General features: G+C 40.7%; 1 protein-coding gene and 1 non-coding gene across 5 annotated transcripts; both read right to left on the bottom strand.

Annotated features, from left to right (window-relative positions):
- Positions 1-5,391: 5,391 nt before the first annotated feature.
- On the bottom strand, positions 5,392-5,583 carry LOC145356716 (U2 spliceosomal RNA). Its single transcript, XR_013889193.1, has one exon. It is a non-coding gene; the product is annotated as a U2 spliceosomal RNA (small nuclear RNA).
- Positions 5,584-18,847: 13,264 nt separating this feature from the next.
- On the bottom strand, positions 18,848-48,457 carry tekt3 (tektin 3). 4 transcript variants are annotated; one of them, XM_080209021.1, is made up of 9 exons: positions 48,349-48,457; positions 47,048-47,255; positions 44,822-45,410; positions 41,598-41,681; positions 41,433-41,503; positions 37,436-37,579; positions 33,251-33,473; positions 30,906-31,060; positions 18,848-19,442 (listed from the first exon to the last, which is right to left on the bottom strand). In XM_080209021.1, exons 3-9 carry the CDS (start codon positions 45,377-45,379, stop codon positions 19,226-19,228), a joined length of 1,452 nt encoding a protein of 483 aa, XP_080065147.1. In that variant the 5' UTR covers positions 45,380-45,410; positions 47,048-47,255; positions 48,349-48,457; the 3' UTR covers positions 18,848-19,225. The 4 variants fall into 4 exon arrangements, with proteins under 4 accessions (XP_080065147.1, XP_080065148.1, XP_080065149.1 ...); XM_080209022.1 differs by having other exon boundaries at positions 48,336-48,413; XM_080209023.1 differs by lacking the exon at positions 48,349-48,457 and adding an exon at positions 46,889-46,939 and having other exon boundaries at positions 47,048-47,621.
- Between the last annotated feature and the right edge of the window lie 21,342 nt (positions 48,458-69,799).

Below are 69,799 nucleotides of genomic sequence, written 5' to 3'. Positions count from 1 at the left end.
CTACAAAGGACTTGGAAGAGGAACTTACTTTTGAAAGCAGTCAGGGCTGGAAATATTCTGCAGGTCCAGCAGCATCGGTGAACAGACCAAACGTTTCAGCTCTCTAATCTATCGTCAGATTTTGTGATTCAGCCTTTCCTGAAGATTTGTAATTGTGTTTGCAAAGGCACATGCGCACTGCAGAAGTTACTGAGTGGAGAGTGGAATTATCAGTAAAGTACGGTTGGACGATGAATGAGTGAGTGGAGCAAGAAACCATTAATATGAAAGCAAAATAGTGCGGATGTTAAAAAATCTGAAATAAGAACAGAATACAGTGGGAATCCGCGCTAGGTCTGGCAGCATCTGTACGGTGTTAACGTTTCAGATCTGTGACTTTACATCAGAACCATTATCATGCTGGTCTCAGGCCAGCAGCTGCAGCCTAAGTGTGCCCATCAATATTTGAATTTATCAGAATCCAGAGACATGATTGTTTAACAAAAGCCAGATGAGTCATTGCTGCCCAGTTCTGTTTGTGCAATGGGCTAATGGCTTATGGCATGACATTGTGAAGGGAGTTAGTTTCTTTCTGTTGCACTTCGATACCTTTCAGCAACTTGCAGCTAAAAGCAAATTCAATTATACTTGTGTATATTTCCTGAGTTCTGAATTAAAGCACAGATGTCTTCATAATTCGAATGTGGCAGCAGCATCTGAATTAATCAAACAGCCACTTTAAGTTTCACACTGCAGCTTCCAGACACTCTGAACTCTGTAGCTTGTTGAATATTTGTCCTCCATCTTCCTGGACATTGGTAAAAGTGGCATACAAGGATGGCACAGTGGCAGAGTGGTTAGCACTGCTGCCTTACAGCCCCTAGCACTGCTGCCTCATAGTGCCAAGGGACCTGGGTTCAATTCCGACCTTGGGTCACTGTCTGTGTGAAATTTACACATTCTCCCCATGTCTGCGTGGGTTTCCTCCAGGTGCTCTAGTTTCCTCCCACAGTCCAAAGATGTGCAGATTAGGTGGATTGGCCATAGTAGATTGCTCCTAATGTGTATGTTAGGTGGATTAGCTATGGTGGGTGTGCTGCATTGCGAGGATGGGGCAAGGGAGTGGGCCTCAGTGGGATTGTGTTCAGTGCAAACACAATGGGCTGAATGGCCTCCTTCTGTGATGTAATGATTCCATGATTCTATGAACCTGTCAAGAATGGTATCATCGATTAAGGAATCTGTGGTAAGGCTGTAAAAAGGAGATAGTTCTTATACATGTTGATTTGCATAAATTAGATGAGCTACATGACCCAATGCCATACAATTGGAGTAACTGTGCTAATTGCAGACAAACACCAAAGACCAAGTCATAAGAAGCTGACACATTCTGATGATTGGATATGAGACACATCAGCAGACCACAGGAATACACTTTTGCCCACCTTTTCAGACAAGAAATAATGCATTGAACTAACTATGGAAACCTAAAGAAATGAACACATATTATGTAATGTATATGTGTGTGTTTAAAACAAGGGATAAAAATAAATAGGACAGCATGGACAGGAACTACACAGAATGTATAAATGATGATGATGATTACAAGTGCTGACATACACATCATAACATAATGTTTCTTATCAAAAAAGGCAAATAGTTTTATGTTACCCAGTACTAATATAGAGTGTATTGTTTTCCATTTAATCATGTTATATTTGCCAGATTACCTGTTGCTTCCTCAGGACTCAAGGTTTGAATTGAATGAATATTGAATCATATTTTAAGTCAATACTCACATTTTACCCAAGTTCATATTAACATGGAATCAGATTTTTTTTTGCAACTGATTACTGGGAAAAAAGGAAGGGCAGGTGACAGAAGTGTCAGTGAGGGATCACTTTGGGATCAGTGATCATAATTCCATTAGTTTTAAGATAGCTCTGGAGAATGATCTGTCTGGCCCAAAAGTTAAAATTCTAAATTGGGGCAAGGCCAATTTTGATGGTATCAGGCAGGAACTTCAAAAGTTTATTGGGGGAGTCTGTGGGAAGGCAAAAGAACATCTGGTAAGTGGGAGGCTTTCAGAAGTATGTTAACCAAGGTTCAGGGTAAGCACATCCCTCTTAGAGTGAAGGGCAAGGCTGGTAGAAGAAGGGAATCCTGAATGACTTGGGATATTGAGGCCCCGGTCAAGACGAAGAAGGAGGCACATGATATGCATAGGCAGCTGGAATCAAGTGAATCCCTTGAAGAATATAGGGGGTGTAGGAGTAGCATTTAGAGAGAAATCAGGAGGGCGTAAAGGGGACATGAGATTGTCTTGACAGATAAAGCAAGGGAGAAACCAAAGACCTTCTACAAATACATAAAGGGCAAAAGAGAAGCTAGAGGGGGAGTTGAGCCTTTTAAGGATTAACAAGATCATCTACGTCTGGATCCACAAGAGATGGGTGAGATCCTAAATGAATATTTCTTATCAGTATTTACTGTTGAGAAAAGCATGGATGTTAGGGAACTTGGGGAAATAAATAGTAATGTCTTGAAGGAGATGCTGGAAGTCTTAAAGTGGATCAAAGTAGATATATCCCCGGGACCTGATGCAATGTATCCTAGGACATTGTGGGAAGCTAGGGAGGAAATTGTGGGTCCCTAGCAGAGATATTTGAATCGTCGATACTCACAGGTGAGGTGCCTGAAGATTGGAGAGTTGCAAACATTGTTGCCTTTGTTTAAAAAGGGCTGCAGGGAATAGCCTGGGAACTACAGGCCAGTGAGCCTCACATCTGCGGGTAAATTGTTGAGAGACAGGATCTACAGGCATTTAAAAATGCAAGGACTGAAAAGAAACAGTCAGCATTGCTTTGTGAATGGAAAATCATGTCTCGCAAATTTGATTGAGTTTTTTGAAGGGGTAACCAAGAAGGTAGATGAGGGCAGAGCAGTTGCTGTTGTCTACATGGACTTCAGTTCAGCCTTTGACAAGGCACCTCATGGTAGGCTGATGCATAAGGTTAAATCTCATGGGATTCAGGGTGAGGTCACTAAATGGATACAAAATTGGCTTCTTGACAGAAGACAGAGGGTGGTTGTAGAAGAATGTTTTTCAAACCGAAGGCCTGTGAACAGTGGTGTATCTCAGGATCAGTGGTGGGTCCATTGTTATTTGTCATTTATATTAATGATTTGGATGAGAATGTAGGAGGCATGGTTAATAAGTTTGCAGATGACATCAAGGTTGGTGGCATAGGGACAGTGAAGAAAGTTATCTCAGATTGCAATGGGATCTTGATCAATTGAGCCAGTGGGCTGATGAATGGCAAACAGTGTTTAATTTAGATAAATGCAAGGCAATGCTTTTTGGTAGATTGAACCAGGGCAGGACTTACTCAGTTAATGATAGGGCATTGGCGAGTGTTACAGAGCAAAGATATCTAGGGGTACAGGTTCATAGCTCCTTGAAAGTGGAGTCACAGGTGGACAGAGTGATGAAGAAGGCATTCAACGTGCTTGGTTTCATTAGTCAGAACATTGAATACAGGAGTTGGGGTGTCTTTTTGAAGTTTACAAGACATTGTTAAGACCACACTTGGAATACTGTGTACAGTTCTGTTCACCCTATTATAGAAAGGATATTATTAAACTACAAAGAGTGCAGAAAAGATTTACTAGGATGCTACCAAGACTTGATGGCTTGAGTTATAAGGAGAGTCTGGATAGACTGGGACTTTTTTCTCTGGAGCATAGAAAGCTGAGGGGTGATCTTGTAGAGGTCTATAAACTAATGAGGGGCATAGATCAGCTAGATGGTCGATATCTTTTCCCAAAGGTAGGCGAGTCTAAAACTAGAGGGCATAAATTTAAGGTGAGAATGGAGAGACACAAAAGTGTCCAGAGGAGAAATTCTTTTCACACAGAGAGTGATGAGTATCTGGAACAAGCTGCCAGAGGTAGTAGTAGAGGCAGGTACAATTTTGTCTCTTAAGCATTTAAACAGTTACATGGATACGATGGGTACAGAGGGATATGGGCCAAATGCGGGCAATTGGGTCTAGCTTAGGGGTTTGAAAAAAGGGCAGCATGGACCAGTTGGGATGAAGGGTCTGTTTCCATGCTGTAAACCTTTATGACTCTAAGTGGTAAGATATCTGTTCACTGGCGGGTTGAACTTAGCATTTTACTGTACCTCTCATTGAGTATTTGGTATTTAATTGAACCTAAACTATGATTAAGTTTTCCATTACTAAACTTTGTTGCCACACTGTTTCTATTGTATTAAGCTAAATTCTGTTGTGAAGGAGTGGTTGCCTCATCAATATGTCCCTCCAATTGCAAAGATAAGCATCACCAATGAGAATATATCTTGTACTTTGCCGGATCCATCGCTACGTAATGCACTTTTTTATACCTTTTTAATTGACCGTATAATAACTGACTTAGGTAAGTTAGTCATTGAATGTGAAATGCCGTGGAACACCCTGAGAGATGTAAAAAAGCTCATAAGTTAAATAATTTTGTGCTAGAAAATGCATGAGTCACTGAGGGAGTGTTATAGCGTCAATCTGTTGCTAAATATTCAAATGATACCTGAAACTGATACCTGGGAATGTAATGACCTAGTGGTATTATCACTGGACTATTGTTCCCAAAACTCAGCTAATGTTCTGGGGCAAGACAGATGATGAAATTTGAATTCAATAAAAAATATCCATGAAACCATTGTCGATTGTTAGAAAATCCCATTTGGTTCCTTCAGGGAAGGAAATCTGCCATCCTTAACTGGTCTGGCCTACATGTGACTCCAGAGCCACAGCAATTGGTTGACTCTCAACAGCTCTCCGAATAAGAACAACTAGGGATGGGCAACGAATGCTGGCCAGCCAGCGACGCCCATGTCCCACGAATGAATATAAAAAAGAAGCCATACCAAAGACAAGAAAATGATGGCACAACTCTGTGAATTCTGGTCCTTTCTGGTATTTATCTAATCTCTGGTAACAGAATGCAAGTGTGACTAAGATGATTGAAGCTCCTGCTAATATTAAAATTGAAGTGGCCTTTAGATCTTGATTTTCTTTTGTCTACTTGTAGAAGTAAACTGAATGTATTTATTCACGAATTACATGGTCCTTTATTTTGCCACAGAACAACTGAATTTATAATTGCTGTTGCTGGCACCAAGTTATCTTATTATAGACCATGATTCTTGCTAAATCTTTAAGGACATTACTTGTTGGGTTGGTAGGGCTACTGACAACATTACATCAAAGTGTGTGCAGCAGTAATTTTTTTTAAACTTTATTCCAATCCAATTAAGTCAAATTAAACCCAATTCAGAGTCCCAACAAGTTGGGACATTCCCGATCCAAGCTGACAAGACAGGGCTCTCACCTCCTCTCTTGGGCTTGACCTACATGATCCAAGCTGATTGGAGTAGGTGTAGCTCCTCCTCCAGGGCTTGATCTTATTTGCATCTTAGCCAAAAGGCCGAGATACCACTTTAAAAAATTGCTTCAAATGAAGCTGAAATATAACCTAATGACTTCAACCAAGTGCAGCATATCGATACTACACTTGATCTTAGCCAAAAGGCTGAGAAGCGATAATATCTAAGGCCATTAAACCATTGACCCTAGAGCTCGAAAAAGGTCTGCCTTTGCAACCAGTCTTCAATAAATCAAAACCCATATTTTGGATTGCCTTGCAACTCGTAGAAGAGAGAAAAACAGAAAACTGAAATATCTGTGGATAAAATATGTCTAAGTCTTAAAACAAAAATGTTCTAGCTAATTTATAGTCATATGGACAGATAAATGCAAAAAATTAAGATTGTAATTTGAGGGCGAATGAAAAAGAAAAAGTGGTGGAGGAAAGTTAGACTTAGCTGCGTTTACAATCTTTTGATTTTGCTTAGAATTGTTTATCTACATAAAGTAGGGCCTGAGCTTACCAGCCGTTCATGCCACGCTCCTCCTGCAGCGAGGTCAGAGAATTTGGTGCCCAGCCAAGTCTCCGTTCACTGCAGGGGGATGGGAGAATCCCACCAGTGGTAACATTCCGGACGTAGGCATGACATCACTACAGTGCTGACAGAGTGCTGCATTGTAGCATGTGTCATTCCTCAAGTGAAATGTTAAACCAAGGCCCCATGTAAGGAAAACTCCTGCTTGGGTCAATGTGACTGAACCTGTTTTTTCAATCAAGAAAGAGCAAGGTACATAGGGTATTACCTTAAGCAATATTTTACTGCCAAGAGTTCCCTCATCGCTGTATTGGGACCTTGGTGTCTCCAAAATGGCTGCTCATTTCCTACATTACAACTGGGACTAAAGTTCAAACATACTTCAGTGGCTGTAAAGTGCTTTCAACATCTGGAGGACTTGAAAGTGTTATACAAATTAAAGTTATTTCATTTGTTTTCAGTTATTCATGTTGTGTGAGGTTGTTAACATTCCCTGGCATTTTGGCTATTAGAATCAGAGAATCCCCAGTATAGAAGGAAGCCATTTGACCCATCATGTGGGAGTTGGCGCATTGAGCTATGCTATTAATCCCAATCTCCTGCTCTTTCCCCACTGCCCCGCTCAACTGCCTTTTTCAAGTACTTATCCAGTTGCCTTTTGAAAGTTATTAATGCAATCTCCTTCCACCACTCCCATTTAGTGCATTTCATATCCTAATGACTCACTCTGTAAAGAATTTCTCCTCATCTCACCTCGGCTCTTAATGCCAAACATCTTAAATCTTATCCTCTGGTTACCAATTTGTGCGGATTGAGGGTGGAGACAATCATCAGGAGGGGACAAGGTTCTTTTAAAAAGAACACACTAAAGTAAAATAATGTACTTTTGACTGGCGCCCATAAGCACCACCAAAGAACGCTGATTGGGGTAGGTCCTGATTGGGGTAGTTATTGTTACTGTTATTGTAAAGGGGTTTTTCAATTGTCATATTGACATATTAAAGAAGCCCTACATGGAATCGACCCATGATGCTTAATTATAGCCCCAGTCAATGGCAATGAGAAATGTGTAGAACGTCCCATTGCTGAGTTGATTTGTTTGTGCCCAAAGGAAGTGCACAATAAGCATCGATTTACAACCAACTGCCTCTAGGAGTGAAGAGGAAAGTTGCCAGGGAACAACTGGTGACAATTTGTTTTTGAATAGTCCTCCCAAGGAGCCTGGGATTTATCACGAGCTGTCAGCCGCACCAAATAATAGCAACTCACAGGGTACCTGAGATTATACTGGATATAAGATTCTTTGTTTTCCTTGCACTGCTGGAGTCAATGATACATCTAAGCTATTTGCCTTTCAGAGTTAAAATGGACCACTGCACTGGTGATATTGACAACAAAAACCCTAGGTTAGCCCAAAACCCTGCTCTTTGATCCTCTAACGATGAATTCACACCCCAATTTGTTGGGAAAAGTAATCAGAATGTGTCGGGGTAAATGTGGTGGCAGATCAGTAACAGTGTGGTCTATCCACATCTTGGGTACTGAGGTGGATATAGAATGAATGGATGGGCCACTGAATGTTTTCATATGGACAAAAGAGCTGGACAATTTACTGAAGTTGGCCATTTTCATACTTTTGAGATTGATGGGCATGACTGGAGCTTGTTATCTTTGGTAACGACTGGTAATTTTTATTGCCTTTGATTGGTAATTCACCAAAGGGCGCCGTTCGGCTGAAACAAGGGTCGTTCATTACAGCTGCAAATCCCAGTGCCTGTTTAATTTCATTGCTGGCAGTCTCTCTGCGCAGTAAGTGGCCGGTTGCTTTATTTTAAACAAAGTTACGACATTAAAGTGAAGCCAATTTGACAAAGACTGAAGCTGTTATCACCTTGTACAAGTGCTCCACACCTCCATGTCGTACTGGTTTATGTCAATTCCATTATCCCCCACAGACATGATTTTGGGTTACAGATGCTTTATTAGTCTGGTGCTGAGGGTTCAATATAGATTTAAGACCTATACCTCACAACTTCAAAAGGATCACTGCCTCTCTGGGCCCTGGGTCTCAGAAGTGGCAGAAGTTAATTGATTTGCTTTTGAGAACAATTTGGTGAACAGACTGCAGGCTGCTGCGAGGGAAATAATTTCAACAGCCACTTGTTCACTGTGGTTTCTGAGGTTTCATATGAATGGCAGCATAGGCGCTGGTCTTAAATTCTTCTTGTAGATAATCACAACATTTACTGATTTAAAGGGAACTAGGAATTGCTGATAAAGAGCTCCGATATCACAATGACCTGTTACATTTGAGACAAATCACTTCCCAGCTGCAAATTTGAGAGAGAGACATTTAACTTTCCTTTGCTGAGTCTTTACTTAACTGATTGAATTACACAACTTCAACAAATTATTTGATACTAAACCTTGAATTTGATAACCTTTCATCAAAATGGAGCAAGAACACAAGAAGGCAGTGGCACAGTGGTATTGTCGACTTGTAATCCAGAGACCCAAGGTAATGATCTGGGGACCTGGATTCGAATCCTACCATGGCAGATGGTGAAATTGAATCCGGAAAAAATCTGGAATTAAAAGTGTAATGATAACCAAGAAACCATTGTCAATTGTCGTATATATGCATCTAGTTCACCAATCTGCCAACCTTACCTGGTCTGGCAACCTGTAACTCCAGATCCGCAGCAAAGTGGTTGACTCTTAAAATGTCCTCTGTTCAAGGGTAATTAAGGATAGGAAATAAATGCTGGCCTAACCAGCCAGACCCAGATCTCATAAATGAATTTTAAAAAAGTGTATTCACAGTACAAATATCTTGTTATTAAAAATTGGCATTTACTATGGTGCTGTACTTAGTAACTATATCAATTCTTCCTTGCAAGTGTTCAACAGCCTCTTATCTTCAGAGGTATAGCCCCAGATCAATCCCTGATATGTTTGAATCTGATACGTACAACAAATTGGACTCTGTTTTATCCTTGGAACTTCACTGGGAATCAGAGTTTGGATCCGATCTCAGACTTGTATCTTGAGGATCTAATGACGGGATCAATTAATATCGAGGCTTAGATTTGCCTGCTGCTCTGGTGATCACTGTGTAGTGAAGCATCATGCTGTTGACTGACCCAGCATACTGTACGTTAAACAATGATCTGCACAATTCTCTGCAATATTGAGTGTGATTTCTTTCTCATTTGAACAAATGACTTCAGTATAATGATGGAAAAGTTTGATTCTGACGAGTCAATCGCCGGAATTCTACTGCCCCTCCCGCCACAGCAATCAGAGCGCATGAGGACAATGGAAATGTCCGTTGACATTGGGCGGGATTTTCCGATCACAGGTTGTGCGAGGCCATAACATCCTGCCCAGTAAGCTCATGCTAATATTGAACTACATACTTTCAACTCTTTAATTTTGCATATCTAACAGTTAACTACCAGAACAGTAAACAAGATGAAAAGAGACGGAGTACAGGAAAGACATAGAGAATCTGGTGAAATGATGGATAACAATAATTGTCTCTTAATACCAGTAAAATGAAGCAGATAGCCATCGCCTTTAGGAAATGTAGTGGAGGACATGCCCAGTCTACATCAACGGAGATGAAGTGGAAATGGTCGAGAGCTTCAAGTTTCTCAGTCTCCAGATCATCAACAACCAGTCCTGGTTGACACCATGCCAATCTGGCAGTGCTACCTAGTGCCAAGGGCAGACCCCAATGGGAGCCTCATGGTTGGGAGGGAAATTCATTTTTTTGTGGCGGTGGGAGCAGACTTGAGAGCTGGGGATGTCGATGCTGCCATTTGGCTGGGGGTGTGGGCGGGGGTGGGTGGGGAGGATGCCGGCATTGACTGCATGGGTTGCGGGGGGCGAGAGTCTGATGATTGATGTTTTGCCGGTGTGTTGAGACCCCCTCCTCCCCCAAGACTTGATGGCGTGAAACACCTATTTTATTGTGGCAAAGTGAGTTAAGACCTGGAGAGAAGACTGGCATGTTTCTACGGAGAGATACACATTGTTTTTCTCACTGGAACCAACACATATTTTGGTAAGATTTTGTGCTCTGTGTGAGCAGACTAAAGCAGACTTGGTGATTGGAAATATATGATATATAATGTCTCTGTAAATAAAAGCTCTGAATGTCTTAAATTTCTAAAAAAAAAAGTGACATTTTCCACCAGCATTGTAGCTTTGTAGAATATATCCTTGTCTGATCTTGCCTGCGGCTGCGACACTCTAAGTGAGAACGGAGAATTTGGCGTTCCAGCCAAAACTCCTTTCACTCTTAGCAACACCGTATAATCCCAGCTGTGAACACGGATGGAGATTTTTGATGTTTATCTTCACCCAACCACATAAAACAGAGCTTTGTTCCTTTAGTGGATGTGTCTAGTGTCTGTCAACAACACCATTTTTCATCTTTGAAACTATATTCTTCCTCATTATTTTGATGCCGTATTGTTCCTCTTAAGTATCTTTGTTTGTCTCTTTTATAATTGGCTGCTTTCTATTTTTGTTTTCTACCAATTATTTTATGCAGTTTCCCAGCTTTTGATTTACGCTCATTGTATCTCACCATAGAAATCCTTTTCCAACGCCATGCAGCCAATGAATTTTCTCATCCATCACAATCCTTCTACACATATCTGTAATCTAACCATAAATTTTAACACTTCTGCTCTCTTTAAAGTACAAACAGGATGGGTGTAATGACTTCAATTGTGCCATTGTGCTATTGGAGTATGAACTTCCTGATTAAGGATCCAATCGATGGGCCAATCAGGGAGTCTTTACCTTGTACTTAACTGGAAGTGTCAGTTCCTCTGACACCCCCAGAGACAGAATGCTAACAGATAGAACTGTACCCTCAATATGCCCCCCAACTAGGCACCCCTTCTAGCCCTGTCCTCTCGTCACTGCCCAATGCCCGGTTGGATGGCACTGACAGGCTGTAATTGCCCAAGAGACATCCCTCTCTTACACCCAACCTTCTGGGAGGGCCTCAGTGGCCTCTGTTCCCTCCATTGGGGTAGCCGCCTATTCTCCATTCATGGGAAGCAGTTGTAAACCCTGCTGGAGTGAGCCACTCACAGCAGCGGGGGAGATGCTAGCAGAGACTTCAGTTCTGGACCTACTAATGACATGAGGCCCCGCACTGAATGTCAGAAATCTTTGTCGGGGAGACATGCAGAGGCCATGATGCCCAGCAGGAAGCCCACAAAATGGCCTCTGCTGATGTCTCCCAGCCGGCAGCAGCGCAGCGAGCTGGGAGAATCGCCCCCATCAACTTCAGAATGTTCCTTCAGTGCAATTTTCCAAATATGCAGCACTTTTGAATTTTCCAAATTCACACAAAGGTTTAAGAAACAGTATCAACTTTACCTAAATGAGTACTTAGTTGAGTTTCAAACTGTTTTGAACACAATTTCTGCAACATCAGAATGAAGAAACTCCACCATTTAAAAACTGGGTTGTTTGAAGTTTACATAAAGTATACTTAATACAAAATTACCAAAATGATCGACTCCTGAAACAGCTTTTGATGGTGTCCCTGAATAAAGCTGATAACTACTGGCTAGAAGACACTAGCCAACCACTAAACATCTGCTTGTCAGACAACCCTGCAAACCCTTTATTGTCAGAATGCCTCATGTGATCCAAGTATTTCTCTGGCATGATCAAGCAAACATACTTGGCCTGTGGTGCAAAGAAGATTTGTGCTTTGGCAAACTGCTTTAACGGTTGAAAAAAAAGTGTTTCATTGACAAACCAGAATCAAGTGTCAGCCTGTGCTGTAACCATTCTATGATTCTACTTTAAAACTAAGGCAACCTCGAACACCATTGAAAACAGATGGAAGTGTGATGTTTGTTTGTTGAAAATGTGTCCGTGCTGGGTAGGGCAGGAGAACTGCATTGCTAATCGGCAGGTAGAGCATTTGTTTTGGCTGGGCATCCTATGTCTAATCTTTCACAAATGGAAACTTCAAGATCAGCAAAGAAGTGTCGCTGCTGATATATTTTTGTGCTACTTGTCCATTCATCTACAGCAAATGAAAATAAATGGCATTTCATTTGTGATTACCCTTCCCCAGGCTCTTAAATTTCTGCCTTTAGAGATCCCCCCTTTCATGTTGGGGTGCACTTCCATGAATATCAGCAACTCTCCAATACTTTGCTGAAATTGTTACTGCTCATATGTGGCTCTAGACAGACAGAGTTGCAGGCTAACCATTTAAGGAATGTGACAACACTGTGCCTTTAAGAAACATATTTTAATCATGTTTCTTTGCAGCCTTCTTTGATTTTATTTTGGTACCATAGTGTCTACAATCAGTGTCCTCTAATTGTTCCTGAAGCAATATAATGAACATCATGCCGATTTTAATCTGGATTAATGCAGTGTTGTGGAGTTTTATGATCCTTTTGGAATTGCTGTGTAATGCATGATTAACAGCTCAGCTGATGCCTGCGGACAGTTTATTTCCACAGTAAGGTCCAAAATTTTAGTTTCATTTTTCTCAGATGCTATTTGGACTGGAAACAGAAAGCAGTATCTTTTATTTCTCCCCCTCTCTGGAGTTGGAAATTCTGCTGCCTGTGAGTTGCTGTTAGAAGCAGGTGAAGGCAGGCAGTGTCTCTGTCTCCCTTTCTCCCCAGAGGCTTTTTGCAAAGTTCCAGGACTGGAAAGCCTCAGAGACTTAATCCAACATTGAAAGGATCAATATACAGCAGGTGTTAAAAAGCTGCAAAATCCAGCATCATGTGAACATACTTGCTTTTTGTGTCAAGCCTCGAAGAGAGTGGTTGTCTGTGGGATATTGGTTGACTTGGAACATCATAGATAGCTAGCTGTTAAGGTTTATACTGAATCACATTTGATTCTTGTAATTGGTAAAAGTTATGCTAATTCTTTTTATTATATTTTAACTGGGTTCTTAAACAAACTTTGTTTGATAAAAACTTCCTAATAGGCCACTTGAATCATACCTGGAGTGAAACACTTTATATTCACCCATGCCAAATCCAAATGTAAACCATTAGGGTCTAGGCTTTCTTCACAAAACACCTTGGAATTTCTGGCCTGGGTATTAACAGAATATCAGTCAAATGTACCTCATTTCAGTCTTTTTCACTTGGTTTAGAATTGACTTATCACGTGTTTCCACTTATTGATATCTTCTCCTTCTTACAATCAGAAAGGATAACAAGTCATTGCATCATTTAACTAAGTCACATTCATTATTCTAAGAATTTAACAGATATTTTTAATATAAGGATGCGGTTTTGAACAAAATGTTTCAAGCCATCTTAAATTCTGGAAAGTAACGTTGCATGTCTGAAAAGCGATTTATAAAAACTGGGCGATATTACCATTGAACCCCTTTTTCAAATCTCAGTGTCCAGCTTTATGTTAACTTGCACTTAAATCTAAAAAGGCAACTCACGGTATACCTCACAGTCGGGTTGCAGCAGTCTCTCCTTGACCTTTATGCACACACAAAGAGAACATTCAGGCTCAGGCATTGAGTTTCAAGGATAAGATTTACTTGAAGTTCCTCTGGTTAGGATCTTATTATTTCTTTGTGGAGGTCTGTAATTTGTGCAGTTAACATATATGCCTGTGGAACACATGTCTTACTTTACACAAAAAGGCTACTGTAGTAGGAGTGGGCTATACTTCAAAGTTCCAGCAAATTTCCAGTTGGTTCATTGCAATGCAGTTCATAATATACACAGCGTATGATCTGGTTTGGGTAGTTGTTTCACAACTATTACATTCAGGCAAATTACTGCAGACTTTCTTGCTTGTAATTGAGTAATATGCAGTTGTAGTACGACATGGCAAATATACTTATAAAGCATAAATCAAAGTGATCTATTACAATGTCTATAGTCAATAACTTTGCTAACTTATACTTAGAGCAGTAACTATATGCTATCCAATAGGAAGTTATAATAATACAACTACTTCACAAGTGAAAAGGCCTGATAATATATCAATAGCAATTTTCTAAATGTTTGATTTAAGTTATTGCTCATGAGTGAAGTCATGGTTTGCATTCTACAGTTACATAACTGGTTTATTCAAGAATTTGTTTACTAGGGCATTTCATGTACAATGTACAATCTTTTTCATAGTTGCACAGGTATTCTCACCAACTTTTACAGATGTACTGTAGAGAGCATCCTTTCTAGATGCATCACAGCTTGGTATGGCTCCTGCTCTGATGAAGACCTCAAAAGACAAAGCAAATGCAAAGGGTTGTGAATAAAGCCCAGTCCATCACACAAACCAGCCACCCATCCATTGACTCCGCCTACACTTCTCACTGCCTCAGGAAAGCAACAGCAAAATCAAGGACTCCATGCACCCCAGACATACTCTCTTCCACCTTCTTCCATCAGGAGAGTCTGAAATCACAAACCAATCAACTCAAGAACACTTCTGCCCTGCTGTCACCAGACTTTTGAATGGTCCTATCAATATAGTAAGATGATCTTCTTCATCTTATTTGTAGTTGCAACACTCTATCCTTTTCTTTCTTTTTCTTTTCCTTTATATACTCCATTAATGGCATGCTTTGTCTGTATAGTGCACAAAAAATATTTTCCACTGTATCCCAATGCGTGTGACAATAATAAATCAAATCAAATTTTGATTTTTTGATTGACTCGAAACTTCATATATTCCGACATCCATGGAGTCAAAGTACAAGTCATGTTTTCAGAAGAGAAAATTAGGCAATCGGCTGGGGGAGAAACATACCTTTGCCAACAATGTTGGAATTTTCCATCAGTGAACAGCTAATCATTACTCCAGGTAGAACATGCTTACGTTGAAGGGTAGTACTTGATGAGTGGGTTTTTGTCAAGCTTTCAGAAGAAAGCAATTCTGCAAATGCTCACCCACAAGCAGTGCTACAAAAGTCCTTAAGCTCTGTATTCAATCCTTCTGTCATCCCTTTAACTGCCACATTTCCCGTGCCCTGAGAAAGCCATGCCGGAAATGTTAAATTTTAAGTTTTAAAATTCAATGGAAAAAGACCCCAGATGGCTTTATCCATCCTGCCTGTCCCAAGACCAGAAATTCTCACCTTTTTACTGATTCATCTAAGTTTCCATCCCATCTGAGATGATTCCCACAGCAAGCAGGAATTGTTGAGTTTGGCACCTCCCTGGTCTGTACTAAATTAAACTTCCATTGTGTAGAATATTTGCAGACCATATCCATATGTGCCTCCATTAATCCTGGAAATTAGAGGCAGAATTGTTTCTTGGCAAGTTCTAATGATCTGGTAAGCATGGAGTCATATTCCAGTTCAATTTATGCTTTCAGAAGAACAGACAACTGGATGGATGGGAAACATATCTTTGCCAACAATTTAGGAATTTTTCCATCGGTGAAAATTCTCCAAATAGATCAACCGTGTTTAAATTGAAGGATAGTATCCCGTGAGTGCATTTTTGTCAAGCTTCCAGGAGCAAGCAATCCTGCTTTCCTTGACCCACAGGCAGTGCTGCTGGGTGGAGAGGTTTCCACAGTGTTGAGGAAGCCTACCTGATCTTCCTCTGCACTCTGCTCAGGTGATGCTTTCTCTAAGCAGTGAAGATAAAATGTTTATTCATTTGCATTTTTCACGAATGATTTAAAGAAAGTACTTGTTTCCACATTATCTCAGTTGAATATATAAAACTGTCAACATAAGGCAGTCTCCACACATTTAGCCTATTTATTGATAAGGGATTTGTGTTGGTTCTTCAATCTGAATCTATCCTACTCATTCTCTGAATAAGCTGTGAATGACTTTCTGCTGATGGGATATGTAGATTAGCACGTGCTTGTGAAGATTTTTTTACTCCAGGCATTCATTTTGAAGGTTTTCCTACTGCCGTCTACTGCACCCCTTCATTTTTTCTAGGAAGTTGGTGGTGGGCAGTGTTCTAGAAAAAGTGGCAGAATGCTGCTCTGCAAATAGTTATAAGCATTTGTGTGAAGCAGCCATTTAAGTTGTCTATTTTCCTGCTGAAACACCGTAGCATACAAGGCTACTGACCAAGTGCTTGCAATTGGGATTAGAACAGATAGATGCTTGATGGCTGGTGCAGACATGATGGGCTGAAGGGCCTCTTTCTGTGTTGTTAAACTCTATGACTCTATGAAATGTTCCACATAAACTGTTAATAACTGCGGTGAGATTGCCATCGTGTGTGCTTCCGATTCAAACTCAGGCTGGAGTGTCCCTTTTAACTGAAGCAGCGGTTAGCACTGCTGCCCCACTGCACCAGGGACCCGGGTTCAATTCCAGCCTTGGGTCACTGCCTGTGGTGGAGTTTGCTCGTTCTCCCTGTGTCTGCATGGGGAGTGATCTGGTTTCCTCCCACAGTCCAAAGGTGTGCAGGTTAGGTGCATTGGCCAAGCTAAATTGCCCCTTAGTGTCTTAAGATGTGTAGGCTAGGGAGATTAGCGGGGTAAATACTTCAGATGAATGGGATAGGGTAAGGGTAAGATGCTCTGTCAGATAGTCAGTGCAGAGTCGATGGACCGAATGGCCTATGTTTGCACTATGGAATCCTGCATTAATTCAGTTCAGTTCAATGAAAGGCACAGTAAGCAATAGTTTTCCTGGTGGTATTGGAGAAATGAATATTTTTTCTACATGCTGATTAACAGTTTAACTTCTTGAAAAAAATAAGCACTTACTGGTGCTTTCTAGTGAAAACTGTTGTATTTCATTTCATTTGAAGATATTTCAACTAACAATCTTTAACACTCTCGACTGTTACCAACAGCCTGTCAAGAACTAGCTATGAAAAGTATCATTCTCCTTTCTATCTCTGGAATGCTTCAACAGCTATACTCAGAACGATGGGATAACTCCACATAGTTACCCTCCTAGTCCCCCAACACTAAAAGGCAATTTTTTAGGGTCTTTCATCCCAACCCGCACATCTTTGGAGTGTACAAGGAGACTGGGGCACTGGAGGAAACCCACGCAGACATGGGGAGAACGTGCAAGCTCCAGACAGACAGTGACCCGAGGCTGGAATTGAACCCAGGTCCCTGGCGCTGTGAGGCAGCAGTGCTAGGCAGTGCAGGGTTACCTAAAGCACGATCAAAGAGGTAGTTTAAGGAGGATCTTAAATTAGGATTCAGTGTTGGGTGGAAGTGCTTATCTTAAGGCACAGTTATCGATATTGGGTGAAGCATGCACAGGAGGATTCGGAATTGGGGGAAGGTAGAGTTTTAGTCCGGCAGCAATGAGATGGTATAACGGCTGCAATGGGGAGAGGGGTGGAGAGGTATAAGGCCATGAAAGGATTTAAATATTGAGTGCAGAGAAAGGGTGGTGCAATGTCTGTAAGCAACAGCGGAGTAAATGAATGAGTAACCCATGGAATGGGCAAAAGTGGCAGAGTATTGGATAAACTGAAATTTACAGAGTGTGAAAGTTGGGACTGTAATGACTTCAATCAGACCATTGAGGTTGGCCTGTTATAGTATGAACTGCCTGATTAAGGAGTCAATTGATGGGCCAGTCAGGGAGTCCATGCCTTATATTTAACTGGGAGTGTCAGTTCCTCTGGCACTCCCAAAGGTAGACTGCTGACTGATAGCACTCTGTGTACTGCTGTAGAAATTGTAAATAAAGGGATTATGGTGAAGGGATCTCTGCCTCTGAAGACTTAATGTAAAACGTGATCAGCATATCATTGCAACAGAGTCCTGTAGCAGAGGCAGCTTTCAGAAGAAGTATCGGGGTCAGAGGGAACTGAAAAGGAGAGATGTGAGGCTTACATGCTATTTAATAATTGCCACAGCTCCAGATGAATAAAACTCTGGAAATCAGGGATTTGAACCAACAAAGTCAGCTTTTAAGTACTTGGTCCACATTTTCATGCATTTAAGAATTTATGAGATTTTAAAAATGTATACACAGTAATTGTCTGCCAGGATTTTGTAAGTGAGCAGATTAATCAGTTTAAAATTTAAAACCCAGCGCTGTTTGAAGTCTACATTTTTTAATTTTATTGAATATTGATTAAGTAAATCATTGATGGATGTTACAAAAACCGATTTCTTACTATTAGCAAAGAAGCTGGGAGAAAATTCGTAGCTTGTTGGGCAGCATCTGAGAAACAAGGTTAATGTTTCATGCCTGTGACCCTTCACCAGCATTTACTACCAACTTTTCTACTATTAAACTTACCTTATCAAAACGAGACCACTGTCGTTAGCACAGAATATTTGTTGTATTAATAAAGTGCAGTCAGAAGTCTCACAACGCCAAGTCCAACAGGTTTATCTGGTAGCATGAGCTTTTGGAATGTCGCTCCTTCATCAGGTGAGTGATGAGGCAGCGCTCTGAAAGCTCATGCTATCAAATAAACCTGTTGGACTTTAACCTGATGTTGTGAGACTACTTACTGTGCCCACCCCAGACCAACACCAGCAACTCCACATCATTAATAAAGTGAATAATCCGTTTCCTTCACTGATTTTTAAAATGGTGTTTATCCCTTTTGAACATATATTACAACACAAAAGTAAGAGCACTGAAGGATTTTAGGGTTAATGTCTTTTCAGTTCAATCACCCAATAATAAACAGAGCAGGACAAGTTTAGGGAAAGTGCTTTATGTTAAACATCACCAAATAATTCACAACTGTAACAAAGAGAGATGAGTTGTCGCAAGATTGTCTTTTGATTATCACTGCCCTAAAAGAAAAGGTCTTACAAAAATAAAGTTGTACACTATTGGAGGCTATTTGGCCCATCAGATTTGTACTGGCTTTTTGAAAGAGCTATTCAATTCTTTTTACTCCCCTTCTCTTTTTACACAGAGCTGCAAATTCCTTTTTCAAATGTATATCCAATATCATTACTGTGAAATGTCTATTCTAAGCCGATCTTTTTCATGGTTGATCTGCCCATATGTAAAAATAAAAAGTGATAATCGGTTGTGTTATATTATCCATAAAATGTCAGCTCTATGTAATGTACCAATATGCATTTCAAATATTATTCTACGAGGAACAGAGCACCAGTTTTCTCAATGATAGTGTTGAGGTTCAGATAGTCTTTAATTTGTCAAAAGATCATAACTCGCTGGTGCTTGCGGCATTTGTGAGTTACATGTCTTTTGAAACCAATAAAGAACTACAATAGCTCTCCAACATCAATGAAACAGTCTAATTTTAAGCAATTGTATCTATGATAATGCATAGTAAATCTGTTCATTGTGAACTAATGGAAAATTATTCACGTGTATCCAACCAGTCTTGGGGTGCTCGGAAAACTTTTGCGCATTCCCATACATTTTTCCTGGTCAATGAAGAGTGAGTTTGCTTTAACAGAGAGGTCATACTCCAGGGTTGATTTTGTGTGCACCAACATTTGTAGAGTGTCTTCTGCGTCCTTCAGCCTTTGCTGCAAGGCTTGGATGGTGTTGTCAAGTTCCCGGACTTCATTAACAAGGCTATAATAAACATAATGAAAATAATGACTGCAAGATACTTTGTAATGTGTGGCTTTAAACGAAAAACAAATCTAGTGATTTTTTTTCCATTCCATTGCTTTCTGCTCTTTCTATCTGACGACGATGACTATTGCTTACTTGTTTATTGAACCTCTGATTGGGAATTACTGGGCAGAATTTTACCAGTTCTCCCCATCCATCGATGGGCGGAGCAAACTGGTAAAATGGCTCATACAATCTTACAGGAGCCGGATTTCTGGCGAGAGGCTGAATAATATTTAAATCTATTTAAAGGAAGATTTGCATGTGTTTAGCAAGCCTGGTGCTCAATTGTCCTAGCTTGTTTGCCCTTATGGCCTTGCTGGGAGAGGTTCTCTCCAGGGAGGAAAATACCTGCTCTCTATGAACAGAAAACAGTCGAGTTGGCCTCACCGGTAGAACCAGAGGCCATTGAGACCCCCCATGGGAAGTCGAGTGCAAGGGGGGGTGTCTCTTGTGCAGTGCCAGCCTGGTACCTTGACACTGCCGGCCTGGCATCTTGGTAATTCCCACTGGGCAGTGCCAGGCGGTGGGGCCTATGGGGGCAGGGCCTGAAGGGGAGGGCCTAACGAGCATCCCGATTGAGGAGGGAGGAAGGGCCCTATGCCAATCTGCCTGCATTTGGTATGGGAAGCAGTGGGGCCCGCTGCCACTCTGCATCCTGTTGGTTGTGTGGCGGGGGGGGGGGGGCATGATTGGTCTGCCAGCAGGAGGGGGCAGCAGGGGTTACATTTCCGGGTGGTGTGAGGCATGTGATGGGCTGCGTGCCCCCACGATTGCGGGGTGGGGACTGTGTTCAGGGTGCCCATGACAGCAGATTCCAGACAACTATCTCTCTCTCTCTGTCAGGCCTCTGCTGCTGCTATTGCATATGTGTAGCATCAGAGGTCTGCACATACGCAATAGATCCCTCTGCTGCTGGCTGGTGAATTAAGCCCCGCCCACTACCTGTGGCAACTAGCAATGGTCTAGCCCACTTTTTCATGCACTATGTGTACAAGATTGGGTGTAAAATTCACCCCAAAAAAATGAATCTGCAGCTATCCCATTTTCATGCTAACTGGACGCTTAAAATCATTCACATAAAATTCTGCCCACTGAGCAGGGTTCTCTCGTCATTCATGCTGCTGGAATTCTCTTGACCCACCTGCAGTGCACCCCGACCTGTGGGTTTCCCGGCAGCATACGGTGGCTTCATGAGAAATCACATTGACAACAGCGAGACCAGAGAATTCCACCACCAGTGAACAGTGCACCTCCGAGAAACACACAGTTGGGAGGCCGGAGAATGGCACCCCATGTTGTTTACTTATTTGGCCCATGTTGTATCATTCTATTATCGAGGAATAGGATTTTTATTTAAGTCATGAATCTCCTGCCTTGACGATGGAAGTACTTAAGGACTACATTTACCCACAACTCCTACCAAAAGGAAATAGGTGGCTTAAATGAGAGAAAAAATGATCAGCCTCATATTAAATTAATCAGATTTTTAGGTCAGTGCAGTAGACAGTGCAATTTCTTGCAAATAATTGTTTCATTTTACATAAAAGCTTAGTTTTAATCATTCATTTTTCTAATTGATTTCCTTACTAATTACATAAGTTGTATTCTAGAAGCTCCTATAATGCATTATCCTGTGCACAATTTCATTTTGTACTTATTACATTACATTAAGAAAGAGTAACAGAGAAAAATAATAGGTCTAAGTAAATGGGCAAAGAGGGCAAGAGACCAAGACCACAGCAAATATGAAATTAATTACATAGGAGGGTGAACAGTTAACAAATGACTTTATCATTATGGGTTAGTTTTGCCTTAATCTCTAATAGTACCAGAAGATAACATTCTCCACATGCTCTTTGCCACAAAGTCCTAACATTTGATTTAATTCCATCAGACGTCAGTTATAAGTAACCGAACGAAAATAATGCGGTCTTCAATATAATCCAGCATCTTACGAGTTATCTTCCTGCACTTCACTGTGTAAAAAACTTGGAAATAACTATTATTTTGCTGATCTGTGAAAATAACATTTTTTGTGGTTCTGACAAATCTCACTTTGCTTCAGCCAAATCAAATCAAATCAAATCAAACCAAATATCACTAATTTTTGTGAATATAATTTGTGAGAAACATGAGCTAACATTATTACAAGTATAACTAATGATTTGTGCAGTTTAATAGCTTATTTCTCATGGGATGCTGAACTTTCTCACTCTTGCAATAAACTCCATATTTCTGCTGCCAAAGAGTTAGCCTTCAGGCAATATCTACTTGGAAAAATAATTTGTTCTTAAAATGGAAAATAGAAGTATAAGAAGTGTGTGGTACTCTCCCGTAATAATATGTTTAATGTCTATTAGCTCTGCACGATGTAAAAATGATTTTCAGGAGTCAAAACTGTGACTGCTCACATTTCACCGCGGGATAATAGATTCGCTGGAAATCTCTCTCTTTATTTATTCAGAATATGGAGGTTCCATACCTGACCCAAGCACAGTGGTACACACTGAGCACTTGGTCCAGTACTCCGTGAAAGTAGATTCATAAGATAGCAACAAAAACAGAAAATGCTGGAAAATCTCAGCAGGTATGATAGCATCTGTGATGAGAAAAACAGAGATAATATTTCAATTTCTGGATGACTCTTTGTCAGAGGGCAAAGAGTCATCCAGAGGTGAAACGTGAGCTCTGCTTTCCCTCCACAGATGCTGTCAGACCTGCTGAGATTTGTCAGCATTTTCTGTTTTTGTTTCAGATTCCAGCATCCGCCTTTATCGTAAAACAGAAAGTTAGCTTTGATGTCCTACCAATGCGGGAGTCTTCCGCCGTTGTAACTGTATTTACGTCTCAAGTTGGAAGAGTTTTGTTTTTGAAGTTCAAACAGGTGCAAATCTTTTGTGAAGAATTCACGCGTGAGGCACTTTGAAAAGCAGCAGGGTTGCCTTGGTCATAGCAACAGTCTGTGTTTCTTCCATTCACCCTGTTTCTACCTTTTTACAACAAACATTTCACAATGCGCTCAGTGACGTTTTGGTGACTCAGATGATACAGTGGGGCAATTTGTGTCATTTACTTAAAGCAATGGATGAAAGCTGACAGACTGAGTTGGCACTCTTGAGTTTTTTTGGAATTATTAAGAAGCAAACTTGTAGTTTAAGAGATGAAAGCGTTCAAATTTTGGATCCTTAGTTCATTGGGCTCGTAGGAAATTCTAATCTGACTATTCACTTCTAAACACTATTTTGACGATGTGCAGAATCCTCTGTGTCTGACAATAAATACTTTCCTAACATTGAGTCTAAAAGAATGTGGGCAAAGGTTTTTGATTTGCCTTGATTTATTATTGTCATATGTATTAGTATGCAGTAAAAAGTATTGTTTCTTGTGCACTATACAGACAAAGCTACAGACAAAGCATAGCGTTCATGGAGAAGGAAAGGAGAGAGTGTAGAATGTAGCGTTACAGTCATAACTAGGGTGTAGAGAAAGATCAACTTAGTGAGAGGTAGGTCCTTTCGAAAGGTTTTTATTTAGATATAACTGCTGACACCACTGAAGAGCATGTTATCTTTTATATGTAAAAGAAGCATTCTCGAGCTTGCCCAGTGGCTTTGTGAAAAATGCACTGTTCAGTGTGTCACTGCGCAATGTCATGAAGGAAAATCCGAGGTTTGATCTTCAGCCTGTGCTGTGTTAATGATTTAATTCAGGATGCCAGTGTGGATGTTGTATTTGCCTGTGTTCCATGAAGAAAGAGGATGTGATCAGCTTGCTGATAGTAATGCACTGACAATACAAGGCTTGAGTGTATGGACTTTGCGATGACCAGATAGGGTTCAGTCAGGATGTTCTTTACGTTCGAAAAGCCTCCTGATACTGACTGGCTTGACACACAGGAGGAGCAGCAACTTTATGAGGCTAATAGAGGGCTGCAACTAGAGGTTGATCCATCTGTGGAAGGGCTCTTTAAATTACAACTCCTGTTTCAATCCATTTGTTAAAGGGACAATCATATCAATTGACAAGAATAATATTTTGTTATGTTGACTAAATGCCGCATATCCATTCTAAAATTTCCAAATATATTGCGCAAAGAACAAAGAACAGTACAGCACAGCACAGGAACAGGCCCTTCGGCCCACCAAGCCTTTGCCGATACAATGTCTCCCATTCATGTGTCTATCAAGATACAACTTGAATATTGCTAATGTGCCTGCTACCACCACCTCCACTGGCAGTGTGTTCCAGGTACTCACAACCCTCTACGTAAAAAACTTCTCCTGCACGTCTCCCCTAAATTTACCCCCTCTCATCTTAAACCTGTGCCCTCTTTTAGTCGACTTTTCCACCCTGGGAAAAAGCCTCTGACTACCCAACCTATCTGTGCCTCTCATAATTTTGTATGGCCAGGTCGCCTCTCAGCCTCCGTTTTTCCAGTGGAAAAAAATCTAAGTTTATCCAACCTCTCCTCATACCTAAAACCCTTCAAACGGAGCAACATCCTGGTAAACCTTCTGTGCACCCTCTCCAAAGCATCAACATTCTTCTGATAGTGTGGTGACCAGAACTGCATTGTGATCCCTGAATTTCAGTTATCTATTCTGGATAGTTTTGTGAACTTTCCATGAAATAAAAATATTTCCTGTATCTGTAATGTAAGTAATTTTGCCAAGAGACACAACTGTGTTCATAGCCCTGAGTGTGACCTGTTACAATGCTTTAGCGGGATAGTGCACAGTTCAAACCACAGCATGTCTCTCTTCTGCTTAGATGATTGACATCCTTTGCTGTACAGCAGGTCACCCCACCTAGTGGATTTGATTAAGAACTGGCCAAAAATACAATCACTGAGGCTAGAGTGTCAGGCTTTGATCTCTTTGATGCCAGAGCCCCAAGTACTGTGGTGTGTGTTCACTGGTTCAGGCTATTTCTCTTCTGTGTTTACTTTAATTAATATATTATAGCGCATGGCTTTATGTGTTGCTTAAGGGAAAATTCCCCTGTACCGATTCATGTTAATCAGAATATCAACAGATGTAATAGATAAGATATATGTAAAAAAAAAGTGTATTTAACAACCTTTTATTTACTTTTTCTTTATTTGGGGTCAAAAATTGTGTAAATAATAATGAAATGATGAAAGCCTAACCAGCATGGTGGAAGCAAAATAATGGATGTGGTTATCACGAACAAATAAACAGTTATACAATGAGGCCTCACACTTCCTGATTAGTTTGTCAGGAGGTTTTTTTGCTCAATTTTGAATATTTTCATTCAAATCATGATTTTGTCTACCCTTCCTGCTGCCTTGGAAAAGCAGCCAGCACAATCAAGTACTCCATGAACCCCGGACATACGCCTTTCCACCTTCTTCCATAGGGAAGAAGATACAAAAGTCTGAGGTCACATACCAAATGACTCAAGAACAGCTTCTTCCCTGCTGCCATCAGGCTTTTGAATGGACCTACCTCACAATAAGTTGATCTTTCTCTACAGCCTAGCTATGGCCGTAACACTATATTCTGTACCGTCTCCTTCCCTTCTCCCCTATTTATATAGCGTGCAATTTTCACACTCTACCGCTACATGTGATAATAATAAATCAAATCAAATTGAATGGAGGAATCATTATGGGATAAAATTAATAAACATTCACTCAGATAGAGAAGACCAGATCAAAAACTCCAAATGCAGTTTCAGGAGACGAAGGTAATTTCAAACCAACCTAATTAAATTTTTACATTTTTTTCTTATTTTCTAATTTTCTTATCTATCCAGATACCTGAAGAGATGGGGAACAGAGGGATACAGGTGGTTGGTCTGGATAGGACAACATGATCGGCACAGGCTTGGAGGGTCAAAGGGTCTATTCCTGTGCTGTACTGTGCAGTTTGTCTGCAATTCTACAGAGCATTGGAGAGGCCACACCTGGAATATTTTGTGCAGTTTTGGTGTCCTTATCTGAGGAGGGATGTCCTTGCTGTAGAGAGAGTGCAGCAAAGGTTTACCAGGCTGATTCCTGGGATGACAGGACTGCCATATGAGGAAAGACTAAGTCTGTTAGGCTTGTATTCATTGGAGATTAGAAGAGTGAGAAGGAATTTCATAGAAATTTATAAAAGGCTGACAGGATTAGACAGGATAGATTCAGAAAGAATGTTCCCAATGACAGGGGAGTCCAGAACAAGCGCTCATAGTTTGAAGATAAGGGGTAAGTAAACCTTTTAGGACTGAGGTGAGGAGAAATTTCTTCACTCAGAGAGTGGTGAATGTGTGAAATTCAGTATGACAGAAAGTAGTTGAGGCCACAATGTTGTGTGATTCCAATAAGAAATTAGATATAGCTCTTGGGGATCAAAGGATCAAACTATATGGAGGGAAGACAGGATCAGGGTATTGAATATGATCAGCCATGATCAAAATGAACAACAGAGCAGGCTTGAAGGGGTGAATGGCCCACTCCTGTTCTATTTTCTATGTTTCTAAATATTAGAGACTGTCACAGATTTCTGCATGAGGGTAACCTGGTAGACATTAGCTACATGGACTTTTGGAAAGCTTTTGCTTACAAACCACAAAAACATTTCTCCACAATAAAGAATCAAGTGGAATTAGTGGTAATCTGTGGCAGTAGATTGCGAATTGGCTGAATATCTGTGGCTAAAGGGAGATGGTGATGTAGCAGTAATCTGGAGATGCAGGGTAGTGAGTTTAAATCCCAACATGGCAAATTAATTAATCTGGAGATGAAAGTTAATCTCAGGAATAAACAAATCATCAGTCATAAAAACCCATCTGGCTCATTAATGCCCCTTTAGGGAAGGGAAATCGGTCATTCTTGTCTGGTCTACATGTGACCCCAAGCCCACAGTAATGTGACACAAAGACAAAACACTGCGGATGCTGGAATATAAAACAAAAACTAAAAATACTTGAAAATCTCAGCAGATCTGTTAGCATCTGTGGAGAGAGAGTAATAAGAAATCTCGCAACCCCAGGTTAATGTCCAACAGGTTTATTTGGTATCACAAGCTTTTGGAGCACTGCTCCTTCATCAGGTGAGTGGAGAGTTGGGTTCTCAAATACGGCATATATAGACAAAGGCACAATTGCAAAATAATGGTTGGAGTCGTAGCAGGTAATCAAGTCTGTCTAGGTACAGACAACGTGAGTAGAGAGAGGGATAATCACAGGTTAAAGAGGTGTGAATTGTCTCAAGCCAGTACTTCCTGGAGCGAGGAAACTACATCTTCTTCAGAGCCTTCAATATGTCATTGATGAAGATGAACATCTCGCCAAGGCCATCCCCACACCCCTACTTCTTGCCTTCAAACAACTGCACAACCTCAAACAACATTATTTGCAACAAACAATCCAGCCTTCAGGAGAACAGTGACCACGACACCATACAACCTCAACACAACAACCTCTGCAAGAGGTGCCGGATCATTGACATGGATACCACCATCACAGTGAGAACACCATCCACCAGGTACACGGTGCATACTCATGCGACTTGGTCAACATTGTCTACCAGACACACTGCAGGAAAGGATGTCCCGAGGCTTGGTACATTGGTGAGACCATGCAGATGCTATGACAATGGATGAACGGACATTGCACGACAATCACCAGGCAGGAGTATTCCCTTCCTGTCGGGGAACACTTTGGCAGTCAAGGACACTCAGCCTACCATCTTCAGGTGAACGTTCTCCAAGGCAGCCTTCAAACACATGACAATGCGGAATTGCCGAGCAGAAACTGATTGCCAAGTTCTGCACACATGAGGATGGCCTCAACCAGGACCTTGGGTTCATGTCACACTATCTGTAATCCCCATCATTTGGCCTAGGCTTGCAAAATCTCACTAACTGCCCTGGCTTGAGACAATTCACACCTCTTTAACCTGTGATTATCCCTCTCTCCACTCACATTGTCTATTCCTGTAGAGACTTGATCACCTGTTAAGAGTCACAATCCAACCATTAACTTGCAATTGTGCCTTTGTCTATATATGCCATATTTGAGAACCCAACTCTCCACTCACCTGATGAAGGAGCAGCTCTCTGAAAGCTTGTGATACCAAATAAACCTGTTAGACTTTAAGCTGGGGTTATGAGACTTCTTACTGTGCCCACCCCAATCCAACACTGGCATCTCCACATCATGGCTACCACTGAGAGAGAATACAGCAGTGCAGTGGCTGGAAGAATCGCCCCCAATGTTTTGAGACAGGATGACTCTTCAGCTTTGATGAAGGGTCATCCTGCCTTTAAACGTTGGCTGTACTCTCTCTCCACAGATGTCTGCTGAGATTTTCCAGTATTTGTTGTTTGTGTCCTACAGCAATGTGGTTAATGCTTAACTCTCTCTCTGAAATAGTCTAGCAAGCTATTCAGTTCAAGAATAATCAGGGATGGGCCTAAATGCTGGCCTTGACAGTGATGCCCATATCAAATGAAATAATAACTGTTTTAAAATAAAGTGGTTATTCATGGAAATGGATCTGTTTAGAGAAGGATTATCAGTGGCATCCCACACAAATTGGTCTTAGGGCTTTTTCTGCTTCCTATTTCCATCCCTGACCCGACTGAAGGGGTTAGAGGCACGAACCACAAATTTGTAAATAATATCTTGTTACAAGCAAAGGTTTGGAACTTGTAAAGGATGCTTGACGACTTCAAGATGATCTTGTTGTAATGGGCAATTAGGCTATATTTGGCAAATGATATTTTATTTAGAGAACTGCAATGCTGTACATTTAGGCAGATCAAATCCTGTACATATACATACAGCTCTACAGGGCAAGCAATTTTAAAAACTTCAGAGCGCATACAACTGGGAGCTGGCCCACCATTGACTGATGGTGAGATGTTCTAGTCCTGCCATTTTCAACACGGTTTCCCACTGAATGCACCCCTTGCTGTTGGGAAACCCACTGCGGGGATGTGCCACTGGCAAGACCAGAGGATCCCACTAGCCTGAACAGCCAGAAAGTTCTGGCCATGATATTAGAAGGAGACCTTGGCATGTTCAATTCATGGCATACTATAGCAATTGTGTGAACCAAAACAGATTGAGCAGATCACCGGCATTTGTTTTTTATCCAGATGGTTTCATTATAAATGCTTGGCTGAGCTCCAAAATGGATAATAGACTCAGGCCTGAAGGCAATGTTAATGCAGTCTGCAGAGGAGTGCAAGCTTTGGCTGATTAGTATATTTTTTACCTTGATTTTTCTTTGAAGTGCTCTTTAACACCTGTGTATTTAATTACACAAAATTAAGAGATGTGAAGTGAATCAATATTTTTTGTCATTGATGCTATGAAAAGCTGTATATCATTGATACTTTTTTGAAGGTGTAAGATAAGCATGTTTTTGTTTTCAAAGTATATTTGCTTAAGTTATCAGATTCTTTTCAGAGCATTTCATGGAATTGCCAGATTTGCCGATGACACATTCTTTCTATGCATCGGAGACATTAGAAGAATAGATAAGGAGGGAGTACTTGGGGCATGGGGTAATGGGAGGGGTTATTGAAGAGATGGTGTTGAGAATGCATCAAACATGCCTGGCTCAGGGTAACGAGGAGCTACAAGGGGGCATGGAGGAAATGGGGCTGGCATGGAGGGGGTATAGGTCACATGAGGAGGGGATGAGGAGTGACGGTTAGTAGTCCTAGCAGTCATGAATACAATTGGGCAAATCGCCAATAAACAGGGGCAGGTCTAATAGTTTACCAGAGTCACCAGCTGCCGAACTCTGTTGCTACCTCAGGCCTGCCTCTGGACATGGTGGACCCGAGTCCCATCCATGCTATCTCTCTCAACACAAAAATAGAGTGGGCGGAAATGGGCCGGGAAAATTCCCAACTCCTGATACCCATCTCTTTGACAAAAATCCGGCCCTAATATATTTGTATGGTGGAGTTTCTTATGTCTTTGGAAAAGATGCAGAGGTCCATAAGATTAATTGACATTGTGAAATACCATTGTTACCTAGATAGACTCGCTGAGCTGCATCTCTATACTGAACAATTTGAAGAAACATTGATCCAGGGGTGACCTGATTGGGTTTTGTAAAATAATGAAAATACTAGATTGGATTTACATTGACCAATCACTGCAACGAAATGAGCTAGAGAGGACCAGGGGTCAGACTTACAAATTCTGAGAGGAGGTAATTGTTTAAAATTATTTCTTCATGAGACACGAGCATTTCTGGCAAAGCAAGCATTTATTGTCCATCCATAATTACCCTTTAGAAGGAGAGTGTCCTGGATATTAGATGTTTTTTCTTTTCAGACAATTACAGACCTGGGGAATAAATTATTGGCTACTACAGTGAATGTTAAATTATCTTGTTCCATCATGCAAGAGCAGAACCTGAATCTGGCTGGGGTGGAGATCTTCGCACGTAAGAGGGGGGTATATTGGAATGTAAAGTTGGATCAACAAGATCTTCTGGACTGGTTTTGATTATTTAAAGGGTTTGGAGAAGCATTTTAACATTCTGAGTGTGAACTGACTGGAGAGAGGACTTCTGTCCCTCACTCGGAAGGAAGTCCAATCTCTGAGAGTTTGATTGAGCAACAGGTCTGTGGTCCTAGCAGTGCTAGAAGCCACAATGGACAAGGCTGGGACTACAAGCAATCCCTAACGTCTCAGTCCAGGATCAGGTTTGTGTGGAGGTCTCAGTGTGGGAGGGGAGGGGAGGTGAGGCCTAGGTGTCTGAGCAGTGTGGGGATGTTGGTGCAGAGGCCAGGGGAGCACGCGCAGGGACCAGACTTTGTGGTTTCAGGGAGAAGGGCAATGTTGAAAGGAGACCATTGGGTGCTCCCCCAACCTGACTTCCCACCCAAAGCCTGAGCAGGCTCACTTTCTGGGTTTCCCTCCTGGCCTTGAAGTCTTCCCACCAGCCATAAAATTAAGCCTGGGTTACAAACAGCCTTCACATGGTCATTAAGTGGCCACTTAAGGCTTCAATTGATCATGGGACCAACCTATCCCTCATCCAACTATAAAGCTGTGGTGTGTTTGGAGCAGGGAGCCAGTGGGCAGGCCACTTCACCCCCTCCCACACACGCTTATATTTGTTTCCAGAACCAGTGCTTCCTGAAACAAGTCACCAGTTAGAGGCTATAATTTGTGGCAGAGAAATGGGGGAGGCGTTGAGCTGGGGAGGAGGAAGCACCACTCAACAGGAGATTCTCCCACTCTGACTGTCTGGCATATTGGAAGGGTTTAGAAGTTGGTAATTAAACTGCCTTTCCATGCTATGAATGCACCATCCATGGCCACCTAGTCCTGGGGTGGGTCTCGAACCCAGAGCTTTTGACTCAGAACAGGAACGCTACTGACTGTGCCAAAAAGACCATCCCTGAGCGTGTATGAGGGGATCTTTATTTATTGACTTACTGAATCTGGGCTGCATCGCGGCACAGTTCCACGTTTGGTCTCCGAGTGCGTTCATCCAAACGGGTTTGGGCTACTTTCAGGGGTGCCTCCTTGTCTCTGATTGCTCTTTTAATGCTTTCGATTGTCAGCTCTGTCTGGAAGATCACTTGAAGGGTCTGCATAGCCAGAGAAAATACAGAGGAGGAAAATGATGGATGTTGTCCTTTGGTGTTGACTGGGAACGGTGTCCAGCTGCTTTTATTTTGTATCAAAAAAAAAATGTCTTACGAGATCACAGTATCCAGTTTTTTGGTCTTATCAGCAGCAGAATGCAGAAATGTGCAACAGCATTTTCTTCATCCACAGACGAAACTGATGTGACCTGCAATCTTTTTATGCTTTAGAAAAGTAATCTCTGGCTAACCTCGGGATTGTTGTGTATAGTTCAACTCCACATTTGCCAGTGCTATTTATTGATAGGTAATTCATAAATCGATGTAGGCAGTGGTTGCGTTATCTCTCTGAATACTTTCCTTCTTTATAAATTTGTGTGTCTAGCAGACCATAATACCATCGCAGTCCTTATTTTGGTGAGGTCTCTCCTACATGTTAAGTTAATACCTAGAGTAGTAGGTGGAATACTTTTGCAATTTTGGAGTATATTATCCACTAGCTTTTCTATTGATAACCTTAGTAAGGAATGTAATGGTAAACTAAGTCTGTCTTATTCCTATCATTTGGTTAAATAAGTTCTTAAAGTTAGCAGAGCTGGTAGAATTTTCACAAACTAAAGATAACGAAAGATTCAAAGGAGAATACTCTTGTTCAAACAGCATCTTCTTTTGTACTTTGTACCTTGTGATTTTGCTGTGTTTATCTTTGCTTGATAATGTTTTATCTCACTTTGAAGTAACTTTGTCCCTTTGTTTTCTTTTAAAAATGCTTTCTGCCTTCCTACAAATCCAAGGTATTGTTTCCAAGTGGTACTTTATACGTCTTCTATTCAACCGAGCCTTTCAATTTTAGACAATCTCTCATGACACTTCACATCATTCTTTTCTTTGCAAACGTAACTTGTAAAAGAGTTCCTGTATCGAGATGGTTCAGTTTATAAATGCATATCAAGTGTGTCACTAAGACCTTCAGAGCTGGCCCAATCACTGGGCATATTGCCCTAACTCACACCCGCATTAGAAAACCTCCCCTTGAATGTTGACTGATACGATTGGACTGAATTCTATGACCCTCTCATGGAATGGGGTGGGGGGGTAAATCTGGAAAATGCAGCCTGCCGTTAAAAAATCCATTGACTTTGGCGGGAGCGGAAAATCCCTCCAGTGGAAAGTTCCACCGTTAATTTTAGTTTTAAAACCTCCATCTAGCAAATGATGATCTGGGATTGGTAAATGTTTCATTTATGTCACCATAGCTGCATTGTACAATATTGGAAGTGAACACTTTATAATGTTTATGAGAAGTTTCCTTTGTCTGTTGTTTTATACTTTAAGATAACCACTGACCTATTTAACATAAGCATCTATTACAAACATTGTATCGAAGCCATTTCAACTCATGCAGTCTCGTTTCAACAGATGATGAACAACATGAGAAATGTTGCACTCTATCTAAGTCAGAATTTTTAACCAGGGTTTTGTGGACACCAGATGATCCATGGAGGTCTTCCACAACACAGGCTTGCTTTACAAGTTAATGGAGAGGACTATAAGGGTAGGTGGTCAAGAGTAATCGAATGGCCAGCAGTGGAGGCATGCCCTGTTGCCTATCGCCATGTTCCTGCTCTCCGGTGCTCTCTCCCTGCACTGTTCCCACCCCCCCATCCTCCTACTCTCTCCATACTTGGCCTCCTCTGAGCTTTTGCCCTCTCTTTGAACTGCCCTCTCCACACTCCTGCTCTCTCTGTCCCCCTGCCAAGGACAGATAGGCCACTGTGGGAAGCAGGCACACCCATCTCACTGATAGTTGTAATGTAAATACTTGCTGTGCTGAAAACGTCATTACAACACTCTTTCATGCATCACTCTCATTTTATGAGTATAATATAGTATTAGAATTTAGATGGGTGTGTTCATGATAACTAATCCATTTGAAAAGGGTCCCTTTAACCAAACAAGTTTGAGAAGCACTGAGTTAAGTCACCTTCAGTAATGATCACACGCTAAGAAACAACTTCCTAGTAATCTATCTGTGTTGTAAATTACTGATATGTTTATTCATTAAAGCTATTGCCACATAAATGTCAATGAACTGTTTTGGATATGATGAAAAATGCTTTTACAGACATCGCAATACTCCTTAAAACTGGATGGTACATGGCTCCTACATATCAATCTGAATCCTTTGTTTACCTTAGCAAGGTGTGTCTGCAGCTTATTTTTGGCTTCAGCTATCTCAGAGATGCGGTTTGTAAAGGACACATTCAAAGTATTGAACTGATTCCACATTTCACTGGACGTCGAATTAAGGAGATTTTCTATATCATCTCGGAGCTTAGCAGATGCAGCCCGTTCGCTCTGCGATCGTAAGATATTATTATCTGTGTACTTGGCCCAAGACTCTGGAACTGAAATTCTGTTTTAAGAGAATAGCACATATTACAAAAAGACTTCAAGACATCTCTAAATGACTCTGCCATTTTGAATGATTTGCAAAGGATGATCAACACCAGAAAGAAGAGAAAAGTGGGACCCTTTGTATGGTTTGCTTCAGTTAATGCAAAGACTTCATTATAAAATATTTCTGTCCATGTAACTAACTCTGCTAAGCTTTAAAGCTAACTGAGCCACATTTTAAAACTCAGCTGGGATGAGCTTAGGAATTGACTGTGTTCTTTGAAAGTACAGTGCGAGCAATGCTTTCTCATAAGCAAAACAAAGTTTTTCATAAACAAAAGCTTTCATGGCCACAGCTGCAAATTGTTTATGGAAGTTAGAGACACAGTTTGTACAAAGTAATTTTATAATATGGATAACTGAAAAGTTATAATGCTCTCGACAGCTATATGCGTTTGGTGAGTGTAAGGTTTGGGTCAAGTCTGTGTTGGGATTGACTTTTGCTACTCTCTCTCTCTTTCTCCCCCTCTCCAGTAAATTATTTTTCTTCACTTTCTGTAATGTGTTAATTTTAAAATTCTGCTCAATAAAAGATTCAACGTACTAGTGCCTGCTACGTCTATTCTGAGGAATGAATGGACCCTACAAGAAATAAAAAATATTCCCTACTAAGTAAGGCAGCAGTACAGAACATCTCCAATTTATCCTGCATGCAGCTGGATCAAAGCTCCAGTAAAGATCCATGTGCTTCTCACCATTTTTCCAAAACCTCTGAGTGAGATTGACAAACGTTAGTGGTTTTGTCATGTTTTTCAGTCCAGGGAACTGCCCTATTCTTTGATATATTTAACTGTTGTATCAGGTTTGGCAAGAAACTATTCATGGAATAAAAAACATTGCAATTAGAGGACTGTAAAAAACCAAACAATCAGGGTTATGATGAATGACTGAATGTATATTTGTATGAATTCCTACATATTATTGTGCACATTCACAAATAGCACAGGAAACCTATTCAGAAATGGCTGAGATACAACCAAACCAAAGATGTCACTCTAAGTCTGGGACATGCTTAGCCCATTCAGCATCACAATTATTTTCACATCATTGCTCACAACTGGAATGTATCTCTTCATTAGAAGAAGCTTACTTATCCATAGTTCAGAGAGACAGCCCTCAAGTTTGACCACCACAACAGGTAGTAAATGATCATGGAGTTAAAATATCAGGATCAAGCATTTTACACCTTTGAATTTTAAAATGCAAATTTCAGGACCTCAAATGGCATATTGGATGTCAACATTGGCGGCACGGTAGCACAGTAGTTAGCACTGCTGCTTCACAGCTCCAGGGACCTGTATTTGATTCCTGGCTTGGGTCACTGTCTGTGTGGAGTTTGCACATTCTCCCTGTGTCTGCATGTGTTTCCTCCGGGTACTCCGATTTCCTCCCACAGTCCAAATTCTGTGAGGGTTAGGATGATTGGCCATGGTAAATTTCCTCCCACAGTCCAAAGATGTGCAGGTTAGGTTGATTGGGCCGTGCTAAAATTGCCCCTTAGTGTCCTGAGATGTGTAGATCAGATGGATTAGTGGGTAAAATATGTAGGGATATGGGGGTAGGGCCTAGGTGAGATTGTGGTTGGTGTGGACTCGATGGGCCAGATGGCCTCTTTCTGCACTGTAGGGTTTCTATAATTTCTATGAACATTGGAACCACAACTTAAATTAATAGATAGCGAGCAGGATCTGAGCTGCTGGATTCCTGGCAGCTGAATCCAGGTGGGAGCTGCTGCCTCCTCAGGTTATACACTCCTTGTGGACCAGTAGGAGCACGGTTCCTTCCTTCCTGACCTTCAAGAGCACCTCAGGTCTACCCCACCCCTGTTTCTGGCTTCCCTCGCTATCCCCGATCTTCAACCTCCTTTCCCCAGCCCTGATCTCCTGCCTCTACCGTGCCACCTTCTCAATTTTGGAACTTCCCTCCCCAGGTGGCTCCGGGGTGGGATTGGGGGGGTGTGCAGTGATGTCCTGGTAAGATGCAAAGAAAGATCTGTTGTTAAGGTCAGTTGGACATTTCCCCCCACCCAATCCCTCCACTCCTGCTACCCTACATCTCAGCAAGCCAGGTTTTCCAAACGTCTTCAACTTCACCCATATCGCCAACTCCCGGAAAATATCGGAACAATATTGTTGCTAAAGGTGATTTTGCGTCATTAAGTCATAAATGTCACAAAGATCAATCACTGAACCTGATTACATCGAAGCAAAAGCTTTTATCACGTTGGTTGCCAAATGTGCCTCAGCCTTGGTACCTGATAAGAGAAAGGATTCTGAAATATTACTGATTAGTTACTCATCTCTTTTCACACTTGAGCAAAAATGCTTGTAAATAATGATTAACACACTGATTGGCCAAAAGACCTGAACGGATGAGCATTATCGAGCTAGTACACAGGTAATAATTAATATCATTGAGACGTTTGCAATATGCTTAAATGCTTCATTCATTTAGCAGGGACAGTAATTATTTGAAAAGAAAAAAGAGACTTTTGCTTAAGAATTTTACTTTTTTCAATGTTTTATTCTATCAACAGATATTTATGTAAATATGACTGGTAATTGTGTACTGATCTTAATTAGGCATTAATATTTTTATGACAATGAGCGGAATTTTCTGGCCATGATCGCCCCAAAATTGGAAAATCCCACCCAAGTTCAACGGACCTTTGAATAGAAAAATTCTAGCAGTGCTAACCACTGTGCCACCATAGCATCATAGAACATTACAACATCAGAAACCACTTAGCCCTTAATTTCTGTGCTAGCTCTTTGAAAGAGTTCTGTAATGCATCCCTTTCCCAACTTTATTGAGTCATGTATTCCTTGCCCAATTGTAACAATTCAGTTATGGGAGGATGCAGAGGAGATTTACAAGACTGTTTGTTGACAAGACCAGACAATTTTAGCCATGAGAAAAAACTTTGGAATGGAGGAAGCTGAAGGGAAATATTAATTGAGGTACATAAAACTGTGAGCAGTTCAGATTGAATAGGTAGGAAGAACCTGCTTCCAGCTTACATAATCAGGCAGACATAGAGTAAATGTAGTTGATTTAACAATAATAGTCTATAAGGACTGTTGCCATCAAAAAGATAGTTTAGCTCTAAGCCAATATTTTTTCAGAAATGTTTAAAAAGTTATCTGTGTAACGGTGTTCTTGTGGTTTAAAGTATTTTTATTTTAAATGTTAAACTTTAATACAAAATCATTCCATTTCAATGGTTTGAAAGTTACTTCTTGACTTCAGTGTGGAGTTGATGGCATTGGACTGGGGTAGGCAAGTGAGAAGCTTCACAACACCAGGTTAAAGTCCTACAGGTTTATTTGGAATCACAAATTCTCAGAACGCTGCTATTTAATCAGGTAAGTCTTCTGTATCTGGTGAAGGAGCAATGCTCTGAAAGCTTGCGATTCAGAACAAACCTATTGGACTTTAACCTGGTGTTGTGAGACTTCTTACTCAGAAAATCTCATAATACACAAATTGTAAAATCGCTCTGGCAGCTTGTTTTGTTTTATGTTGGGATATGGGCAGCCTGCTACTTGCCATCTGCCATGTTCTAACAACATAATGAATTTCAGGTGAATGTATTAATAACCACAGAGGGTAAAGAAGATGGAAAGGGAAACTATGGTCATACATTGTCTTTATTCTTTCAAAGATATTTTCATGCAGCCATTCCTTCTACGACTAGTGTTAATTACAAAGACATTAGAAAAATGAAAGGATTAAAATTGAATAAACTTTCCTCCAGTCATGAGGGTAAAAAATTAGTCCAAATCCAAATTGTTTTTCCATTTTATAATATCATGATCAGTACACCTTGGATAATAATACAAATTTTCACACTTGATACTCTGCACTTTCTTACTTTAAAAGGTAATGATTTGATAATTAATCAATATTTTTACAGCTTACGTGGCATCCACACGATCCACCCCTCTGTAGTAGCTGATGCCATCGGATGTGTTGCGTAGCTGGTGACACTTCCCGTCAATCCTGTAAGCTGTATTTTTATCACTGATATCCTGTTCCAGCTCATGCTGGGTGCCTCTGTTTGCTCTGCAAAAATGAACAACTTTGTGGTTTAGTGCTGCAAAGATAGGAAAGCAATTGAGAAGGATAGCACCCAAGCAAAATACTGTGGATGCTGGAAACCTGAAAGCAAAAACAGGAAATGCAGGTTAGGCACTTTAGAATGCCTAATATTGTGGATTCAGATTTTCCGATAAAAGATTATGGACTGGAAACATTGGCTGGAATTCTCCGCTCTTGCATGTGCCAGGACCTCTGGCAGTGAGAACGAAAAATATAGCATTCAGCCAAATCTCCACTCACTGCAGCAGGGCTGGTGAATCCCATATGTAGAGAATTAATGGCCAGAATTGACGGAACTCACCCACAGCTGGGATTCGCCAGTCCCGCTGCAGTGAGTGGAGATTTGGCTGAATGCTATATTTTTCGTTCACGCTGGCAGCGATTGTAGTGTATGCAAAACCGGAGAATTCCAGCCAACGATCCATAATCTTTTATCGGAAAATCTGAATCCACAATATTACTTGAGACCCAATGAGTATGGCAAAAGCCAACCCTGCTGAGTTTATGTTACTAAAGAATGGAACATTTTCTAATTTTCTATTGAATCATATGCAATTGTTAACAACAGTTGTAGATGGTTTGTGCTTCAACAGTGACAGTTGACCAAGATACGTGCGCAACGTTTATTAGATACTTGGAAAAGGTAATATACCTCAAACAACTTACCTCATAGCTTCACAGATAATTGGAATGATACTATAGACACCGTTTCAGGCAAAGTTCTTCTTTGGTGGGGGAGCCTGTTGGAGCTCCATTTTTGATTCATATACTGGGTTGGAATTTCTACCTACTCCAATCTGCCCCCCTCACTCCCCCCATCCTCCCCACCACCCCACAGTGCACTTTCCAGCAGTGAAGGCAGCTCACGATTGGCCACTGGCAGGATCTTTTGGTTGCGCCGATGCCTACACTGTTTTGTATGGCTCCTCTGTCCCACCACCTATCCACCACAAGAGCCAAAAAAGCCCACCCCTTAAGTCAGTACGCAGTCAATAAATTACTTTTGATGGGTACGTAACTGAAATGATGAACGCATGTCAAAGCTGACTGAGAATGGTCTTATTGTCTTATCGTTTAATTTTGAATATCTCCCCCCCTCCACAATGTGTTACTCCCACAATTAATCAACTCAGATAAACAGTGCACAGTCATGGAGATTTAAAGTTTCAAGTTTATGCATTAGTGTCACAAGTAGGCTGACATTAACACTGTAATGAAGTTACTGCGAAATCCCCAGTCACCACACTCTGGTGCCTGTTCAAGTACACTGAGGAAAATGCACCTAACTAGATTGTGGGAGGAAACTGGAGCACCTGAAAGAAACCCACGCAGAATGGGGAGAATGTGCAAACTCCGCACAGACAGCGACCCAATTCGGGAATTGAACCCAGGTCCTTGGCGCTGTGAGGTGGCAGTGCTAACCACTGTGCCACCGCGCCACTCATGTTCGACAATATTAATTTTCAATGTGGGAACAGAGGTGATTGATGAGGGCAGTGCAGTCAATAGCGTGCATGGTTTTTCAAAAGACGATTGAATAATAGGCTTGTTAGCTAAATTGAAGACCATGGGATTAAAGGGCAGCAGCAGCATGTATGCAAATTATGCAATAGGAAAGACTTGTGGCTGAATGGCAGTTTTTCAGACTAGACAGAGGAGCGCTCAGTACTGCTGTTTTTGATATATTGGTACCTTAATGACTTGGATGTAGGAGGCACAATTTTGCAATTTATAGATGAGACAACATTTAGAAATGTAATTAACAGTAAGGAAGATAGCAAACAAAGGATATAATCAGATTGATGGAACATGGCAAATGAAATTAAAAGAAAACTATGTTCAGTGGTATATAAATTAACTGAACGGAATCTTTTTAGTTGTCTTCCCCTTCATCCTTTTCATTCATTATTGCTCATAGAACTTGGGTGCTGCAAAAAATCCATCACATTTTAGTTGAAGATGGGAATTGAGGGTCTTTTAATCCCAATCCCAGTCTATGGAATTGTGTAAATCTAATGGAGAACAGGATCTTAAATTAAAAGTAAGGGGCGAGATTCTCTGGCCTTCCAGCTGTGTGTGTCCCGTAAGCAGGAGATGACGCATTGTTTGCTAGCAGATGGATTCTCTGGACCCGCCACTGTCAATTGGGAATTCCCACTGATGTCACCACACGCCGGCGGAACTGGAGAATCCCATGGGTGTGAACGACTGTAGAATTCCAGCTAAGATTTGTCAACCCTATTGGAGTGGTTAATGAAATATATAAACCTTGAAAAGCTATTAATAATCAGCACATAAATTACCAATCAATCATGTTCATCTTTGATCACATTGGCTATTTCATTCTAAAGTTATGTTTGTAATGAAATGCCTTGTTGGCAAAAATCAAATAATGGAATAATGTAAAGTTTTATATAAGTTAACCATGAATATGCATGAAATTAGTTTGCAAAGTTCAAATTACAATTCTAAACTAATCTTTCAATTGCAAAAATGTTAAGAGATAGAATTATCATTATAATTCTGCTTAAAAAGTTCCTTCCCAGCTGCTTTGCTGGATCTGGCAAGTTTACTTTGATGTTTCCCCCAGATGCATGAGGCCCCACACATCGGACCCGATTAAACTGGATCCATTTAGTGTAATTTCAAAGCTGCATTGAAAGCCACCTATGAATTGAGAAAGTTCACTAAACTGGGACATGTATATTCAAAGGACGGTCAAAGCCTAGGTGGAATTCATATGGGGCTCCAATACTCTACCGTCGCCCAGCCAAGTTGTAGTACTCATTTCATTAAATTATTGTGTGTGGGCAAGTTGACAATGTAATCACTGTGCAAAAGCTAATATTATTGTAGTTAAAGGTTGCTGCTACCTACAAAAGTCAGAAGCACCAAGATATTTTGCAATTAAAAGTCATTTAAATTGTTACTTCCTTTGTAGTGTCCATGGTTACTACTTAATGCCACAGTAAAAAGTAATGACCTATAAAAATAGATTAACAGGAAGTTTAGGAACTTTATTGTGGTTTAGAGTCTGAGCTGTCCCATGGCAGTTCACGTTGTGAGACAGAGATGGGAGTCATGAGTGGAAAATCTGGAAGACACCCTTACAAGCGAGCCAGTATTCACAGATGCTGTATTAGGATAGATCACCCGTACTGTTTTATAGGTCTGCTTCCCTCTGACAGCAATCACAGCTCTCATCGCTATCAATGCTATTGTAGATCCCTCTACATAACAGGGTTTACCCCACCTCCTCCAACAGATTATTTTACTTCACTCTTTACCAGATGTTCTTTTTTATCGCAACATCATTAGTTCTTGAGGGAAGCAAAGTTGCTGGAGCAAGATGTACAATGTTAGATGGTGGCAGGGCAGCTCAATAGTTAGCATTGCTGCCTCACAGCGCCAGGGTTCAATCCCAGCCTTAGGTCACCGTCTGTGTGGAGTTTGCACATTCTCCCTGTGTCTATGTGGATTTCCTTTGGGTACTCTGGTTTCCTCCCACACTTCAAAGATGTGTGGGTTAAGTGGCTTGTCCATGGTAAACTGCCTTTGGTGTCAAGGGGATTAGCAGAGTAAATATGTTGAGTTACAGGGATAGGGCCTGGATGGCATTGTTGTCGGTGTAGGTTTGATGGGCTGAGTGCACGATCTCTTCTGCACTGTAGAGATTTTCCGATTCATTTATATACACTGAGCTTGATTCAGCATGTCGGATTAAATTCAGCCTCCTTCTACCCTGTGTCACTCAAATGTCAATCTCTCTGAATCTTACATCTGTACTTTGCTTTGTAATTCAAATTGTTACACTTACGAAAGTTGGGCTATTGCCCTGTTTAGGTGTCTTCTCATTCTTTCTTGACAGGACTTTATACCTTCAACTTCCTATTGAAAAGAAAGTGCAAATATCGCTTCAGTGAAAGGATCATACCAATACAATGTATTTTTAACGTAGGAATTCTGATTTACTGATACCAACCTTTAGCAACTGCTTCTCTACGCTGTCATGTACGAGATCGATACCAATCCTTTTCTCTCTGTGGTATAGACATTCTTGTGACACCTGTGACATTAATAATTAAACTGCAAATTAAGAATACAAACTGCAACTGATGTTTTGTAACACTATGCAATACAATTATTTATTTCGCAAAATTAATGTGCTTTAATTGATAGTAATACCAGCACTGAGTTGTTAATCACTGTTATATTACACCCACTTAACATTTTCTATTGAGATTAAAAAAGCTGATGCTACATAGTTTTTTAAAATTTATTCAAATTCTCCTCATCTCAGTTTTAAAGGAACGTCCCTTCACTCAGAGGTTGTGCCCTTGAGTTCTAGTCTCTCTCCCAGTAGTGGAAACACTCTCTCCACGTCCACCCTATCTAGGCCTCTCTGTATTCTGTAAGTTTCAATTAGATCCCCCCCCCAACCCCCGCCACATCCTTCTAAATCAATTATAGACTAATAATGATCAACCACTCCTCATATGCCAAACCCTTCATTCCTGGGATCATTCTTGTGAACCTCCTCTGGACCTCCTCCAAGGCTAGTCCATCCTTTCTTAAGTATGGAGCCCAAAACTACTCTCAACATTCCAAATGGGGTCTGACCAGAACCTTATACAGTAATACATCCCTGCTCCTTTAAAACTTAGATGAGGAGGGATTTCTTCAGCCAGAGGGTGGTGAATCTGTGGAACTCCTTGCCACCGAGAGCTGTGGAGTCCAGGTCATTGAGTGTCTTTAAGACAGAGATAGATATTTTCTTGATCAATAAGGGGATCAAGGGGTTACAGGGAGAAAGCAGGAGAATGGGGATGAGAATTATATCAGCCATGATTGAATAGCGGAGCAGACTCGATGGATCGAATGACCTAATTCTGCTCCTTTATGGTCTTATGGGATACGGACATCATTTATTGCCCACCGCTAATTGCTCTTGAACTAAGCAGCTTATTAGTCATTTCAGAAGACAGTAAAAAGTCAACCAATTTTCTGTGGTGTCACATACTAATGAGACTAGGCAAGATTTCCTTTCCTAAGGATACATTAATGGACCCAGATGTGTCTTTGCGACAATGGTTTCATGGTCATCATTAAACTTCTCATTCAGAATTCTTTTGCAATTCAAATTTCACCATCTGCTATGGTGGGTTTTGAATCTGGGTCCCCAGGTCATTATATTGGGTCACTATTCCAGTGACAATATCATGATGCCACCATCAAGGCCATTTCAGTATAAGTGTATTATTTTGAAATTTCCAACCCTATAAAGTTTTAAAGTTTAAAGTTTATTTATTAGTGTCACAAATAGGCTTACATTAACACTGCAATGAAGTTACTGTGGAAATCCCCTAGTCGCCACACTCCGGTGCCTGCTCGGGTATACTGAGGGAGCATTTAGCTTGGCCAATGCACCTGACCTGCACATCTTTTGGAATGTGGGAAGAAACCAGAGCAGCCAGAGGAAACCCACACAGTCACGGGGAGAACATGCAAAATCCACGCAAACATCCACCCAAGTCTGGAATCTAACCTGGTCCCCGGCACTGTGAGGCAGCAAGCAGTGCTAACCACTGTGCTACTGTGTTGCCCACAAACTGTAAAGTATTGGGGCAGGAGGGAGAAAGGAACTGCTTTAATCACTATTAGTGTGATATCATAAATACATTCCAAATGGCGTTGGCAATGCCGTAACATAAAACAGTCATGCTTCTGGGTTCTAACTCTCGGACACTTCTCTCTTCTTCAGCATGTCAGTGTGTTTCTGTGGATCAACCTTCATTCCCTATGATGCAGATATTCCAATATTTCACGTGCCCAGGATTGAACAACTTACAGATGATATTTCATCAGTTTACATAATTCTTTGCTTTTTTAAAACAGGAAATTTGATTGCACCAGTTAGAAATCTCAATAAGTTCACTAAATAGTAAATGGATAACTGAAGAGATTTAAATATTCCTTCTCACTAGATAGAAAATGACTGCCACATTGACTATGAATGATGGCAAAGCAAGCTGCCCTGGCTCTACAACCCCTGATTATTAATGTTTATATTGAGTTTTCTTGTTGCTTGCCTATATAACGATACTGATTTATCTCTTTCCATTGACTTTATGCAGACTGTCCAATTTGAATAGCACAGCCTGAAAGATACTTCAAATGTGGTTGGCACAGAACCAATTTTATTACTTATCTTCCAAGCTTGAGTTTCCAGTTAAACATATAAACCTCACAAAATGTTTGTCTTTGAATTGAATGACTGTCCCTCCACAAAGACCAAAGTATCTTTCTGGGATGATTGTGTGAAACAACCCAGACTATTTTCTGTGACAGAGCATGATTTCTAACCCCATGTACACCATGCACATTAGAAAGAACAAAGCTAATATTGTGATCTATTATTGACAAAATGTCTCACTTTTCTTATAATGGTGACTAAAGCAATTCTTTGCCCCAAGTGTATCAACATTCACCATTTCATTGGGTCATAAAGTGAGAAACCTGATCATGAGAAGTAATATGACTTCCATTAAATGCATCATGCGATCTCAATGCAATTGAAAGTCACTTTCTCCACTCTCTCAGCTACAGTGGAATACAATTTATAATTTTCAGATGGTGAACAGCCAAAGCAGGCAATGATTAGCAAGTAAAACTATTCATTAAACAATTACACTGTATTCCCATTAAAACAGCTAATTTATCTGTATTTTACTATCCCACTGACACTGTCTACACTTCCTGATGCCTCGGAAAAGCAGCCAGCATAATCAAGGACCCCATGCACCCTGGACTTGCTCTCTTCCACCTTCTTCCATCAAGTAAAAGATATAAAAGTCTGAGAACACATACCAACCAACTCAACAATAGCTTTTTCTCTGCTGCCATCAGACTTTTGAATGGACCTGCTATATATTAAGCTGACCTTTCTCTACACCCTAACTATGACTGTGACACTATATTCTGCACCCTCTCTTTTCCTTCTCCCCTGTGTACTCTATGAACATTATGTTTTGTCTGTATAGCGTGCAAAAAACAATACTTTTCATTGTATCCCAATATGTGTGACAATAATAAATCAAATTAAAAGAATTATTTCTAATTTGGAATTGACATATGGTAAATAATGAAAGCAACTGCAATTTTAGACATTTAAAATATTAAATAATTCAGCATTAAGATGCCTTTTACCTGGAGAGGACCTTCAGTTTCTGTCAAGGCACGCTCTAAACGTTTCTTGACCTCCAGGAGAGCATTAGTCTCCCCGATCATCTGCTCAATCTCATGAGCTAATTCAGATTTCCAAAACATAATGTCATTGACACGTTCACCTAAATTCTTGCTGGTTTCAAACTGTATTTTCTTCGTAACATTTTCCTTATTCTGGATCAAACGAGCAGTGTCAGCCCGGAGCTTCTCTGCACTGTGTCTGGAAGACTCGGACTGTCTATAGTTGGTCTGGTTTGATTCATACCAATCCTGAGGACTGTATTTAGTAAGTAACGTTGTTCTATTCGATGGGATGTGAGCACTTTTAGCTTCAGTGTGTCCAGGTTCATTAGTAGTAAAAGAAGCTATGGTAGGAGCAACGCATGTCATTTTGTAATAGGTGCTAGGTCTCCAAGGCAACATTAAGTTCTGTCTTAGCACATTGAGAGGATAGTGGCCTTTGTAACTTGACGCCATTGTCGATATGGCTGGCAGAAAATTAGCACTAGCTGCTCTGGGACGGTAGTAAGTAGCAGTCATTGTTGAGCCTTAAAGTGCAATGGGTCTTTTCCTATAAAATACACAAATTATTATTTTTAAAGACAATCATATTCTTTTCACTTTTGCTATTTTACAATAGGTGCAGATGTCATGGAAAAGTAACTGATTCTGCATTCCCAACACTGCAGCTTTAATTTCCCCTCTAAAAGCAGCTCCTAACTGGAAGCACTGAACTTACCCTACTTCCCTTTGTAAATTTTTAAGGATTCAGCAATAACACCTTGAATTTATATTGTGCTTTTTTACCACAGAAAGTGGTTCAGGAATTGAGGAATTACAAGAGTACTGTGCGAGAGGGAAACAATACATTGAGGGATGGGAACAAAAGAAGAAATAAGCTTTAGTAGACTTTTGAAAGTGGTGAGGGCAGCAGTGTGGTGACTGGAGAATGTTAACCAAACATGGGGCAAATAGGTTTGAAACAAGATGTAAATCAGTGTCACAGGAGCCAAGAATGAATACAAGGTTGATAATCATTGCAGAGTTTGGATGGTGCAAGTTTATAAGAAACCTTAAAGATGAAGATAATGATGAACATGATCCAAAGGATGGTCAATTCAGCCTCGGACAGGTGAACATAGATGTCAGGCTTTGCCTGGATAAGAATACAGGCATTTGCATGCTGAATGAGTTGCAGTTTGTGCAAAGTGGCTCCCAGGAAGCCATAAAAACTTAGAGACACAGAACAGTACAGCACAGTACAGGCCCTTCAGCCCTCAATGTTGTGCCGAGCTATGTCCAAACCCAAGATCAACTTATCCCACTCCCTATCATTCTGGTGTGCTCCATGTGCCTATCCAATTGTTGCTTGGAAGTTCCTGAAGTGTCCGACTCCACTATTTCAGCAGGCAACATATTCCACACCCCAACCACTCTCTGAGTGAAGAATCTACCTCAGACATCCTTCCTAAATCTCCCACCATGAACCTTATAGTTATGCCCCCTAGTAACAGTTACAGCAGTTTAGAGACATCAGGCCTTGAAGCAATAAGGACAACGATTAGGGTTTTAAGGGCTCTGTGCAGAGGTGGGGTGGAAATAATTAATGTTGCAAAGTTTAGAAGAAGTTGGTCTCGATGACACATTGGATACAGGGGAAAAATCAGGATGTTCATATTCTGCACCAATGGGCAGCACGGTGCACAGTAGTTAGCAGTGCTGCCTCACAGCACCAGGGACCTGGGTTCAATTCCAGCACTGGCTGACTGTTTGTGTGAAGTTTGCACATACTCCTAGTGTCTCCATGGGTTTCCTCTGAGTGCTCCAGTTTCCCCCCTACAGTCCAAAGGATGTACAGGTTAGGTGGATTTGTCATGCTAAATTGTCCCTAAGTGTCCCGCGATGTGTGGGCTGGGGATTAGTGGGATGACTAAATGGGATTACGGGAATAGAGCCTGGGTGAGATGCTCTGTTGGAGAGCTGGTGCAGAGTTGATGGGCTGAATGGTCTCCTTCTGCACAGTAGGGATTCTATGAGACTAGACTTAACTTGAAGTGCTTGTGAGGAGATTATGGACTTAAGCCCAGAGTCGTGTAGCAGCTGTCAGGAGACAAAAGAAAAGGTTGGGTTTCAATATTTCCGACAACAAACACATTCTGAATGACTGCCTCATTAATTTTTAGCAGTAGTTTAAGAATCGAGCAACACCTTTGGAACTAAAACAGGTTGCAGAGCCAAACTTTCAATAGCATAACCTGTAGAACCAGAGAGGTTTACAGGACGGAAGGTCAATCAGCCCATCATGTCTGTGTCAACACTTGGCAAGAGCAATCCAAAATTAATCCTTGCTCTCTCTCTCCTCACCCGAACCAACAAAGGAGAGCTGGCTTTGTGAAATCGAGCAGGGGGGTCTCACCTGTTGAAAGAACAAACAGAGAAACAATAACTGGGCTCCAGCTGGCTGTTTATTCATGAACATTAACACACGTTACATGATCCCGCTGAGATAGAGTACTGAAATTAATCCAAACCCACTAGCCTTAGGAATAGATAACTCATTAAGTAATAAAAGGTTTCCTGTGGACAATATGGATGATTTTGCCTGTTAATAGGTTAGGCATTATCTGCAACAAATGCAACCACAATAATACCTCACCCTCTGAATTCTTTATTATATTATCCATTTAACATTTTTGTAGGTACACGAATATCATTGTCATTCTCACTACCTTTATAAACTTTACTGATACTTTTACTACGCTTTTAATCCTTAGACACCACCAATATCTGTATCTCCAGCTAACAGCTGTCAAGGCCTGAGTGAATATAGATTTAGTTTAAATTCTATAAGCAACTAGAGCTATAGTAACTGCATTGTTGGAATTAACACCTTAATCCCTTTGATTTAATAATAACCAATGCAGCCTTTCTAAATGCTACACATGTCCCTGTTTCTCATTCACGATTTTTCCTATATACAGACAAACTGGTCAACATCGTTCCCGTACTTGTTTTGTGTGTACAAAGGAACTTATTGACAAAAACACGAAGTAATATTGTTCAAATGCAAACTTTGATAATAATCTGGACACGGTGATATATTAATATGTAATTTACGCATTCAACTAAACAATAATGTCTAAACTGTTTAAAAACTGTTTAAAAATTCTAACAGTAGTTAGGCAAACGTATCAAACCACTTTTTTTCCCCAAAACTTGCAAGAGGATAATAAATCAATCCTATTAAAACCTTCATCAATCCTTATTGAGGTATGATACTGAACCGATACTTTTCAGTTGCTAAAGTCAGATTATTTCAATGCATTTTGCAAAAAAAAATTAAAACCCGAGCTTAAGTTATTCTTGTTGGACATTCAGGTAAAAGTCCACCTAATAATCATAACTTTGTATTGTCCAATTCAGTAAAATTATTCAAAAGACTGATTTTTTTAAAAATCTGTATTCAAAATGAAATTAAAATGCAAGTGAAATATACATTTTGCACTGACCAGATAACTATAGGTACTAATGGTCGCTGTCTTCACAGAGTCCAACATGTAAGAGCAACAGCGGCAGCCAGCGCTGCAGGTTAACCATACCTGATAGATCGGGGCGGGGAATGCGCCCTCCCTTCATTGATTGACAGCGGTAAGATTCAATCCCCGGGCCCCGCCGCGTCCAAATTTGGACTGCTGGGCAAATGAGGGCAGGAGTGGGGGGTGGGCCTTGGCCATTAAGCTAGGCTGTACTGTGTGTACAGTGAAACCTGGCTATGTGTTGCCATGGACGCCGTGGGTTGGCAATAGAGGGGGGAGAGAGAGAGGAAGGAACAGTGCAGCTAAATTACTGACAGAATAATGCTGCAGGAAGTAAAGAAATGCACACATACGGGAGGATGAAAGGGAGAGACTTTACATCTTGCAGCACCGAGGTGTCAAGTTGTCTTAAAAATAAATAAATTACTTCAGGCGCTATTAATATTAGCAAAAAAAGGTGATAAATTCAAAACACTTGCAATGGGCTGAATAGCCTGGTCCTATGTTCGTATTGACTCCAACTCTTAGAAGTGTTACCATGCAAATCATTAGCTTGGCACCCCGGGCTGGTGCAGACAATAGGCAGGCAATGAATTGCAATTACTGTGGCTTAAATGATCAATGGTTGAAAATGTAATTCCAGCTAATCATTCCTTTGACAAGTCCTCTTTCAACCCTACAGCTCCTTTGAATTGCTGGGAGGCAAAACAATGCTGAAGTGCTAATGTGCCACCACTGATGATGTTTTAATTATAGCGTGACAAGTTTACACAGGGAGAATGTGGAAATTTATAGATTTCATACAAGCGTGTAATGAAAAATGATAACAGGAAGCAATGCTTTCTCGACAGGTAGGGTGCAAAGATGAATGAAAATGACATACTGATGTCATTTCTGGAGCAAATATTTTTGGTCATCAATATTTAATTACCTATGTAAGTAGGTAATTTCTAGATAGGCTGAAAAAAATCCACTACTGGTTGCTGAGTATAGGTATTGGGGGTGGCACAGTGGTTAGCACTGCTGCCTCACAGCACCAGGGACCCAGGTTCAATTCTGGTCTTGGGCCACTGTCCATGTGGGGTTTACACATTCTCCCAATGTCTGCATGAGTCTCCTCTGGGTGCTCCAGTTTCCTCCTACACTTCAAAGGTGGGGCAGGTTAGGTTTACTAACTGTGCCAAATTGCCCTTTACTGTTCCTAGATGTGTAGGTTAGTTGGATTGGTCAAGGTAAATGTGTGGGGTTACAGGGTAGGATGGGAGAGAGAGTCTGGGCGAGTCAATGCAGAGTCGATATGATCAATCATATCATTTTCCTACCAACGATAAATTTTGTTTTCACAGAAGAGGCCAAACCATTAACTGTGGTGTTACTGATTGGCCTAGAAAGCTATGTTCTCAGGACTGTTGTGACCTGAGTTAGTGAGGGTTCATAGAAGTGCATATTGCTGATCACAGCCACATCCGTGGGACTTGAAGGTGAAAGTTGTGGTCGGTCAGAACTCCTAACCTAGCTTGCTGAATAAAGAACAGCATATTGTCAAGTTGTATTGTATTTCTTTGTTTGCTTAATACGAAGTTACCAATCTCACACATGACTGGTAGACTAAATATAGATTTTGTTTATTTTAAGATGCTGTACAGCATTGTTCAGCAGACAGATTTACGATAAAGATTCAACAGTTATTGTTAATGGAAGTGCAGCTTCAGCTCCATCTTGCTAGCACCACTGAACAATGTCTGCTAGTCACATGATTTACATCCTGGCTCTTTATTCATTTGCATACTCCCTTAAAGTGACCTCACAACATGTGTAACTATGTGGTGTTACTTTTGTGATGAGAGTGACGGGGTTGTTTGTGGTTACAAAAGACATACCATTGGAATCATAGAATCCCTACAGTACAGAAGGAGACCATTCGGCCCATCAATCCTGCACTGACAATAATCCCAGCCTATCCTTGTAACCCTGCTAACCCTCCTGAAACTAGGCCAATGAGCCTAATCCGCACATCTTTGGACTGTGGGAGGAAACTGGAGCACCCAGAGGAAATCCATGCAGACAAGGAGAGAATGTGCAAACTCCACACAGACAGTGGCCCAAAGTATGAATTGAACTCAGGTCCCTGGCTTTCTGAGACAGCAGTGCTAACCTTTATTGTACCAACAACTTGAAGTAATTTTTAAAAAAAATTTGCAATCGTGTTTTGCCTTTTTATGTCTAATTTGCTTTGTTTCTGATTCATTTTAAAGTAAAAGCCATAAAAAATGAAATCTTCCTGTTAATTTCTTTATTTGAGGACACAATCGGTAAATTGGTTACTTTGGTTTATGGTTTCCTCTTGGAGATTGTAACATTTTAAACAACTGTCCCACTCTCAATATTCCAACCTGCCTCCATCATTACGTTATAATGCTCATTACAGTGCAAATGTGATGTAACAGCACACATGAGCATGCTAAGACAAGTTGTTGTAGTAACAATCTGTCATTTGAGAAAAATCAATCATTTCAATTTGCCTTTGCTTCTGAGTTCTTCTTATTAGTAATCGTGCCCTACATTGGTAATTTTGCTCTCATTAGGTATTGAACCTGAAGCGTTACCTTTGGAATTGGCAAAATAAATGAGATATCATTGTGTTTGAGGTCTTTTCAGACCTTGGGACAATCTAAATATAACTATTTGACTTCTTATCCTTTATCTCAATGTTCTTGTATCAGTGGTTGGTTTTTATGCTGTTGTGGGCAAGTACATTATGATAGTCTTGTTTGAACTTGCATGGAGTGACTGGGCCCTGCCTTAAAACTCTGCTGGAGGTTGTTGTGTCAGCAACTCTTCTCCCATTTTCTTAAGAATTTTGACTAATTGTTAAATTGTATGAAATTCCTGTGATACATTCACCTCTTTGCTCTATTTTGTGTTAGTGCTGCATGTAAGTGATTAAAACATACCAAGAATCAACATACATTTTAGTATAACACTTTTCCTATTTTACTCTTTGCATATATCTTACGTGCAGTTCCAGTTGCTGCTCGCAAGAACAGTATAGTGCAAAAAAACTCTGCATTCTGAAAAGAAGAATCAAAAATATTATAGTACCTCAGATGGAGTTTTATTGTTCTTCCCGGTGGCAGGACCTTCCAGTCCCACCAAAGTCAATGGAGTTTTGAACGCTCACCATACTTTACAGGTCCCAGCTCTGCCCCAGAGGAGCCATAGCATTCCATCCCTTGTCTCTTGATTAGGCACTTGACAACCTTCCAGTGTCAACACTGAATTCAACTGTTCTTGTTTGTGTATTCTTTCATAGGATGTTTGTGTGGCTGGCAAGGCCAGAATTTGCTTCCCAACCCTAATCATCCTTGAATTGAGTGGGCTGCTAAGCCATTTTAGAAGGCACAGCTTTCTGTCGTTCTGGAGTCACATGTAGGTCAGATGGAGTAAGGATGACTGATTTCCGTTGGTTTTATGAAGGGTAAATCCTGTTTGATTAATTTGCCAGAGTTCTTCAAAGATGTAATAAGACTAATGGATAATGTGGATCCAGTAGATGTAGTATATCTGGACTTCAAGAAGGCATTTGATAAAGTACCTCACAGAAGGTTAATGCACAAGGTAAGATCATATGGGATTAGGGGTAATTTATTATCTTGAATAGAAGACTGACTAACTGACAGAAGGCAGAGAGCTGGGATAAATGGGTCTTTTTCTGGTTGGCAAGATGTGATTAATGGTGTGCCACAGGGTTCAGTCCTTGGGCTCCACATATTTACAATCAATATCAATAATCTGGATGCAAGGATAGAAGGTACTATAGTCAGATTTGCAGATGAAACTGAAATAGGTGCAATTGTAAGTTGCAATGAGGAAATAAGAAATTTACAGATGGGTTTTGTGAGTGGACCAAAATATGGCAGCTGGAGTTTAACGTGGATAAGTATGAGGGTATCCATTTTGGATGAAAAAAATGGAAAGGCAACTTATTGTCTAAATGGAGAAAGACTTTGGGGTGCTTTGGTGCAGAGGGATCTGGGTGTTTGCATGCGTGAGTCATAGAAAACTGGTATGCAGATACAGCAGATAATAAGGAAAGCAAATGGAATTTTGGCATTTATATTGAAAGAAATAAGAGTATGAAAGGAAGGGAATGTTGTTATAATTATACAATGCATTGGTGAGACCACACATGATATATTGTGTACAGTTTTCATCCCTTATTTGAGGAAGGATGTAATGGCATTAGATGCAGTTCAGAGGAGGTACACTAGATTGATTTCAGAGATGAGGAGTTTGTCTCATGAAGAGAGATTGAGCAGTTTCGCCTTATACTCTCTGGAGTTTAGAAGAATTGAGATATATAAGATGATATACATATCGACAAAGTAGGTGTAGAGTGGATGCTTCCTCTCATGGGGCAATCTAGAACAAGAGGTCATAGTTTTTGGATAAGGGGTAGCAGATTGAAAACAGAGATGAGGAGAAATGACTTCTCTCAAAGGGTTTTGAATCAGTAGAATTCACTACCCCAGAGTGCAGTAGATACTGGGATATTAAGTAAATTTAAGGAAGAGATAGACAGATTTTTAATCAGTAATGGGTTGAAGGGTTAAGGAGATGAGCAGGAAAGTAGAGTTGAGGCCAAGATGAGATCAGCTATGATCATACTGAATAGCGGAACAGGGCTTGAATTATCTACTCTCCCTCTTACTGCTGCTCTTAAATTCTTATGTTCTATAGGATATCAATGAACCAGATGGGCTTTTACAATGATAGTTTCATGAAAACCATTACTCAGAATAGCTCCCTATTCCAGATCTATTAATCAAATTTAAATTACACCCCCTGCTGTGGTGATTTGAACCCACGTCCCCTGGGCATTAGTCTGGAATACTGATCCAGTGATGTTACCACCTCCGCCCTCAAATCACAACAACAGGCAATGGATCTGCTGTTGCCACTTGTAGTTGCTGTAGCCCTTGTATTTATTTATGTATCATTTCATAACCACCATCAACCCATCCCCACCAATCCCGCTTTTTCTCTTGCATCATCAATCATTTTTCGCTCCTGCTCTCTAACCTATTCTAGCTGTCTCCTTTCGTTCTGCGACCCCTTCCCCTGATTCTATGCTTGCTTACAGACCATTACATCTCCAACCTTTTTCATTTCTGATGCAAGATCATTGCCCTAAAATTTTAACTTAGTTTCTAATATAATCCTCAAACATGCAGGCTTGTTCAAATGCTGCATTAACTCCCAGTGAAGTACATATTAATAACAGCTTTCTAGCACAAGGACTGAATCCAGTACCTTGAAATACAAGAGCAAATTCACTAATTCTTGGAGAGTAGACATTTTGATGTTGTATCCATGTCAATGTATATACCCCATTGATAGATTATGGGCAAGTGAAGAGGCATAATCCTTAAATTTCAAGTTACTAAATCTAATCTAGGAGGTTAGTATTCAGTGAAATATAACACTTTTCCCTGTCTGGGAGAGAGTTAACAACTTGCTATATTTTTCCATCCAGTTTTGGGGTGGGGTGGGGGGGGTGAAGAGGGGAAAGCTCAGCATTACTCTACTTGCAGAAGGTGCAATTAGATAAAGACAGTCCTAAAGTGACTCATTACTTCACACAAATACATAGTTGTAATCTTAAAGAATCTTTTCTGAAACGCTGAAGAAATTCCTTGAAGTTTATTTTATGATTATACACTGCTGCAATCTTAAGCATCGAGGACTAGTCACCCGATAGCACCAATAATTGCATTTAATGCCATGTTGTTGAAGTGAAATTTAATATAGAGGTGAACAGAGCAGATTATCATTTTTGAACTGGATACATATAAATATCAGTTGTGTTGGGATCGGGTCAACATGAAAATTAGCGCCAAGAGGTGCGAACTTTGCCCTCTCACAACCTCAAGTTCAGCTAATAAGAATTCCTGAAGGTCGTGAAATTATTACAGTTGCAAAATATACTGTGTATTTCTTCCTGGTGGCAATAAGCTGTTAAAAGAACGTAATGTGATGCCTTGGCATATCTGGTTTTGCGTCAAATTTGATGTTGTGCCATCCAAGCTGTGTTGTTCCCGATTGCCTCACTGACTCACTATTGACTAACTCCCAGCCACCTGATGAAGGGACATCCTGTCCCGAAAGCTTGGGGCTTTTGCTACAAATAAACCTGTTTGGACTTTAAACTGGTGTTGTGGGATTTCTTTCTGTTTTACCCCAGTCCAACGCCAGCATCTCCACATCATCACTATTAACGACCAAATTATGATTTCATTTACAACCACATGAACACTAGATATGGACAATGGCAAATACACTGGCCGGAATTTTCTGACCGTTCACGCCAGCATGATTTTCCCATCCTGCAGCAGTGGACGCAGATTTGGCCTGGCGCCTAATTCTCCACCTTCGTTGTAGTGGGAGCATGGCGTGAATAGTAATAGTGAACTGTAAGATCGCGCCCAATGTTTTTGTACAAGATTGTGGGACATGAATTATAAAATTTGAACTCAAATATCAGTAAAATCCTGGAAGTTCACTCTTTTGATGCATGTAGGAGATGAGATATGTTTACTGGGGGGATGGTGGTGTAGTGTTATTGTCACTGGGTTAGTAATTTAGAGAACTAGGGTCATGCTGTGGGTACTTGGGTTCCAATCTCACCATGGTGAGTGTAAGAAGTAAGATATATTTTCTACACTTGGAGTGATTTTACTGCTATAATTTAAGGTGATATTGTGGATTTACATTTTCTATTACATGAAAAATCTTAAACAATAAAATCCCTTGTCTGAAGCCTCCCTTCCAGGTTGAAAAGTTCAAGTTTCTGCAGTCTTCCCTCTATTGTGACTTAAATCTTTACCACTGAGCATCAGGCTTTTTTCTTTGCAGTGCCTCCAACACTTAAATGTTTTTTAGTGTATCCAGGCAACCCAAATTGGATGCTGTACTCAGGGTATGGACTGCCCAGAGCAGTGTGCCGTTTGATATAATTTCCTCAGACTCATGTTACAGTGCTTACTGTTTGTAGCCTGGACACTTGCGAGCCATCACTCCTGCTGGATCAAAGTCAGGCATTACGATGTGTGCAAAGACAATTTGGTGACAGCTCCTTTCTGATTTACTGTGTGCGGAAATGCTTGGCTTCAGCTCAGCACTGCACGGAGCTGAGATAGGCAGTTCAAAGGTTTAAGTGATTGTAGCAGCACACTACCTAATCAGCCATAATTCAATTAAATATTATTATGCCTTTTAATTTACTAGTCTTAATGAGTGTCAATTTGTAGTTTATTTAATCCTTTTGCAGTTCTGCATTTAGTTTATGTTCTTGACAGGGTGAAGACAAACACGTCCTTGTGTTATGTGAGCAGTGGATTGTTTCCAAAGGTTTACCAAAGAGAAGAAAGGGTAAAGAACAGAAGAAAAAAAGATGCTTTGAATTCAGAATTGATATCGTCATTAAATCCTAAGAATACACAGTGGCAACCAACTGCTTCCATAGCAACCTCTTAATTGTAATTAATTATTAATAAAGCTAGATACATCCCAACACAGTGACTGAAAAGGAATACCTTCCTGGGAGGCAAATTATTCTTTGGGGAGCTGAACCCTGGAGACTGTACAATGTGTCTTTATCAAATCTAAAGAAATAACATTTGCAATATAAGCTGAAATGAATTGTTTAAGTTAGCTTAACTGGACAAAGGAAAAGACAGTTCTTGGGAGAACACGCTAGTTAACTAAGTCAAATATTGTGGTCACCTGAGATGTGGGGGATTTTGAAATTATCTGTCTCATTGGATGGACATTATTTACTTTATTTTGGGCTGGAGGAAGGCTCTCCCTGAAATCCCTGAATTTCCCCAGGGATCTGTGTTGGAGGCCTTACTTTTTCTGATAAATATTAATGAGCTAGACCATGGTGTACAGGGCACAATTTCAAAAATTGCCGATGATATGAATAAACCTGGAAGCATCGTGAACTGTGAGGAGGACAGTGTAGAAAAATCAAAAGAACATAGTGAAGTGGGCAGGCAGATGGCAGATGGAAGTTCAATGCGGGGAAACGTAAAGCGAGTCATTTTGGTTCAAAAAAGACATGGAAAGAATGGTCCATAACTTTTGATCAGTGGCAGAAAGTCATGGGCCACCAGAAATAAAAGAACTATCTGCGCATTTACCTGAGCTTAAAAATTGTGCTGGAAGCAACAGCCCTCTTCCTTCAGTGCAGCCATCTCCGCAGGTCCCTGCACGATGCAAGACGACCCTAACCATGTCCCCTTAGGACGTGGCTAGATTGGAGCGCCCATAAAGGTCCACCTTACAAATAGCAGTTTTACATGGGAAACAGAGAAAGATTTCCCTGCTGTTATAGAAGATATATTGAAGCATTTAATTTTTTTTTGCACTTATTTTTAAGTCTTATTGTTATTGGCTCATTAAAAATGTAAATTTTTTTATGATTGATGACGAGTATTAGTTAATGTATAAATAAACATAGATTTTGTTATTTGTTATAATCTGTGAAACTATTATTTAAATCTGCATTATATCATTATATAGATTTACACGTGGCATGCTTAGAAGTGCTTGTATGTTTTAATTTAGAATATGAAAACTGAAAATTTATGTGGCAAGATGAGAGGTCAGAACTTCCGATCAGAGATTACGGGCCAATGTCAATATAGAAGGATGCAGGACCAAAGATGTGTGGGTTTGGTTGATTGGCCATGCTAAATTGTTCCTTAATATCAAGGGGATTAGGAGGGTAAATGCATGGGGTAACAGGGAGAAGGCTGGGGTGGGATTGTTGTCGATGCAGGCTCGATGGGCCAAATGGCCTCTTTCTGCACTGTAGGGATTCCATAATTCTATGATTCAATGAACATCTTTGACCATGATTTGGGTATCTTATTGCATGTAGTTGGGCAAACAAGAGTTCACATATAAAATCTAAATGTGTTTATCATTAGTATTCTTCTGCCTTGTTTACTTCATTTATAATTCTCATATTTGGCTGCTCTGTTTTGATGTTTCAATAAAACATTTGTATAATTCCACAGTTACATGTTTCGCTTTAATGTTCCAATCAAGCATTAGTAGAATTTTTAAAGTTTATTGGAAAATATTTATTAAGAAAGGAAGTTACAAATACAAAATTTTGACATCTTGTTAACATTTAACTAAACATTTCACTTTAACAGTTGTACTATGACATTTTGTTTAATTCCCTCATCTTTTCAAATTTCTTACAAAACATATTTTTCTCTTCAACACAACAATCAGCAAAAAATAGTTACACGTTGACACAACAGTTCTGCTTTCTCTAAACAAGGAGGTAAAGGAGGAAGGGATATGTGGAGGGGGGGTGAGTGGGAGGGAGTGGGAGAGGAGGAGGGGGGAGGGTGAAGGGAAAGGTTCAGACATAAAAATTATACATTTTTCACATGGTCTGTCTCTTCTGCGCCTATGTCAAAGTCTCAAAGTTAAGAAGCCAAGCTAAAACAGCACTGGTGGTGAAACATGACTTCAGATTTCAATTTGCACTGCATTCTGTAATGCCTATCAGGCAGAGAGTTCACATCAATTTACAGAAGATTTGCATATTAAGGAACATTTTCCTTAAGGGTTTGAACTTGCTAAGTTGCATACATCCCACTGTAAATTTAGAGCTCATTTCACCAAGAGGCTTTTAAAATTTAATATTGCATCAGGAAAACTCTTAAAATTGGGATAAAACAAATGGAATTTAAGTTTTGGCATGGTGGCACAGTGGTTATAGTTGACTCACAGCACTAGGGACCTGAATTCAATTCCAGCCTTGGGTGACTGCCTGTGAGCGGTTTGCATGTTCTCCCAGTGTCTGTGTGGGTTTCCTCTGGGTGCCCCAGTTTCTTCCCACAGTCCAAAGATGTGTTGGTTAGGTGGATTGCCTGTGCAAAATTGCCCCTTAATGTCCAAAGATGTTTGGGGGAATGACACGATAAATGTGTGTGGTTATGGGGATAGAATATAGGTGGGCCTGGGCAAAATGCTTTGTCAGAGTGTCAGTGCAGATTTGATGGGCTGAATGGCCTCCTTCTGTACTACAGAGATTCTATGATTGCAGACACTAACATCCATCTATTATAAATGAACGCACCTTTTATTGGAACTTAGTATGTCATCACAAAGTTGTAAAACATTTTTTAAAATCTTTCTTTCACTTTCTGTGCATTACATATATGTTAAACATCTTTTTAATACACTTACTAAAAAATTAAACCACTCAAAGAATGTCTGCTGCCTCTACCTGCTGCAGTTAGACCCAATAAAAAGTGTGCAAAGTAAGTGTAAATCCTCACCTAATGTCAGCATTAGTGATGGAACTTAGGGAGAGATTGCAGCTCAGTGCTTCAATAACAGCAGCTTTACAAACCCCAATCGGAGATTTAAACTTGATGAACTTACAGTACATATGTTCACACATTGGACTTCCATATTTTTCCAATGCGTATGTGCGGCACACAATCAACTTAAGTTGGGATTCCGGTCAGAAGTTACAGGCCAATATCAATATAACAGGGCACAAAGATTAAAGAGATGCAGGAACAGAGGGATTTGGGTGTTTGTGTGCATAGATCATTGAAGATGTGGAGACAGATTAAAAAATTGGTTAATAATGTATACAATATTAATACTGACATCGAGGACAAGAGCAAGAAGGTTATGTTGAACTTGTACAGGACACTGGTTCAGCCTAAGCTGAAGTTTTGTATCTCGTTCTGGGAGCCACAGTTTAGAAAGGATGTGAAAGCATTGAAGAGGATGCAGAATAAAATAACAAGAATGATTCCGGGGATGAGAAACTTCAGTGATGAAGATGGATTGGAGATGTTGGGATTTTTTTCCTTAGAGGAGGGACTGAGAATGGATTTGATAGAGGTATTCAAAATCACGCGGGATTTGGACAGAGGTGATAGGGGGAAAACTTTCCTACTCATGAAAAGCTTAGAGTTTATTTATTAGTGTCACAAGTAGGTTTACATTAACACTGCAATGAAGTTACTGTGAAAACCATATGTCTCGGACTGTGGGAGGAAACCAGAGCACCCAGAGGAAACCCACGCAGATATGGGGAGAACATACAAGCTCCACACAGACAGTGACACAAGCTGAGAATTGAACCCCGGTCTCTAGTGCTGTGAAGCAGCAGTGCTAACCACTGCACTGTCCTTAAGGATGGAGAACAACTCAGTACAGGTTTAAACTAATTTGGAAAAAAAACAATAGCGATATGAGAAATAAAACTGTTTCATACAGCAAGTATTTAAGGATTGAAATGCAAAAGAAATTAGACTGCTATTTGACAAAGAAGAATGTGCAGTGGTATGGGGAGAAGGCAGGAAAATGGCACTAAGTAAATTGCTCATTTGGAGGACTGGTGCAGACACGATGGGCTGAATGGCCTCCCTCTGAACTGCAACTATTCTCTGACTCTGTGACCTGAATGGTATGGTATGAAAGATATGAATTTGTTGATATGTCCTGTAAATGGATGTTCTTTTGTTGGGAGAAAATTCTAAGTTTATGTGAAATATTTGGATGGTTAATGCAGTTATTAAACTCTGTAATTTAATCAATTTTGATTGTTCTAGATGGAAGGGGCATATTTTGTCCCTGGATATGTATCTTTATTAAGCTCAGCAAATAAAATTGTTTTTAGGAATTTTAATTCTATTTTGCAAACAAGTTTTTACGGCATTTGCTTTAGCGCTTCTCATGACCTTAAATGAAACCATTAATGTTACCTTTTTATTCCAGAAAGTATAGTGATTTTTCATTAACAGTAAATAATTTTAAAGGTAAAATTTTCCTCATCTTCCGAACCTGCCTGCAGCCTTTGACATGGTTGATTATAGTGTCCTTCTCTAACACCTCTCCACTGTCGTTCAGAACGATGGATGGTTCTCAAGTGACTCCATTCTTATGCTGCTAATCGTAGCCAGAGAATCATTTACAAACGTTCCTCTTCCTGAGTCCATTTATCTCCAATATCCCTCAAGGATCTATTTTTGGTATCCCATCCCCCCAATTTATCATCTACATGCTGTCCCTTGGCATGCACTCTGATGCCACCCAGCTCCAGCTCACTGTCACCTCTCTCAACTCCTTCATAATTGTTAAACCATCAGACTGCTTATCCAACAATCAGCAGAATATCACTCATAGTAAATGTTGGAATGATAATCAAATCTTCCCAAGCTAACTCCATCTGTCTCTCAAGCAGAATGGCACAATAGTTAGCCCTGCTGTCTCAGTGCCAGGAACCTGGGTTCAATTCTGGTCTTGGGTGATTGTGCAGAGTTTGCACTTTCTTTCTGTGTCTGCACAGGTTTCCTCTGGGTGGTCTGGATTCCCCCCACAGTCCAAAGATGTGTAGTTTAGATAGATTGGCCATTTTAAATTGTTCCTTAATGTCCCAAGATGCGTAGATTAGATAGTTTAGCCATTGTAAATGTGTAGGATTACTCCATTAGGATGGGGAGACATCCTGGGTAAGACATTCGGTCAGAATTATGCAGACTCGATGGGCCAGATGATCTCCTTTTGCACTGTAGGGATTCTATGATTCTTTGTAACCTTGGTATCACATTTGATCCTGAGGTGAGTTTCCAGCCTCATATTCATGCCATCGCTAATACAGTTTACTTCCACCCTCGTAACGTGGTTTGGCTTTGCCTATCTAAGCACATCCGCTGATGAAACCTCATTCAAGCCTTTGTTACCTGTTGACCTGACCATTCCACTCAACTCTCGATTCTCCCACATTCTAAGAGGTCATCCAAAACTCCGCTATCTGTATCTTAACTCAGAGCAAGTCCTGTCTTCCTATCACCCCTGTGTTCCCTGACCTACATCATCTCCCAGTCAAGCAAAGGCTTGCCTTTAAAATTCTCATCCTTGTTTTGAAATCCCTCTATGGCCTTGCCCTACCTGAACTCTGTAATATTCTCAAGCTCCACAATCCTCTAAGATATCTGCACTCCTCCAATTCTGGCCTCTTGTGCCTTGGCATTCATAATTTCTTCACTTTGCTGTCAGTTGTTGAATCCCTGAGCTCTGGAATTCCATCCTTCTACCATGTCTTCTACCTTTAATGTACTCCTTAAAACCTCTTTGACCAAACCTTTGGTCAACTGATAGCTCCTCATGTGGCTCAAAATCACACTTTGTTTTATAATGTTTCTGCAATGTGCCTTGAGACTTTTCATTACATTAGAAGGGAAGGGAGGGGTTGACAATCGTCTAGTGGTATTATCGCTAGACTATTAGTCCAGAAACTCAGCTAACGTTCTGGGCGTGGGGGTTTGAATCCCGCACAGCAGTAGGTAGAATTTGAATTCAATAAAAATATATCAGGGATTAAGAATCCACTGATGACCACAAAACCATTGTTAATCTCTCCCTCAATGTCAACAAAACGAAAGAGATTGTCATCAGCTTCAGGAAGCGTAAAGGAGAACGTGCCCCTATCTACATCAACAGGCACAAAGTAGAAAAGGCCGAGAGCCTTTAGGTGTCCAAATCATCAACAATCTGTCCTGGTCCCCCCATGCCAACACTATAGTTAAGAAAGCCCACTAATGCCTCTACTTTCTCAGGAGACTAAGGAAATTTGACATGTCAGCTGTGACTCTCACCAACGTTTACAGATGCACCATAAAAAGCATTCTTTCTGGTTGTATCACAGCTTGGTATGGCTCCTGTTCTGCCCAAGACCGCAAGGAATTACAAAAAGTTGTGAATGTAGCCTAATCCATCATGCAAACCAGCCTCCCATCCATTGACTCTGCCTACACTTCCCGCTGACTCGGCAAAGCAATCAGCATAATTAAGGACCCCTCGCACCTCAGATATTCTCTCTTCCACCTTCTTCCTTTGGGAAAAAGATACAAAATTCTGAGGTCACATACCAACTGACTCAAGAAAAGCTTCTTCCCTGCTGCCATTTGACTTTTGATCTTTCTCTACACCCTAACTATGACTGCAACACTACATCCTGCACTCTCCCATTTCATTCTCTATGAATGGTATGTTTTGTCTGTATAGCATGCACGAAACAATACTTTTCACTGCATGTTAACACATGTGACAATAATAAATCAAATCAAATCAAATAATTGTTGGAAAAATCCATATGGTTCACTGATATCCTTTAGGGAAGGAAATCTGCTGTCCTTACCTGGTCTGGCCTATGTGTGACTCCAGAGCCACAGCAACGTGGTTGACTCAACTGTCCTCGGGCAATTAGGGATGAGCAATAAATGTTGGCCCGCCTGGGGTGTCCCACAAATGAATAAAAAACAGGCTCTGTTTAAATGTAAATTCTTGTTGTTGTTTTAATAAAGCGCTGTGCGAACTCTTACCGAAACAAATGTTATTTGCATAGAGAAACATGAACTTCTGAATGTCAGAGTCATACAGTGCAGAAAGAGCCATTCGGCCCATCAAGCCTGCACCGACAATGAAGTCGCACTAATCCCATTTTCTAGTAATGCAAGGACTTTTATCCCGTGTCACTGTTGAACAGATCAGATTGCAGGAAGAAAACTGGCTACATCCTAATTTTTACTTTAGATATATGGATGGCGGCTACTAAAGAGTTTAAGGTTTGCTGGTGAACTTTTAACAAAAGAATAAAACTTCCAGGGATAGGTTGTAAATTTTCTATTAATGCATCAATATGAAAACGCCAGCGACAAAGTTGTGCAATTTTGCAGATATTTTTAGGCTACCTCCATTGTCCTACCGAGGAGGTGAGCAGGAAGCCTGTTCCTTGACCTTAAACTGACTGTCAATTGACCACTCGACTGGTTTTCCTTCCAATCTTCCTCCCGTCTACAAATCATACTTGTGAAAGGAAATCCAGTTGCAGAGGGTTTGAGCCAGTCTTGTACCCCACCTTGACACATCTGCCGCTGCCCTATCTCTGGAAAGCCATTGGTGTTGTACTCAAAATAACAGTTGTGTCCTCAGTAGAAATTTAGTTTTGAGGGTAGTTTTTACATTTTGACACTTGAGTGCTAATGTATTACACTGTGTTAATGAGGCATTTTTCAGATAAGGGGTGACTAAATTTCAGTCAGTTTAACCTGCTTCTGCAGAATTGGATAGCTGTAGATTTTTGCTAAATCATGATTCTTTCACTGAGAGATTCAAAAACAAAGGAATGAATCTGAATCGCAGAAACAGAATGGTTAAACTAATGAGCTGGAATAGCAGAATTACAGTTAATACCAATTATGCAGGATATTGAAGTTGTTAGATACTTAAATTTCAGATTAAATATTGCTTATCATAGAGCGAGAGTGAATCTGTGGAATTCACTACCACAGAAAGTAGTTGAGGCCAACACATCTTGTGATTTCAAGAAGATATTAGATACAGCCTTTGGGGCTAAAGGATCAAGGGGTATAGGGAGAAGGGAGGAATTGGAATATCGAATTCGGTGATCAGCCGTGATCAAAATGAATGGTGGAACAGGCTCGAACGGCCAGGTGGCCTTATCCTGCTTTTAGTTCCTATGTTTCTATAACTGTATAAATTGTTTAATTCTGCAGTAGTTTCGTGTCCAAACATTGCTGCCTCTCTTTTTTAAAACGTCCTCAGAGCCAAGCACTTCAATGAAAATTACCACCTCTATTTACTTGTCGGGCTCAACACCAGTTTTCCTTACAATTATCTGTGAAATGCCTTAGGACTCTTTAAAGTTAAGTTTGGTTAATAATTAATAATCTTGTTACTTTGCCTGCCAGAGTACTAAGCAAACAATCTGCAAACAAAATATACCCTGTAATCAATTCTTCACTGTCTTGTTACATTCTCAAGATGAAGGCTTGTTTTCTTTTTAACGTTTATTTATTAGTGTCACAAGTAGGCTTAGGTTAACACTGCAATGAAGTTTTTGTAAAAATCCACGAGTCACCACACTCCGGCGCCTGTTCGGGTACACAGACAGAGAATTTAGCATGGTCAATGCATCTAATTTTGGACTGTGGGAGGGAACCCACACAGACACAGGTAGAATGGCTTGGCACAGTCACTCAAGCCAGGAATCGAACCAAGGTCCCAAGCACAATGCTAACCACTGTGCCATCATGCATGCTGTGAGAGTACAAATTTTGACAAGCTGTCAAGCCTCCAGCGTTGGACCAAAGGGCCTGTTTCCATGCTGTAAAGCTCTATGACCCTATTGCCGGAATTTTACTGGCACGCTCATCCTGGAATCGGGGCAGGCATGAATCGCAGAACGGAATTCTCCATTAGCCTTGGGTGGGATTTTATAAGCCTCGCCCGAGCGAGGCTGTAAAATACCACCTTATGACTCTATGATTCCCAGCGGAAGCTCTGGATTATGAAACATTCCCTATAAAAATTTCTGATGTTATTTCCAGTCAAATAGGTTGATTAGTGCGTGTGCATTGGAGCTGCTATTCCACGCCACAATGGTTTTGACGGTCCTTGTGGAATTTTCTATGATAAGTGTACGTGCAAAATTATAGCTGGAGGTATTTTACCTTCAGTTTTTCTTGTCTGTGTTACTTTGCGAGGAGAAGGGAACAATTAGCAACAGTTTCCCCTTCTTAAGACAAATTCAATCTTGTAATATTCAGAAAGCATCTGACAAACTTCAATCCTACGTTTTGCAACATCTCATTGTAGTATTCTGGAAGGAATTGTCTAGACAATATAAATGTTAACTTGCTTTAAATCTATTCACAACACTCTCTCACAACATGTTGAGATCATTCCTGCAATTAGCATTTACGAGTTTGAAAATGGGCCATATGTTTCAAATCAGTGTCTAATGATGAACATGTAAGGATTGTTCCATGTATTTTTTAAAGCAGAAGCAATAGAAGCAGGAGGAGACTATATAGTTCCCTGAGCCTGCTTCACTATGATCATGGTTGACTTTCCATATCAACTCCACTTTCCCACCTGATCCCCATATCCTTTGATTCCCTCAGAATTCCAAACCAATAGACCATTGCCTTTAATGTATTCAATGACTGACCATCCGCAGCCCTATCGACTAGAGAACTTCAAAGATTAACAACCTTCTGAGTGAATCAATTCCTCCTCAGCTTAGTCTTAAATGGCCAGTTCCTCACCCTTAGGCAGTGCCCCCTCAGTCTAAACTCTCCAGACAGGGGTAACAACCTCTTATAACATAACCACCATTATAAAGGCAAAAATAGTAATTGGTATAATTTCAAGTCAGAAGTTGAAACCTGCAACCTTTGCGTAAAGATTAAACAAGTGGGTGGCAAGGCGGCACAGTGGTTAGCACTGCTGCACCACAGCGCCAGGGACCTGGGTTCAATCCCAGTCTTGGGTGACTGTTGGTGGAGTTTGCATGTTCTCCCCATGTCTGTGTGGGTTTCCTCCAGGTGGTCCAGTTTCCTCCCACAGTTGGTGTGTCGTCAGGTGGATTGGCTATACTAAATTGCCCCTTAGTGTCCAAAGATGTGTAGATTAGGTGGATTAGCTATGGTAAATGCATGGGGTTATGGGGATATGGTGGGGAGATGGACCTGTGTAAGATGTTGTTGAGAGATTGGTGCAGATTGATGGGCCGACCAGCCTCTTTCTGCACTTTATGGATTCCACGCTATACTTCGAAGTTTTGGGAATGCAGTCACTACCTATTTTCATCATGTGGGTTGTTCTTGGAGAAATCATTAACCCTCACTTATAAACGGACAAAACATGTTAGTTATGGGAATTGAAACAGATGTTTGCTGTAAGTGAGGCTAAGACATCATGAAGTGCAGATGTCACATTTTAATCAACTAGATGTTGTTTTGCTCTTTGTTAGGAACAAAGAAGGCTGAAAGGAAAAGGAATAAAATGTTTGGAAAACACCTGGTTCATAATTCATTAAATCAATCCAGCTACATCTATAAATAATTAGTATCTTTAATTTCACAAATTCATTTGAAGTATCCCCTTGTTCTATAATTGTACAACATGATGTGAATGTAATAACAATTGTTTAGTAGTCACTAAACTATAGGAACCACTGTTGGAAGGCCTTCAACTATATCCTCAAGTCACACTTTCAATCGGCCTGCTCCTAGATGGTTAGGTTTTGAAGAACAAAGAACAAAGAAAATTACAGCACTGGAACAGGCCCTTCAGCACTTCAAGCCTGCATCCACCATGCTGCCTGCCTAAACTAAAAGTCCTTACTCTTCCGGGAACCATATCTCTGATTTCCCATCCTATTCATACATAAAGAAGCTCGTCTATGATGCTGAGGGAAGGAAACAAACCTGGGAGGTATATCCCTCACCGACCAGTCAAGTGATCCTCCAGGCAGACCGTAGGACTGGTATCTATGGAGATGACAACAAACTACCATACAGGAAAGTTAAAAAATAAACATCAGTTGATTTTAATCAGTCTACTAACTGAATCCAAGTTGGGGTTGCTGAGGAATGTAACTGCCACACAACATTAATTCTTTAATCAGTAAGCTTTAGTTCAATCATGCTTTGTCTTTCATTATTAGTAGTGAATTAAGTGCTTTTTTTTGATTTCATGTAGTGATGTACATTTATATTTCTATATTGGAAAAACTTCTCGGTAGAAATTCCACACATTTATATTTTACCCTTTTGCTACAGCATGGCGGCACTGTTGTTAGCACTGCTGCCTCACAGCGCCAGGGACCCAGGTTCGATTTCCAGCTTGGGTCACTGTCTGTGTGGAGTTTGCTCATTCACCCCGTGTCTGCATGGGTTTCCTCCGGGTACTCTGATTTCCTCCCACAGTCCAAATTCTGTGCGGGTTAGGTTGATTGGCCATGCTAAATTGCCACTTAGTGTCAGGGGGATTAGTAGGGTGGATGCATGAGGTTGTGGGGATAGGGCCTGGGTGGGATTGTGGTTGGTGTAGACTCAATGGGCCTCCTTCTGCACTGTAGAGATTCTGTGCAAGCTAAATGTTCAATAAAGACCACATATTGTTTATCCTTTTCCTGTGAACTATTTAGGTTTGGAATATATTTTCACATTTCCCTGTTTTCATCAGAAAGTGACTTTATGTCATTAAGCAGCAGTTCAAAACAGCACAAACTTGGTGGTTGCAAGGTGTCAAAAACATCCTATCGTTAGAGATCAATGGAATTAGATTAACTACGGTACAAACTGGGAATTTTTACTTCAATCATTGATCAGCCAGCGATGCCCATGTCCCACAAATGAATAAAAAAAATCTCTTCCAGAGCAAGGAGCAAGGATTTATTCCTGAGATAAACTCGTAATAGCAGCTGGTGACAGCAGTGGCTACACCCACTAGAGCAACATAGAAAGAGGCAGAAAATGCCTCAAGTGAAGCCCAGCACAGCGGAGACCAGCAGGTGAAGAACTTGGAGGCCAATTCAGCAACCACACCGAAGATGATTAAGTAACAAGGGCAGGTCAGCACCCAGCATGACCAGCAGTGTGGAAAAAAATTTAACCTCAAACCGAGGTGAGAAATGATTACTACTTTGCCCCAACCAGAACCCTTTCAGGTTATAGATGGCCCCAGGCAGGCTCAGCAGTGGAAAAATTTGCATTGGCATTTTACGCAGTACTGCAGTGCCACAGGTCTTGTGAATAAAAAAAAGGTCAAATTATTATATGCTGTTGGGGGCATAGCAGATGATGTGCTGGTTGGACAGAGGTGCATGAGGATGCATCTGTGTGTGTGTATATATGTGTGTATGTGGGAGGCAGGTGTGGGTGGCGTGGGGAGGTGGTGGTGGTGTTGACTGAAGAGACAGCCTCGTACAAGGATATCCTTGGAGCATTTTGATTGATAGTTCAGTCTTCAGACAAATATTGTTTGGAAACTTCCTTCAAAAATTGTGATTTTGGATCACAAAAAGATCAAAGACAGAATAGTCACTGGTATTTTAGATGGCAATTTCTCTGACTTCTTAAAATCTTGAGAAGATTTAAATTTAAGCAAGGTTGTAGATACAGACTGAATAGTGGAGGGAGCATAAGGGTTTTGTTTAAAATGCAAGGGAAATTCCGCAAGAACAGCCCAATGAAGTTGTTCAACATTTGGATGGAAAACTGAATGTACAGCAAAGCAGCGACCAGAGAAACACCCCGCCAATCGATATTTTACAATCTTTCCTCTGTGGTAGGAAAAAGGTCCAGATGGTGGAAAGTAAGCCCCATCCAAATTGTGCTATGCCCTGGGTATGGCAAATTGGAGCACTTTAAAGTGGTCTGCCATTCCAGGAAATCTACTTGCCAGACAGCAGGAGAAACAGAAGGAACCTCCATTGGAGAAGTGCGAGTTGATTCAGCATGCTGTGAACCAGTCTTCATAGACAAAATGCCATACAGCCGCATGAGGAGATTGTAGATTTCTTTGAGGTGAGGCTCAACGCAGTGTAAACATGTGCACCAAGGATGAAGGTGACCCACCCCAGGATGACATTCTAAACCTTAATTTGCTCTTTGGGGAAAGAGGATGATAGCCAGGATGCCATTGATGTCGATAATTGTCACAGGAGGAAATCCTGAACCTTGTTATACTTTTCAATGTTGCGGACATGTTCAGGCCCACTGAGGAGCAAATCACACTGTAGAGAGCATGCAAGTTGAAACACCACCTACCAGAAGACGAAACCCCTACAGTAGCAACATGGGTAAGATGGGTATAGAGATATATGGGCCTAAAGGTGGGCAATTGATACTAGCTTAATGATAAAAACTGGATGGCATGCTGTAAAACTTTATGAAGCTATGACTCTTGTAGCTGGACAACCATCATATTGTCCTTCATCTGTGTCTTTGACTATCTGATTTGTTCATGGTTGAGGCATTGCATAATACTTCATTTGTTACAGCATTAAAAGTTTTAATGTTTATTTATTAGTGTTGCAAGTCAGATTGCACTCATACCGCAGTGAAGTTCCTGTGAATATCCCCTAGTTGCCTGTTTGGGTACACTGAGGGATAATTTAGATCAGCCAATGCACCTAGCCAGCACATCTTTCAGACTGCGGGAGGGAACTGGAGCACCTGGAGGAAACCCAGGGGACACCAGGAGAACATGCAGACTCCGCACAGACAGTGACCCAAGTTGGGAACCGAAGCTGGGCCTCTGGCACTGTGAGGCAGAAGTGCTAACCAAAGTGATAGGAGAATATGTGTATATTAGTGTGGGGATTGGGGGGACATTATAGTGTAAAGGATTAACTCTAGTGATAGCTAATGAGCATGTGCATGAGGAGCTGAACTTACAGCAAAGCAGTGACTAGGGAAATGCCCTGAAATGGTACCAATTGATATTTTACAATGTTTCCTCTGTGGCAGGGAAAAGGTCCACAGGTGGGAAGTATGCCCAG

Source organism: Carcharhinus amblyrhynchos, chromosome 21, assembly GCF_965287045.1.
Source record: "Carcharhinus amblyrhynchos chromosome 21, sCarAmb.v2.hapA, whole genome shotgun sequence".
NCBI classification, from domain to species: domain Eukaryota; kingdom Metazoa; phylum Chordata; class Chondrichthyes; order Carcharhiniformes; family Carcharhinidae; genus Carcharhinus; species Carcharhinus amblyrhynchos.
The sequence above is the reverse complement of the archived record's forward strand: the minus strand, read 5'-3'. Positions and strand labels throughout refer to the sequence as shown.

What these genes read in the sequence shown, in the direction of transcription:
- tekt3 (XM_080209021.1), bottom strand. Translation starts at nt 45,379, where the DNA reads ATGACTGCTACTTACTACCGTCCCAGAGCAGCTAGTGCTAATTTTCTG. An exon ending in GTGGATCGTGTGGATGCCAC is followed by an intron (nt 33,474 to 37,435) that starts GTAAGCTGTAAA and finishes CTCTTAAAACAG; the next exon opens with AATTTCAGTTCCAGAGTCTT. An exon ending in TGCAGACACACCTTGCTAAG is followed by an intron (nt 31,061 to 33,250) that starts GTAAACAAAGGA and finishes CTGGCTATGCAG; the next exon opens with ACCCTTCAAGTGATCTTCCA.